The 72,089-nt window shown below is 42.8% G+C and overlaps 1 protein-coding gene across 1 annotated transcript; it reads left to right on the top strand.

Moving 5' to 3' along the window:
• Positions 1–22,057: 22,057 nt before the first annotated feature.
• TMEM242 (transmembrane protein 242) lies at positions 22,058–56,718 on the top strand. The gene is made up of 4 exons (XM_014596850.3): positions 22,058–22,170; positions 26,297–26,397; positions 35,179–35,316; positions 55,462–56,718. The coding sequence occupies exons 1-4, from the start codon at positions 22,086–22,088 to the stop codon at positions 55,564–55,566; spliced, it is 429 nt and encodes a 142-aa protein (XP_014452336.1). The 5' UTR covers positions 22,058–22,085; the 3' UTR covers positions 55,567–56,718.
• The last annotated feature ends 15,371 nt before the right edge of the window (positions 56,719–72,089 follow it).

The raw sequence follows: 72,089 nt of genomic DNA, 5'->3' as shown, positions 1-72,089 counted from the left end.
TGCTCATTTTCATTTTTTTTTTAAGCATCTGGTTGCAAAGCAAACCTCAAGAACATGGACCAAGAGAAGTAACTACATGCACAGAGCCTGGAAAAATGACTAAGAAAGATGAATTTGTCTTAATGAATTGTTAACTCAGACACCTAAGGATGGTTGTTTTAAGTGCCACCGTTCTCATCTATTTTATTGAGAAGAGAAGAGAAGAGAAGAGAAGAGAAGAGAAGAGAAGAGAAGAGAAGAGAAGAGAAGAGAAGAGAAGAGAAGGATGATCACAGGTCACTTGGTTTACTGTGTGTGATTTCTCATTTTCTTATCACAACTGCTAGGTAATATGTGTGCGATATACAGAAGTATGCAACAAGCACCTTAAAAACTACCGTGTGCCAGGAAAAGAAGTGGTGAGAAAAAAAGCACTGTCTGCCTCGGACTCCAGTGGTGGTAGGGAATTTGTTAGGTCAAATATCCTAGATAATCCTTGGAAGTGGATTTATGCCCCATGCTACAGAGGAAGGCCATAAATACATAACAATTGTCCTTTACAATCTCATCTGTGGAGAAATTCCTTTTTGACCCCAAATATAGCAATTGATAGCACAGCTTATTTCTTAAACACGCAAACCCAAGTTACTTAGCAGAGCCTGTGGGCAAATTCCAGCCTCATTTAGTGGGAGCCAAGCTCCCACTACAGGGCTCAGTGGAGCTCAGAAAGCAAACATAATTATATTCTAAACATTTGTCCAATTTAATGAATGGTATTTAATGTTGAGAACTCAGTATATTTTCTGGGACGAGGCTGGAAGAGCACCATTCCCTTTTTCCACTCTGATTCATCTGCAAGTTGCACTTTACACTACTGTTGGGATCCTTTTTCAAACATCATTGGAGAACTTAGCTACATTCCCCTTAAAAGCTTACCTTTGTCACAACCCAAGGGTGTGATTTTTTTTTTTTTTGTGTGCGCTTCGGCACTGCTGAATTATTTTCCTGCCGTTTGTAGCTTTCTTTGCAGGGTGCATTTCTTCGTTGCAACACAGAAATGCACGTTGCAAGGAGTTCCCGCCATTTGTATTTAAATTCGTGCCCCACTATTGGTCAGTTCTAAATTATTCCTGCGTGGCAGCTAGCGATTGGCTTGCTAGCCGTATAAGAGGCTTGAGTGGTTTCCGCCCAAGTTGGAGAACTTTGAGCATGTTGCAGAGTGCCTCTAAGGAGATTTGACTTGCGGCTAAGCTGATCGATAGACTGATCACCTATTGATTCTTCTCCCCGTTGCCGAACGATCCCTCAATGTACCCTTCCCTGCGCGCAAAGTTCCACGGAGCCTCGAAAACTTCGTGTGAGTGAATCAGAGCTCTTTCCGAGTCCTTAAACTAGAATTTAAGTGAAGTATTCCTGGAAACGTTCCAGCCTACACCGCGACCATCTTCGGTGTAAGTAAACAATGTTAAACAACCAATAAGTGTCCGTGCCTAATTCTAGCGCGCCGCCTGCCTTCCCCGACCCGGCATGTCCGGGCTGCTGGCCACAGCCCGCAGTGCAAAAAAAGGGCCTCGGATCGTTCCTGGCCCGCACAACCTTTAACATCTGGAAATTCTCCTAAAAAATGGTTTTGTACAGTTCACCTTCCAGACAACTTAACCTAGTTCTTGGAGGCATTAGTCAAAGTTTTTTCACATTGTGAATGAAAATGGTGCAAAGCATTACAAAGATTAAATCATAGATATTAGCAATAACATTGAACATCGGAAGTTAATGTACCACAATACTTTTTTCCTTTAAATTCTGTTCCTGCTTTTGATTTAGATATCATGTGACAGCTGAACTTGTTGCACAGAAACATGTGGTTAGTGTACAGAAAACAATATCTTATCATTTTAGTGTGGGAGAAAAGCTAATGGAAGGTGTGTATCACTGAAAGCTGCTATCTATTACTCCATCTGCAGTGCAAAGGTGTCATAAGGGCAGGCCTTGAAACAATGTGGACGTCTGTGGTACAGGTAACAAGTCACTTTACATATAAATCCGTGACCATGCCTCAACGTATTGAAATTTCCTGATTCCTGTTTTACATATATCAAAGTATTTAAATGGATGGCACATTGTGACCCCCCCTGGACACAAGGTTCTGTGTGTGTTCCCAACATCCTATGCTGTAAAAGATAAACAGGTGCCTTTTCACTTCCAGCTGGCAGTGGCATTATTAGAATGGGGCAAATAGGGCAGCTGCCCCAGGTGCTGATTTGGCAGGGAAGGGCAGAAAAAAATGGCACCTGTTACAGCTGCACAATCATGCCAGCAGTGGCAGCAATCAAAATTTGCTACTGCCCTGTGTGTATCAGCTGCCCCAGGCACCCGTGTTGTTTCCAGCATCCCAAGAATGAAGCTGTATGCACTAATTTTTTGTTGAGTTTGTTGAATTGAATTTGTTGACTTCATCAGTGGGTGTGGGGAAAGGAAGGAAGTAGGATCTTTACCTACATGCCCTAGACACATTCTCCAAGGTTTCCAAACTAAATATTGAAAAACTTGTGTGATTGATACCAGCTCCTTTATGGTAGACTTTGTCCATAAGGAACAGATGGAGTGAATACCACAGAAAGTCATACTTTTGTTTCTATAAACAACATCAGCAGCATTCATATAATGCTAACTGGTTTATAAAATGTGGGGTTTTCCTGATCAATTTTTTTTTCCTCTTTTGCCTACTGTTGTTCAAAAATAACTTCCTCCACTCACTCTGCCAGCAGCACTTCAACTGTTCGGCCTCCACTGATCTCTCTTCAGTACTGTATTGGTACCAGTTAGAACTGGGTGATATTTTTCAGGCAAACAGTTTATTCACTGAATAATGCAGTTCTGGGTAAGCCAAAACTAGTGAGAAATTTGTGCTAAATTTGGCACATAGTTTTTCATACATTGCAAATACATAGAAACTGTTTATTTAAACTTTTTAACATAAACATTTAATTTTTATTTAGAAAAATAGTTTCAAAATGTGCCTATTATAAAAACAATGAATAAAAAGATCCCTGAAAAAATAAATAAAATGCTTCTAGATGAACAACATAGTTGTCATGCCAAAATTATTTTTCAATTTTTGTTTTGCCAAGAAAAACTAAGAAAACAGTTATTCACACAAATATGGTACCAGTAGCAGGAATGACCTATGTTATTGGCAACTTTATCATTCATTTGGGTAGCCACCTCTTCCAAAGATAGTTCTGTTTAACATTGTCAATGTAGTAACTCTCACAGGCTGGATAATAATGTGTTAAACTGTGCAAAAAAGTATTAAAATGTACACCAAAAAACAATACTCAAGAAACCCCAAAAAACAGTCAGAAGGTTTTTATTAGTATAATACAATACGATTAGATAGATCCAGAAAGCTATTAAGCCCTTCCTAATCCCTATGTTTTTGCAAAAGCAGTAGTCTAGCAATTTTTTTCTTACAGAATACCACACATTGCTTCCTTTATAATGGGCTAATTAAGTAGGCAGGAGGAAACAAAAAAACTTTTCTTCAGCAACCACTGGAAACTAAAACCAACTTTTTATTTACATTTATCCATTTCTTGTTAACATCATATCATATCATAGTGTTTTTTTCAATTTTGATCTCCTAGAAACACAGTGGGTTTATAATTTAAAGGTCTGAAATGGATTAATGATTTAAAGCAGGCAGCATTTCTATAGTTTTCCATCCTGTAATTTGGATTTCTCTGATTATGTGAACAGAAGTCAGAGCCCATGGATATTTCTGTCTAATCCAGCAGAATGAAAACAGAATTCTCCTTTAAAGCAAAAAACAAATCAAAACAAAAAGTGGCAATTAAAAGCTAAAAACTTTCCAAAATAACTAACCACTTCTTTCCAACAATTGCAACGTTAAGACAACACAGAACAAGAATAATTATTACAACTAGTGTGTGGTTGTCATTACTATAACATTTTAATCCCATTTAACTTTTCCTTTTCTCCTAACTTCAAGAAAGGAAAAGAGAGCTTTACAGACCCTTAGGGGATACTAGCTAAGCAGGGGCCGGAGAACAAGAGCCCCATAAGAAGAAATCAAAATTAAAAGGACTATTAGTCTTCATTCTTGGAAAGCATAATTAGATCACCAAGTGTAGTCACAAAGGAAATCTTCTATACAATTTAGTATAGGATATCTCAAACAGTTAAGGACATAAGAACTTAAGAAGTGCCAGAGAGCTGGGCTGGGTCAGACCAATGCTCCATCTAGCCCAGATGTAACATACTCAACCTATTTGGCTGAAGGGCTAGCACCTGATCCCTCTACAGGCCACATCCAGCAGGGCCCCATCCAGCTACACAGATCTGGGAGGGGGGGCAGCCCCAACCTGGCCCTGCTAGGCGGGGCTGATCCAACCCTGAGGGGAAGGACACATGGCCCTGCCCACAAGAGGAATGGAACATGGCCCACCCTCAGCTTGGCCAGGCAGGACAGAGATGGGGGCACCTGGTCTGGTTCCTCACCAGCATCACAGGGGAAAGGGGTGTGGCCCAGCCCCAACCTGGCTGGGCAGAGGGAAAGGGGACATGGCCCTGCATGGAAGGAGAAGGGGACGTGGCCCAGCCTCATGGGGAGAAGGGGGCACAGCTTGACCCCAAGCTGAGCACATGGAAGGAAGGGGGTGTGGCCTGGCTCTGATTTACCCATGTGGTAAGAAGGTCATGGCCCAGTGTGGGGCTTGGGATTTTGGCAGTGGAGGGGGGGGGGGGGCAGTGTTAATTGTTACTGCTTCCCCACTGCCAAATTTCCCATGGAGAGCCCCGCAGGCCAGATTCTAAGCCTCTGCAGACCACATTTGGCCCATGGGCCAGGGGTTGAGCACCCCTGATTCATCCCACTATCTTTGGCAGTGACAGAAGCAGATATTAGGGGAAGAACATTGAACTGGATAGAAGTGTGATCAACCCCCTATCCATTACCTTCCTTGGCATCTACCATTTCTGGTTTAGAGATGCCAGAGGAAGTATCTCCAACTGTTCGATTCTGCTATTAATAGATCTATCATCCACTAATTTGTTTAGACCCTTTTTCAACCTGGCTATGCTGTCTGCTTCCACCACCTCCTGTAGCAATTAATTCCACAAGTTAACTATGAGCTGCATAAAAAAGTACTTTTTCTTGTTATTTTTAAACCTGTCTCCTACTAATTTCAGTGGGTGCCCCATAGTTCTAGTATTCTGGGACTTGGTGAACAGCAAGTTCCCTGTCTACTTGGTCTGCACCCTTCACGATTTTATAGATCTCTATCATATCCCCCCTCATCCTTCTCCTTTCCAAACTAAAGAGTCCTAGTCTTTTCAATCTCTCCTGGTATGTATGGCAACAACTCCATACCCCCGATCATTTTGGTTGCCCTTCTCCATACTTTTTCCAACTCAATTACATCATTTTTGAGATTTATAGACCAGAACTGCACATGGTATTCATGATGTGAGTGCACCATAGATTTGTATTATGACATGATGATGTTCTCTGTTTTGTTTTCTACTCCCTTCTTAATGATGCTCAACATTTTATTGGCTTTTTTGGACGCTGCTGCACATTGAGCTGATGTGTTTAGAAAACTATCTACAGTGACTCCATTGAACAAATTATTTTATATTCACTTTCCTACAAACAATGTACTAGAACACCGTTCTATATACTTAGATGGTCTGTCTGCTCCCTATAGTAATTCCTAAATGCTTAATGAAGATCAGAAAACCATTTTATGGAATTCTTTATTGTAGTTGCTGATAGTGCTCAGTCCTTTCTGCTGTTACTCATAAATAGTCTCTTGCCATACCTGTGGAACTATGAATGTGAACTCCCCAAGAGAAGCACATGAAAAGGATGTCCTGACGCTAACAGCGGAGAGCAAAACTCATTAAAAATTAATGAGTGAAAATACTCTTTTGATTATGATGGTGGATTGGATCAGACATTTATAGAACTACAAGCAACCACCGGTCCTCAGCAGAATGTCCACAGCTGTCAATAGAATGTATCTGCAAAATCAATGATAAAATTGTTAGCTACATTATTTTTAGGGTGAAGCCTTTAAAGAAAAACATTTTAAAATTTCCAATGAAAGTTCAGCACCTAGTTACTTCTGGGGCTGAAGTAGCTCTAATCCTCTGTCTACCTCTTTAGGCACAGCTGGTGGCTTAAAAATGGGACCTAGATCCTTTTACAATTTTTCTCTTATTACTTTATCCTCACAGTCAGCATCATTTACTGGGAAGTTAATCACTTTTAGGACCACTGCTTTTTTTATCCTTTATTTCCTTTCTCCCTCTTTCTTTCTTTCCTCCTCTCCTGCCTATTTTCCCTCCTATTTTCCCTTTTTCTGTATCCTTTCCTGCAACATCCTCTAGCATCCCCCTTGTGGGTTTTATTCCCACTGATTTCCCCAAACTATCTGTTAAAACAATAAGCAATGAGATGAATGATAAGTGTTCCATTTACTGTTTCTCCAAGTTATTGTTTTAGGCTGTCTATGTACTCAGGTAAACAATACCATCATGATTATGCTTGTTTTACATTTGTGAGGTTATTTTTTCAACTAACAGTGTCAGAAACATACTTTACTCAAATGAAAATTGATATTCCACAGAATCTGACTATTTAATACTTTTTGCATGTATAAAGGGACCAGATTCATGGGTCATATGTTTGACAACACTGTACTAGAAATAAGAGCAAGTCGATTGTCAACAGAACACTGGCATTGGCCATACACATAATGATGTTAAATACACCAAAAAAATAATCTTTTTCTTTCTAATTTCTTCATTATAGTGATCCTTGTCTCTAATCCTGCAAATACTTTATGCATGTGCTTCACTACATACAAATGCTTTTGGCTAAGCATATGTGTTTATACAGTCAGAGCGTTTGCTATTATTTATAATAATAGGTGGTACAAAATGTTGAAATGGAAAACCATTTTCAAATTCACATTGTCTTTCTAATGCGAAGATCCAAATGAAATACTATTTTAAATATGGTTTCATGACAGCTGATTTTTAAACATTTTCTGTATTTCACATTGTAAAATATGTCCAAAGCAGCTCTGGTTAAATTTTTTTTAGTTTTTCCTATAAGATTGCACAGTTACTATTAACACAGTAGAGATCTTTCCATGATTTGAAAGCTTTTCCCCAGTTGGTATTTACTAAATGCATAGGGTCAAATGGAACTATATGTATGAATAAAGCAAGAAAGATCTGGCTTCACCTCAACTATAATGAGTCATTAGCTTTAATGAGTATAAAGGCTACGAATATTAGCCTTTCACACTTAACTAAGAGAATGAGTTCTCTCAGAGTTGGTTTATAGCAGAGTTGTCAGACTCGCCACATGCCCTAGGCCAGATCCAGACTGCAGGGCTTGTCACCAGCCAGATCCAACCCAGGGCACAGGATGGCAGTGTTGGGACTGGGGTAGATGATAGTGGGGATGATGGGACCAGAAACAGCAGGAGTGGTAAGACCAGTGCGGATAACAGTAGGGATGATGGTGATGGGACCAGCAGCAGCTGCAGTGGGGATAAAAGCAGGACTGGCCATGGTGGGGAAGTGGTAGTGGGCCAAATGATCCCAGGGTGAGCAGGGCTGTATCAGCATAGCCCTTGTTCACCCACTTGCTGCCACATAGCCACATCTGCCAGGAACTGGGGTCCTGCATTCTGCAGCAACCCTCTGGTCCCCAGCTTCCAGTAGCCCACTGATTGACCAGCAGGCTGGATGAAACATCTTCACAGGCCAAATCTGTCCCACAGGCCATATGGTTGACAATCCTGTTTTACACTAACATGGTAATATTCAGGTAGATCAACTCTGATGATTAAGTGGCTGCCTGTACTTTAACTACATCTTATACTGATACAATTGTAACTAAAGAGATCAAGAATCTAAAAGAAATTATTAATTCAATAACTGAGTATTAGTTCTTATATTATAATTAATTATTAGTTATTAGATTATTAGTTAAAGGACTCTACTACGAGTCCTGACTGCCTTTTCCTTTAGACCAATATGGTTACAACCTGGATACCCAATTCAATAACTGATATTTATAGATTAGTCCTGGAGGTGGTATCAACTGACACATGCAATTTGATTAAAAGAAATTTAAGAACATAATAGCAGCAGGAACACAACTGAAAAAAATCCATTGTCTGAACTGTAAATGAAATAAAATTGGGGAAACATATCTAATTCAGATCTGATATAAACAACCACAAACTTGTTAAAGGCAAAAGACTTGCTGTCTTGAATCAGGTCAGCATTCTTTAAATCTAAAAGAATTTGTCCAGTTCTGGCAGGATCAATTCAGTCATAAAGATTTGTCATAGAGACTTTAAATTTCTAGAGTTCTAAGACTGACCTCAGTTCTCATCTTCATCTCTTGCAGCTATGCTCTTTTAAGAATTAAGCTAGAGAAGTAACATTAACAACTATGTATATACTCCCATTTTATCTTTTTTAAGCTACAGAATCCAACTTCTAGTAGCTTTGTTTGATGCTGCCATTGTGCACAGTATAAGAATGACTAAATCCATTCTCTGTCAAATGAGCACATAAGACTACAGGCAGTCCTCGACTTACAACGTTTCAAGTTACAATGTTTCACACTTACATTTCTAAATTAACACCGTTTCAACTTTCTGACATCAGTTTCGACTTTACAATGCTTGATCTGATGTGACACCATGACAGCAAACAATTCGCTGTGTCACCCATCTCCCTGCAGAATATCTGTCCAAACTTCCTTGGACACTTTCTTAAAGACAAGACTCCAAAAAACCTGCAGCCAAGACTCCTGAAAAGACTCCATCCAAGAACCCTTCAAAAAGTCCAGACCAAGAGCCCTTCAAAAAGTCCAGCAAAGTCACCTCAAAGAAGTGCTTCCAAATCAATATGATTGCTATTTACAACATAAATACATTTATATAGCTATATTACTCATCTATAATTGACTGAGTACAAAATTCTGGGTTATTTTTGGTGAAAACAGGGTATCAGGCCTTGGTTTAGGAACCAATCCCCCATTTATAATATTGTTTCTTATGGGAAAAAATCGGTTCCGAGTTACATTTCGACTTAAGATGTCATTTTCAGAAACCAATTGTGTCATCAGTCCAAGGACTGCCTGTATAAATATTGTGTGGTTTAGCAAATATGGGTTAAGGAAAGCAAGAGGAATTGTATCACACAAGTTTTCTCTTAAGGAATCTTACCTAAACAAGGGAAAACTGAAACTGAGTTTGAGGCTATAATTTCTTGAGGTCTACAAAACTAGCCTGGAAAACCCTGGCTGATCCACAATGGTGAATGCAGAGTAGGGTTTAGAAAGGACAGGTAACACAATATAGGTGAGCCCTTTTAGAAATTTCAGTCTGGCCATAAGTGCACCATGGACAGACCCCCATGTTCACATAGAGTGAGTCTACAGTAGATCAGGGCCAGCATTTATGCTAGGTATCAAGGAACTACTAAAACTAAAATAAAGAAAATTAGTATTTTTTTAATTGTGTGATTACAGCCAAGAATTCTAAATTAAAAAGTTTGTGCTTTGTTGTCTAGTTTCTTCGGTTTATCCATTTGGTAGCAGTCATCAGTAAAATCTTGGGAGCAGAGCAAGGAGGTCTGAAAAAAGCTGCAGAGGATCAATAACCTTCACAGCATTTTTCTAGAGAGTAAAATATATTGACCGCTAAATGCAGAGGTGAATGAAATGTCAGTGGTGAGTTTTAAACTATATTTTTGATCTATAAGTGAAGACCTCCTTATATTACAATAGAAGTATAAACTTGAGTCCAATGATAACAGCATGAGTGGCACCAACGTAATAAGAAATGGAAATTCATTGCCTAGGAATTATTTACAAAGTTCAGTACTTTGTGTCTTAGTTTCCACAGCTCTGCAGTCCTCAAAAAAAAATTAGGTCAAGCTTGCTAGCAGTACTCAGTTAGACATTGATCCTTTAATGTACTAGTGCTCTTTACCTTTACTGGTTTCATTTTGGCAAAATTACAAGCAAGAGTGAGAGACAGGAAAAGAATACATGAGATGAAATATTCAGCAACATTTCTAATCTGCTTGGAACTTTAATGTTATTTCTTCTTTCCTCCCTATGTGATAAACATGCATCCCTATGGATCATATAATTTTGTCATGAAATAAACAGATGCGTTTTCAATATTGAGTTGTATAGAATATCTAGTCATTAGATATGATGTAAGCAAGCCAAAGATCAGTCTGAGATTATCTGGGTACGAGGCTTGATCTCAGCTCTGTGACCAGAAATGAAGAAAATCCATAGAAAATATTAATTAGTCTATAAGGGTATTCTGCCATTACTTCATGGCAGTCTCAGTGGTACTATACAAAGTACATCAGCTTTCTTACTTTTTTAACCACATAGTTTTCTATAAAAGTTCATCTCTTCTTCACTCATCAATAGTTAGCCTAGTTACTATGGTGACAGACAGATTACAAATGCATAGATAAATTCTTGGGATGTTTTGATATATAGAGTACAGACAAAAATTTACACAGCTCTGAGGTACTGCATGTGCAAATGTGTGCACATGCCAAAAAAAAAAAAAAATCAGGCAGATTTTCAAAAACACAAAAGTCCTAAGGTATGCAACTCCTGTTGCCTTTTGGAATGAGTTAGTCACTTCTCTCTCCTCTTCACCTTTGAAAATCATCCCCTGAGAGTTGTGGATAGGTGCTTTATAAACTGACATTGAATCAATAATGAAGTTTTCAGGGAAAGGCTAAGAACAATGCTAAACATATTCCAGCTACATATATATCAGGCCCCTGTTCTTTAGTAAGTTCCCCTGCTCTTGTAGACTGACTATCCTTAGTTTACCCATTTCCCAAAAAACATAACCTGCCACTTCCACAATGCTTTAAATTAAAATTGTTTAGTTCTCTTATTTACTTGATTCATTAGCTAGTCCCATTAATGGGAAAATGAATATATATATAAAATAACTGCATTATCTACTGACGCATACTAACAGAGTTAATTTCATCCAACACCCCACATATTTTCTTCTCTTCTCAAACCTCACCCACACTTGCATATTGATTGCCCACATCACCCCTTCCCCTGGAGCTGCTAATTAACTTCCCTGTTTTTAAGACATTAGCTTAATGGCTCATATCCTGTCAAAAACCATCACAGAAACCAAGATGAAATTAAGACAGGAATAAAATGTGAACATTACATTATGGAACCCTGCCAGAATGCCCTTTTCATATGGTGATGAATTTAGAGGCTATGCTAGTTGCATTTTTTTATCTTATTTTATTATCACTCATGGGCTTGAGATAATCCAATATTGCAGGACTTATACACTGCAAATACCTATGCTGAACTGTTGAATTAATTGAAAACCTGTATATTTAAAAAAAAATGACTTATCCAAATTTAAATTCCAATATGCAGCTTGGTGCTCTTGGAAATACTATAAATAGGAAATCAAAAGTATTTTTTTCAGATGATGCTATTAACTTTGTATTATAAGAAGCATTTAATTAAAGGTGCTTTTTTTCTACATGCAGAGTGATGATGAGTTAGCTTTCACTATATGCCTGATACTCAACTATTCCTTCCAGGCCTTTTAGATTGTAATATTAACTGCAGTAATTAAAAGCCAAGAATGACCACAAAAAGGGCCTTTGGATAAAATGTTTGCTGATTTTTTTTAAGAGATGTGTAAATTCACATTCAAGCCTTAATTTATAGTTGGATGGTTCAACACAAAAAGTCATGTATTAAGTGAGGGCCAATATCATATTAATCACCTCTCACTGATGAAGGTGATATTTGCTAATTTAACTCCCCTCTTAGAGTGGTTTTGCAGCACATAGCCAGAGTTAAGTGCCCCCCACAGGAATGGAATTGGCCTAGTGCTTCCTATGTTGTTTTTGGAATTCAACAAAAGGAGTCAGTAATTCAGTTAAAATGCCTTTATTAAATCCAAAGGCCAATAGCAGTTGCACAGTTACTTTAAAAGAGCACTCTAAAATACTATAACAAAGTACTAACTATATAGGCAGTCCTTGACTTACGTTTCTAAATTGACACCCTTTTTCAACTTTCTGATGTCAGTTTTGGCTTTACAATGCTTGATCCAATGTGATGCGACGCCAGTGAACAAGTTCACTGCATCGCCCATCTCCCTGGAGAACATCTGTCCAAACTTCCTTGGACACTTTCTTTAAGAAAGCAGACATCAGAAATACCTGCAGCCAAGACTCTTGAGAAGACTCCAGCCAAGAACCCTTCAAAAAGTGCAACCAAGAGCCCTTCAAAAAGTCCAGCAGTCACCTCAAAGAAGTCCTTCCAAATCAATATGATTGCTATTTACAATATAAATACATGAATGTAGCTATATTACTTGTCTATAATAGACTGAGTACAACATTCTGGGTTATTTTTGGTGAAAATAGGATACCAGGCCTTGATTCAGGAACCAATCCCCTATTGTTTCCTATGGGAAAATCGGTTCCAAGTTACGTTTCGACTTAAGACGCAGTTTTCAGGAACCAATTGTGTTGTAAGTCCAAGGATTGCCTGTACATTAGATGTTACAATACTTACTAATGACTGAACATGTATTACAAGCATTGGATCAGAATACTTGCAACTAGATCAGCAAAGGAGAATTTAGATGTTCCATGCTGGCTGGCTCCAGCAGATCAACTCACACTAGCAACAAATCCCTAGCAAAGAGAACTAGAAAAGAGAAATCCTTTTATATCCCCCTTGATCTCTCAGTCATTACATTATAGTCTCCTGAGTTCAGACATAGCTGGAAACTTCACACATACTTATATTGCCCTTCCCACAAAACAATAAAATGTCCTTTGCCCATTCTTGATGAGATTTTCTCTGGACTTCCTTAATGTCTGATACATAATTCTGGCAACATTTATCCTGTGTTTCCTCCTAAATTAGCATACCTATAGCCCTTCACACTCCTTTCTAAAGACATTAGCCGTTCCACAGTTCCAAGGGATTGACAGCCAGTCTGACCTTCTGTCTCTCTCGCCTAGATTCCTACGATTGTTATGCTTGTACCTGATAAAACATGCCATCACCTATTGCATTACATTTTTTCATGTAACACACACAATAATTATATTTAAATTATTCAATTATAATTATATTTATATTATTTAAATACAATTATCTAACTGGCCATTTACATATACAAATCCTAATTTAAAAGTGTATCTATAATAATCATAGCCAAAATTCTTCACGGAGCACTCTGGGCTCCCTGGATTTTTAAAAATCAGGCTCAAAATATATCCAAGAAGATGATTTGAATATTAGTCAAGCTGCCAAGCTCAGCAACAGAAGTTGGTTGTATAAATACATTTAGAAGAGAGCCAGACACATATCAAGAGAGAAAGAGAATATAGTAGCTGACTTAGCCACTCTGTAGAGCAAAACTGATATGATGTAGAGTGGGCTGATTGTCATTTCCTGGGTTTATAAAAGCAGTCTTTGAAGGGCCATATGGTCTTCACCTGGTTCCTTAATGTTCTTGAAAATACAGTACATCCTTATAAAACTTGTTGGACAGATGGAGACAAAAATAAATTGCTGAATAAACTCTCTCAGATCTCAAGTATTGATACTGACTGTATTTAGCTAACTGGATTTCAGGAGGGTTTTTTGGATTTAATACAGGTGCACTGATAAAGACTTTTTTGGCCGATACCAATGGCCAATTTTGGCTGATACTCTGGAGATCTTTGAAACGAGTCTGTACACAGACCTTGCTGGAGTTATTTGACCCAGAGGTGACCCAAGCAGGGTGCAGGGCCTGGGGCAAATCAGCCTGTGCGTGGCTGGACATGCTGGATTTGGCGACGAATTTGGAGGCAGGTGGGGAGAAGCCGAGTGGTCAGATGGGAAGCCAGTGGCAGTGTGGAATCACCATGGAAGCTTTGCCTGGCTCTGCGGGGCCCCCCAAAGCACTGGACCTGGGGTGGTTGCCCTGATTAGTGCCCCCCCTCCCCCCAGGGATGACCCTGACTTGACCTCAGCAGTTTTTGCTGCCCAGAGCAGAGGAGCTGGACCCGACAATCTCACAAGGTCCCTTCCAGCCCTAAACTTCTGTGAATCTGTGATCATTAACGCACCATATTGGCTGATACCGATCTGAAAGCTGATATGCAGCCTGGTAGCTTGGAGAGCAGCGTCCGGCCAGTAAGTCTATGGGGAGGAAGGGGCATGGGGAGCCAGATCGAGCCCACCACAGTGAGGAAGGGAGTGGGGCTGGGGCTGCCCAGAGCAGGTGCTGCCCAGCCGGGGCAGAGGGAGGCACAGGAAGGAGTTGCAAGTGGCTTGTCAAGGGGGGCAGGGTTGATGGGGGGGTGGCTCCCTGCCACTGCACGCACCTCTGGGAGAGGCATGGGGGGCATTCAGAGTGAGGGCAGGCTGCCTGGCTGTGGGCTCAGTGCCAGAGACTGTGCTGGTCTCTTCCTAGCAGGGGGGGCTGCACTCGGGACAGACAGGTGGGGGTGGGGAGGGCAGCAGTGGCCCTGGGAGAGGTGGCTATGGAGTGGACTACAACCACCCCAAAATTCACCACAGCCTCCCCGCCCCCAGTGCTGCCGCTGCCCACCCCACCCCTGCCTGCCTGCCCCAAGTGCAGCCCCAGCCCAGCCTCCCCTCCAGGGAGAGGCCGGTGCAGTCCCTGGCCCAAGCCCACAGCCCACCCTCACCCCGTGCACAAATCCGGGGGGCACATGTCCCCCATGCCTTGCCTGGGGATGCATACAGTGGTGGGGAGCTGCCCCCCCTTCCCACCCTCCATACCCTCCTTGATAAGCTACCCATGGCTCTATTCTGTGCCTGCCCTGCCCTAGCCGGGCAGCATCTACCCCTGCCCCCTCTTACTGTGGGGAGCCTTGATTTGCCCTCTGTCTCTTCTCTCCCCCACACCCCTTCCCCCTCACAGACTTACCAGCCAGATGCTGCTCTCCAAGCTGCTGAGCTTTATTCCTGACTGCATGCATGCTGCGGCTGCACGCATGCACACGGCATTTATTGGTGACATTATCGGCTACACCAGCCAAAAAAAGCTGATTGCCAATTATGTAAATTTTCCTTTTATTGGTGCCAATCCAATGTGGACTGATATATTGGTGCACCTGAAGAATTTAATATTAAGGTTTCTACATAAACTTCTGTTTTGTCATGGAAAAGGTGACAACACTGCCTTTCTCTTGAAAACTTGGTTTCTGGAATTCACCTGTCAAGAACAAGTTCTTAGGTCTTTAAGCTCTCAGAATCTGGTATAGAATAAATCTCTCATCTTCTGAATTGTGATTTACAAAATTGGACCATAAATAAAATGACACATTCTTTGAAGTTAGTGGTCAAATATAACAGTATCTAAAATAAGAGCCTTTCATCCGAGGATCACCAGACCCATTTTCAAATATTACTTAAATTAGCTCCACCATGTCTGTGGGAGGTATTTTGTCTATTTACACATTGGGAGGCAAAGAAATTAAAAAACTTACAAAAGGCCCCATTGTAGGCCTTTGGCAGAACCATGGGTACATTCCTGGTTTCCTGACTCCAGGCTTTCTCCTTTTAAGTACAAGCCTGATCTCCTTAACTTCTAGTTTAGTTTTTCAGTAGATTAAAATAATTTATTTCACTGTGATTCTGTCTCTAATTACTTAGCAGGGCAGAGATGGCCAATCTGTGGCATGTGTGCTACAAGTGGCGTGGGCAGTCTCTGTGTGTGGCACGTGGCAGATCAGAAAGAGGACAAGCAGCAAAGCAGATAGGGCAGGAGGCAGAGAGAAGAGCAGCAGATTGGGTAGGGAACATAGTGCAGGTAACAGAAAGCAGAGCAACAGATTGGACAGGAAAAGGAGATGGGTAGTGGTACTCAGGAGGGTAAAAAGCTAATTTGTGGCAGGCCAAAAAGATTGGTCCCCTCTGTAGTAGGATATCATGGACTTGGTTTATAAAACAAGAAAGCAGGACTGGAAGGGACCTCCTGAGCCACTGAGTGCTGTTCCCTGTGTTTGCAGGCAAACATTTTTTCAAAAGGATACACATGATCATCTACTCACCACAGCCATAAAGCACCCTAGGAAGCCCTCCTGCCATATGCCACAGGCAAAGAGTGGTTGGGACAAGGACTCAATGGCCTGCCACTGCCATGACAGAGACTTTGCTTGGCTGAAATATGTTAAGATGATGCTAGAAAGAGGACCATACCCCATGCTACAGAGGAAAACAAAACTCCTACCATTATTGCCAGTCTGACCTGGGAGAAAAATTCCTTCCTGACCCAAAATCTGTCAGTTGGCTTGATCCTGAATGCATGAAAGAGACCCTCCAGCCAGGTACCTAGGAGGTTTCTAAACTTTCTAGACTAGAGTACCAGTGCACCACTGCCTCCTCTAGCTGTGGTCAATGTCCATTGCTTCAGACAAAGACTAAAACTCAAGACAAACAAACAAACTCCCTGGAAGTCAAACAATGCATTAATGAGGTAAAAGAAAAAAAAATCCAGCCTTTACAGGTGATCAAAAGCACTGAAGAATGGGATTACCAGACACTTACCACACAAAGATTTTTTTATAGGGATTCTTGAATGTATGCATCACAAACTCTGATTCTTCAAAAATATCTCCATACTATCACTTCCATTAACTTGTCAAGTCCATCTTGAAATGATTCAGGTTCCTTTCCCACACTATCTGGAAAGCCATTCCAAAACTTAATTCCTTTGATCATTAGAAAACTTCTTCCCATTTTCAGTCTAAATTTGTTTGTGACCCGTTTGTGTTCTTTTGATCTTCTGCCAGTATTTTTTCTCTCTCCCTAATATTCACCCCATGAATATGTTTATAGTCCTATCCCCCTGTCAACCTTCGTTTTATTAGCTAAACAAGCCAAGCTCTTTTAATCTAATAATATAGATCCTCCTTTCCCCTAACCATTCTTTGTAGCTGTTTTAGTATAATTTAATCTCTTTTAGACATAGGTAGCTTAAGCTGCCTGTAATAATGCCATGTACAATAGTAGTAATAATTCTCAGTCTCTTAAAAATAGACTGCATAACATACCTACAACTGCATTAGCCTTTTTTATAACTGCATCACACTGATGGCTTGTGGTCTTCCTATGATCTGCAAATACACCCTTGTCCCTCTCTTCCTCCATTTCCTCGAGTCTATGAGCATATCTAAAAAAATGGACTGGTAAATGTATGTTTTCAGAGTTTAGTCCTACAAATACCCTTGACTGGCTAAAATTCAAGCTTATAGGCACTCAAGTTATAGTGGAATTCAAACTAGCAAATGTAACTAGAAAGTAATTTATTTTTTAATTCTGTTATCACATCTGTAGCCTTACTCATTTGTACACACAGGTGCTTAAATATTAATTTATGAAGGTTTTGGTATCCAATATATGAAACATTAATAAAATTAACTTTTCAACAGGCAAATGTTGGCTTCTAAATGAATTCTGGAAAAAAACGGGACATTGATTTTAGATAATATGAGTTTGGGCAAATGAAGTTTATATTTATAGTACAACAAAGAAAAAGAAGGAACAGAGAATGACCAAACACAAGCCTCTTCTACCAAAAAAATTAGCATCATTTTCTATTCATAGCTAATGGGATAACATGAGTCCCAAGCAGCTGATCACAAGACAAATTTCAATCTTTCTACCCTACTGCACCTTTACTTTGTAACCTTAAGGACTATCAAAGGTAATTCAGCAAGATAATGCAGATATGGGCTTCAAACCCCATTTTAGATCTCTGTGAACGACTGACAGTGGGTAATTTTTACCAGAATCCTTTAAAGACAGATTCTGAGCATTACTCAGGCTGGGATTAACCAACATTAGCACTCATTTTCTTTCCTGTTCTTTCCTTCTTCTGGAGATGATTTTAAAGCAAGCCTAACTTAGATAAAATCAGAAAACTACCTTGAGAAGAAAATCTGGTCAAAAGAGAAGGATTTTACCATCAAGGATGCTAAAAACAGATCATCTACACTCCCATGCAAATCATCTTTCTAGCAGATGTGACAACTATCATGAATCAATTTAGAAGACCAGTGAAGGAAATGGAATAGAAGACAAAGGTATAAAAGGCTTAGGGCTTTTATTTCTCTAAGTGTCCACTGAGACTGAGTTTATGTTTAGATACAGTAAGCAGCTTTTAAGTAAAAAGTTTTAAAAAGGCTGTGGGGGAATGAGAATATGGAGCCAAATAAACTCTCCTATAACAATGACAACATTTGTCAAGATACAGTTTGGTAGAATTCCTGTGCAGAAAAGTAAAAATGATTGCATTTCTGGTGGTATTTAGCATTGTCTGTACCAGACTGCTCCCAAGTCTGGAAAGCATTCTCAGGTCAGCTTGATTGGTATCTTTTTCAAAATGGGGATTATATGAAATGTAAATTCTGTAGGGAATTTTGGTATGATTAGAGGAGTAAAAATGGTTATAGCAGGGGTTCTGGTAACTGAGCTTTCAGGTAGCTTTCTTTCCAAAAAGAAAAATATTTTACCTTATCAAAGTGACTAAAATTAGCATTCTTTGATTCCAAGACTCAGGAAAATGTGGGCATATGGTATAAAAAGGCTTGACCTGGAGATCCCAGAGGTAGGAAGACTAGCAATTTTTTAATACCCAGCAGCTGCTTACTGTGCTAGACCTAAAGCAGATGCAAAGATTCTCCCATCTGAAAAGCAACTTGACATTCTGGAATTTGGAGGTGATATCTGCTCCCAGCATCTGTGTCATAGATGTCCTCTTGAGACAGTATTGTGAATAGTTTCTCTAAAAGAAGCCTTTATGGAGCGATATGCTTAATCATACAGCAATATGGCAATTATTATTAGACATATTTGTAATGCACCAATCCCCACAGTATCTCGGCTTTGTGACGATTTAAAAAATGACACACAAGAGATTTGTTTTTGTTTAAATAGGGTCTGAAAGGATCTTTTAAAAACAGCTTTTGTGTTTTTCCTGGCAATAACCAGAGCTGTTACATTAAAAATAAACCAAAGCTTGTCTAACTGGCAAGAGTCTCTAGCCCTGCCTATCCTAGGCAATTTTACAAAAAAATTCCCATCAGTGCTACCACTGGAGGGAGCATTAATGAGATTGCTAGGGCAGGCAAGGCTTCAGTGGCTTCTGGCAGCTATTCCATTAAATTATTAGAAGTGAAGGTGCCTGGTAAAGGCATTCAGATATGTAGGCCACGGTCAGCAGTATGAAACCCTAACACAAAGATGGATAGATCAATTCAGCACAGCTTTAAAAACTTACTTCAATATGTGCTTTATTCCCACTAACTTCAGAGGGGGTCTAAGTGTTGAACTGGGGCCACCCAGCCCTACCCTCTGCTCAAGGTTCACATCATTCAGTAGCTTCCTATCCCCTTAGACTGCATTTTTCTGCCCCTTATGTATTTTTGTTAAGTATACTGCTACTTTTTTTTTTACTGTGTTTTGCAGCTTAGAAACTTCTTGCTTCAACATTATGAGCTGTCATAATCTACTTGTTTCCTAAAAAAGCAGATAAAATATCATAATAAGGAAATGATAGGACACTTTCAAAACACTGAGAGAGTGAAATTTAAAACCATTCCTTGAACCATTCAATAAAATCGTGCATTATAATTTATAAACCTGTAACCCTGAGCTTTACAAAACATAAAAGCAAGGCTGTTCATTAAAATGGTTCTATATATGAGTAATCAATACACTATATATTATTGCCATCATAAGAGACCATGTTTCAGACCAGTATTCTTTTGACCATTCCATTTCACTGAAGCCCAGGAGTGCAAGCTGTCTAAATACAGGCCATGGACTGATACACTGAGGGAGAAAATGCATGCGTGATGGTGCAGGTACTAATCACTGTAGCCCTTGAAGCATGGGACCCATGCAACACAAACATCCTACAAGCCTGAAAAGTACAGTCAAAACTGATGAGGATTCTTGTAGTATCTGATACCATCTGATGGTTGAAAGACATCTATGCTGAGCACATCACAGGCCATTGCTAACATGAAGAGAACTGCCCGAGACTACCAGCTAGAATTAAGATCAAGGGGACAGATTGGATCCTTCCCACACACCATCACTCAACAAAGACTTTTTATACCTTGGAGTATTCCCCACCCCAGCAATTGTCCATTGCGTACGCTAAACTGCTGTCTAAGAATGTTTTGCCACCTTACAATTGTACCAATGCCATGCATGGGATCTTGTTCTCTCATCTCTACATACTATCACATGGCAACATTTTCACCCCTTTTACCCTGGGATAATGTAGGCTGCATGACCAACTGCACCTTCTGGACTGCATCAGTTTATACAGACTGTGTTTCATACAGCTGCCACACACAGGATCCTACATACAAATAACTATAATTTTTAACATTCACTAATAAAGTTTTAAATTTGTTTTACACAAATGGCTAAGAGCTCTAGTCTTGGACCAGGACCCTATTATGCTAGGTGCTATTCAACAGAGAACAAAAAGATGGTCTCTGCCTCAAAGTTCTTACCTACTGTAAAATAACTTAGTGATATGTTTTAAAGAACAAGAGCTCCCTGCAGAATTTTATAGACATACCCTGTCAAACCACCCAGTCTTCCTGAGATTCCAGTGTTATCATGTCATGACCCTTCTTATTTTGTGCATGAATGTTTGTAATGCAGTGGTTCTCTCAACCTTTTTAGTCTCAAGGCATCACCAACAGACTCAAGGCATCCCTCATGACACTTGATGTGACCATCAGAAAATGTTAGCTCTTAGTTTTCACTCATTTCTGACTCCAGAAAAATACTAAAACACAGGCATCAAAGATTCAGTCTGCATGCTGGATGCTGCCCATGGAGCCCCATCATTTGGCCCTTAGTGCTGTCCATGGGTGTAGAGCTGACCCATATGCTGCACGTGGTGGGTGCTGGCCTGGCCCTGTACGCTGGGCCTGGACACAGAATCAGAGCCAGAGAATCATAGAGAAGGAAGGCTGGAAGGGACTTCCAGAGGTCATCCATCCCAAGTCCCTGCTTGAGGCAGTATCATCCCTATCCAAACCATACTGTACACTCTGCAATCAAAACTCCACATAGATAACACAGACATAACACCCGCAGGTAAAGCAAGGGAACCATGGCCAGGGCCATCCTGGGGGGGTGGGAGTGTGCTGAATTGGGGTGACCGCCCTGGGCCCCCTCCTTTGGAGGGCCCGATGGACCTGGGTGGAGTGGCTGCGGCAACTCCGTGCTGCCACCAGCTTCACGGCCGGTTGCTCAGCTCAGGGGGTGTGGCCCCCCCCACCGAATCACCGCTAGCTTCCTTGTGGCTGGCCCCGCACAGGCTGATTTGCCCCGGGCCACACCCTGCTCTGGTCGTGTCTAACCATGGCACCCAACATCCTGCTTCGAGGAAATGCTGTCAATATACACTCAAGAGATCCTAGGGCAGCTGGCCCTGCGTGGCTACAGAGGAAGGTCACCCCCCACTACCCCACACCAATCTGAACAGGGGGTAAAATTCCTTCCTGACCCCAAATACAGCAATGCCTGAGCCCGAGCAGACAGGCCAGTCCCTCTAGCCAGGAACCTGCCCCGGCTTTGGTCTCGGCAGGAGCACTGGCACCCCCAGCCCAGGTCCCCAGCACCCGCTGCCCCGGGTGGAAAACATAGAAACCCCCTGACAGCGGGATTGCCCCTGCCCGCGGGCTGGACGCGGCGCGCAGAGCCCCATCCCCGCGCTGCTTCTAGGGCTACAGGTGACCCGTATGCTGTGACCCGCGCTCCCGCTGGCTGCCTGGGGGCCGTGTCTGCCGCCCTCGCCCTCGCCCTCGCCCCGGGCTCTCAAGGCAGGCCGGGGGCTGCGGCCCGGCCTTCCCCCGGCCCGGCCCGGCCCGGCCCGGCCGCGCGGAAAGGCCCCCAAGCCAGGCGGGCGGGGCTGGGCGGGCGCTGCGCTGTGTGCTTCCGGGTGGTGGAGCCGGGCATGGGGGCGGCCGGCGACGAGCACGCGGCTCGCGAGGGGGCCCTGGGCCCTGCACCCGCCCGGGACCGGCTCTTCTTCGTGCAAGGTGCGGGGAGCCCCTGCCCGCGCCCCTGGGTCTGCCCCCGCGCGAGCCCCGGCTCTGGGCGTGTGCGCCTGTGTGTCTGTACGCTCCCATGTGTGCCCCCCCTTTGTGCATGTGCCCCTATGTGTGTGTGTGTGTGCATACGCCCCCAGGAACACGTGTGAATGTTTGCCCCATGTGCCTGTGTGTGTGCCCCTTTGTATGTGTGCACCCTTTCGTTTGCCTCTGTGTGCTCAGGTGAGCATGGCCCCCATGTGCCTGTGCCCCATGTGTGTGTTTTCCTATGTGTGTGTGCCCCTATGTGTGCATTCCTGTGTGTCCTTGTGTGTTCCTGGGTGTGTACCCCCACATGCACATATATGCCCCTGTGTTCCTGTGCGTGTGCTCCTGTATGTGTGCCCTCAGTATGTGTGTATGTGCACGCACTCACGGCCCCTGCGTGTGCCATGCGCCCCCTTCTGTACGTGTGCTCTCATGTACACTGGTGTGCCCCTGTGTGCCTGTGTGTGTACTCTCTTGTGTGTGTGTGTATGTTCCTGTGCACACATGTGTGTCCCTTTGTGCATGCTGAAGCCCAGCACCCCCCATTTCTCCTCTCGTGCTAAGCTGGAAGTACTCGTGTTGCTAGAGCTCCCTACAGGGGCCAGGAGAGTGGTGGCCAGGCAAAGATGCCGTTCCCATCCCTTTCCATTTCCCTCCCACCCTGTGCAGTATCGCACCGCCAGCACCCTGGGGAGAAGAGGGCCTGAGTGGGGTGGGACCCAGGCCACAGCAATGGCTGTAGCATGAGAAACCCAAAGTTTGAAGCCCCTCCTTCCCTGCCCTTCCCCCTTCTCCGAGGTGCAATGAGTGCTCACAGCTACACCTTCCCCTTTGCCTCACCCCCGGAGACCTAGAAGGCCAGGTGCAGGAGGCAGGCAGCTCAGGCACCCTTAGTCTACCCTTGTCAAGGCCTCTTTACCTCAGTTGGGGATGGGATGGTGTAGCTAGGCCCTCTTCCCCGAAAAGGGCTGAGGCTGCAGTGTTGTGTGGGGAGCCCCCTGCCCCCCCTTCAGTCACAGAGGAGTCGGGACTGTCAGTCCTGTGACATGGCTGAAGTGCTAGCAACCCCCATGCCCTTCTTTTGCCAAAAGGCTCTGCCAGAGCAGAAGGGCAGAGGTGACAGTGGTGGGTACATCTCTTAGGTGGGAGCAGCATCACTGTTGGCATTTCCTGCTGGGATGTGGTTTTGGTGGCAAATTACTGCAGCAGAGAGGCTGCAGGGCCCATCAAATCTGCAGGGACTGTTGTCTCCTCCTCCCCATTAAGGCAGCATCAATTGCATTAAATTAAAAATACATGGGGCTCAGTTCTGCAGGCCTGTTTGTTCTTGTAACTTGTCCTCATTTGTTTGAGCAGCATTATAGGTTGTCACTAGAACTGCTCAGGTGAGTATAGATTTGCAGAATTGGGAGTTTAGACTGGATAAAAATACATTAGGTGGCTACAGATCTGGCTGGGTCACTGTGCTCAATGCCTAGAAGGAGCAGGTATTGAGTGACAGATCCCCCCTAGAGCCTGTTTGGGTAATGTATTGTTTAATGTCTTCATTAATGAATTGCAAGATGGGATTGAGTGTACACTTAGCAGATTTGCAGATGACATCAACTTGGCTGGAGCTGTAGGCATTTTGAAAAATAGGATTCAGAATGACCTTGATAAACTGGAAAAATGGTCCAAAGTTAATTGAATGAAGTTCCGTAAGTGCAAATGCAACATCCTGCATGTAGAGACAGAACAATATAGACAAGTAGGGCCTGAGGAACAACTGGTCTTAAATTGCAACTGGCAAGGTTGCAGTACAGTAGGAAAGGACATGAGGGTTCTAGTGCATCATGAGCTGAATATGAGCCAACAGTGTCCTCTTGTTTGCCAAAAAAGTCAATAGTATACTTGGCTAAATTAAGAGAAGTATTGCTTGCATGTCAAGGGAGGTGATTCTTCTGCTCTGTTTGGCACCGATGAGGCCTCACCTGGAGTACTACGTCTAGTTTTGAGCACTGCACTTCAAATCTTTCAAACTCAACAACAAAAATAATAAGTCCAGTAAACATGATTTATGATAAAAGGTTGGAAGAACTAGGGTTATTTAGTTTGGAAAAGAGAAGACTAACGGGGGGTTTAATACATTTTCAAATACCTGAAGGATGGTTATAAAGAAGCTGGTGAATGATTATTCTCTGTGGGCACAGGGGACAGGACAAGAAGGACCTATCTGAAATTGTAAAAAAAGAATTTAGGTTGGCTTTTAGGAAGATCTTTCTCACTATAGGTGGTTAAGTAGTGGAACAGTTTACCTAAAGGTGTGCAATCTCTGTCCTTGGTGGGATTTTAGAGCAGGTTAGACAAGCACTTGTCTAGGGTATTTTAGAGAGGATCCTGCGAGACAGGGTTTGACCAGGTCTGTTTTTCCATAATTCTATGATTTCTGTGAAAAGTTAGGTTAAACTGTAGTTCAAATGCTCTATGCAGGGAAATAAAAATTTACACCCCTAAAAAGTTTTGGGAGATGGAAAAGTTAGTGGGTAGACTGGGTCAGAAATGTTTTCAGTCCAGATTGAAAAATACAGCCAAAAGCAAACAAACATTTTTTTCTGTTGTTTTATGCCCTTTAAGATTTTAGTAAATGGGTTATTTTCTTTTCTTGACTTCTGATTTTTGCTTTTTTCCTTTCTGTCTCCATCTCTGGACATGTGGTTTAGTTTCTTTGCTTTGTTCAAATTGATTTTTAAACCAACCAACCCTCTGACTTAACCCAGACATTAATTTAGAACAGCAGGTTGGAATTCAGCCCTGGATGTTTGCTTGGTTATCCTGAAATGAAAGGAGTTCTGTATGTTGACACTAGAGCAAAATTAAGTCCCACTTTTCAGGGCCGTTTGCAATTGACATTAGAGGAGGGGGAAAAAAAACTTCTTTAACCACTTGAAATAAATAATGCATTGTCATGAAATGGTCATCATAGGCTCTGACAACAGAGATCAGGGAGACTCAACCCTGCTGCTCCTCAAAAAAAGATATTTAAAGTATCTCATTAAAATGCATGTAACAAACTCCTTCATCACAAGAGGAGGAGGTTGCTTTAAATAGTACTTTAACATTCATCTAAAATTTCCTTCAAATAATGAGATATGATATGTCTGTATTTTCTGCTATTTCCCTCGCTCCTGGCACAGCCTCAAGCTACTGGACTAGCACCAGAAGACAAGCCTTGAATCAGTGGCTAGATAGGAAGAATTTCTAACCAGCCTGAAATAGTAATTTCAGTATGAAATCAGATATTTCATATTTGTCTAACAGATCTGCCTCACTGTGCAAGGCATCAGGCTTTCAACACACTGTGCTTTTAAAAACATAACCTATGTCCCAATGTCTCTGCTGCATGGCTCGAAGGGGAACAAAAGGGCACAACTGGGTTTACAAATGCTCAAGCAGCAACCAGAAGTTGAAGCACCTCACTGATCCTATGTGGATGAAGCTGTGGGTTTAGCTGTGATATTTGCACAAAGCTAGAGAACAGCTGCTGAATATGACTTGGTCTTTTCAAATACGGGCTTAATTCCAACTGGCAATTTGAAGTAATCAATGCTACAACAAGCAACATTGAATATGCCTTTGGGTGTGGCAGCATACAGTGAAAGCTTATGGTAAAATTGCTCTTGAGAGATCCAAATTGCCTCAAAGCAGCAGAGCTCAGGGGGTAGCTGTAGAAGGGCAGTAAAAGCCTGATATGTGCCTGGTTTTTATCTGATTCTCCTGTAGCTGTTCTCTATTGATAGCAGGCCTTGTGCCCTTTTTCCATGCAGGATCATGAGGCAACACATCAGGGTTTAATTTGCTGCTATAAACTGGCCACTGATTTTTAAAGTGATATTTTATAAAATATTATTTCTTGTTTGCCAGATTGAGATGCTGTCAAGAATTTTTGACAGCTGTTCATTTGCCTCTGGAATATGCTGATAGATCTTAATTTCTCTTCCTCCCTCCTCCCTTTCTTTCTCTCTCTCTTCTTTTTAACATTTGCACATTACATTTTTTTCTCTCCTAGGAAACAAAATCCTGATGTTGATTTCTTAAATTTTGTTGGCAGGTGGAATTTTTCTAGGCACTGTTGCTATAGCAGGAATGATGCTAGGTTTTGGTACAACACTTGCTTCAGCCAAGAAGAAAAACCCCAACTGGTTCAATAAGGTTTGTATCTTTTAAAATACTATAAAACCATGGTAAAAATATAAAATCTTTACTTCATAGAGGTGTCATCGTATGCAGATTTTGGCTATACTTATCATTAATGGTATAGTAATATTCTGAATTTCCTGGCTAAAGAGCATCATGCCTGATTTTGTACAGTTGAAATCAATGAAAGCAGGATCAGAATCTGTAAAATTCTGGAGTTGGTGTTCCTTGCTGCTTTAGTACTGCATCAGGGCTAGTTATAATAAATAAATGTTCAGCAAACTCTGTCAGTAACATTACACAAATTAAAAACATGATCATTCAAGCCCAACGTGTCTGCTTCACCCTAATTTGTCCATTGCAGCCCAAGTTATGTAACAAACATGGAACATGTAGTGCTTTGTGACTGATGCATTGGTCTATGACTGATCTGTGGTACACTTTCAATCAGGTACATGAAAAACAGAGTTAGGACATCTAAACAAATCCTGAAAATGTATTCAAGTCAACACTATTCAGTGTGCATAATGCATGGGTGGGTGAAATTTTAAAATATAGATTATATAAATAACATTGTATTGTCCTGATATAACTTTTGTGCCATATACACTTAGATCTAGAAAAATGTGAAGATATTTTATGTGTTTGGAGCCTTTTTTTTATGTATGACATTTTGTGCCAAGTCACGTGGGCACAAAACTGGATTGTTTTTGGCCAAAAATATTTTTGAAGCTACACATGTACTCAGTATAGGATGGCTCACTTAGTTTTATAATCCCTAAATCCTCTGCATTATTTAGAATCAAGAGTAGGTTATGGAATCAATATAGATAAAAACATCTTGACAATCTGGTTACTGTATGTAACCATATTTTTTCTTCAAGTATTTGCCCACCTGTTTCTTTAAAACTGATTGGCAAACACTGTGGCATAGAGATTGGAGCTGAAAAAGTTGGGTGCAGTAAACTCTCCATTATTATAGCTCCATAGATTCTGCTGCTGGAATAGATTTAAAAAATACCAAAAAGGAAGAAACATCAAGAAGAGGAGGTTCAGGCTCCAGTGCAGCCAGGTGATTTATAGATCTGCTGGAAGGCTTACAACTCAGATTGTGGCAATACTGAGAAAGAATGTCCCTTGCTAATTGTAGCTCATTTTGGTTTTTAGCCTTTCCAATTTTGTACCTACATGGTTTTGTTATTTTTTTATAATCATCCTTAGCAACATGTCCTTATTTCCACTTTTTTGCGTGACTCCTTTTAGATTTTTAGAAGTTTAAAGATCTTCTGGCAAAGCCATACTGGTCTCTTTAAGGTGTGGGTACACATGCATGTGAAGTGTTCCAAATCCCAGAATGCTTGAATCTGGCACGCTTCAGCACTTTGAAGATGCACACCCATCCATTCTCCCCCCACTCCCACCCAGCACTTCAAAATGGCTGTAACAGCATGCTGTTGCAGTACACTCTATTGCACCCTTGCTATTTTGAGCATTTCAAAGACACTTGGAGCACTTCAAACAGCATATCTGTCTGTGACCTTAGTATAAGTTCAGTCTTTCCTCTGTATTGGGAGTTTTCTGTTTTGCCTTTAATATGGTCTTTCTTGGACTCTGCCAGATATTCTGAACTCCTTTTTGCCCTAGAATTTCTTTCCATAGAACTGTTAAGTCCCTTAGTCTGTCAAATAAAGTACTCTAACAAAAATAATTTAAATTGGCATGTCTGGTTTTGGAACATAACGTATCTCTTTTAAGAACAGGATTTTTTTTTCATAATAGCAGGTTTTATACTGGATGAACATTAAAAAAATTATTAAAAACTCTCAGCTGTTATCATTCATGGCACCCTAAGAGGTGCATCATCCTTTAAGTCCTTTGTGTCTGACATACATGTTCATTGTCATTGTGCCCCCTCCCCTGACCCCCAGCTGTAATTTGCATCAAGTTTATTTTATACTGTCATAATCTGTTCTTTTTGAAGAGGAAATAGCTGAGATCCATTCCTTGTCTTCAAAATCCTATGTTAGGTTGGTTTGCTGTGGTTTTGCTGTGGCCAGAAACTGTGAGTGGCCATTCAACATTGCTCTTTTGTCTTCTAATACTAAAGTATCTAGAAAATAGACAAACAAGTGAAAGATAGAAAGAAAGAAAGAAATGAAAATCCACTCTCTTCTTCAAGAAGGTGAACAGCAAAATGCAGTGGTGTCCGTTTTTTCTGTTCTGTGAATTAGTAATCTTAGGAAATGAAATCTTCATAATTTTACAAGGAGGAAGCAAGTTTTACCACCTAAAACCTGAGACTGTGCTTCTGCCTTTGTTTGAGGCAATTTGCATCATCACAGAGCTTGGAGATACCTCGCCACACAAGAAATTCCTGCCCAGAAGAGCATTCCATCTTTTACTCATCTGTGAAATATGAAACACCATAACCAGAAGGAAATATGGCTACATCCTGCTTGACCCCAAACAACTTTGAGGTAAACAGACTCTTCCAACTTTTCTCTGAGCCTAACCTGCATAAAATGAACTGTGCCAAACAGGAGATTTTTACCACAGTTTTAACTCTCCTATGAAATATGAACTTTCATTTCTACTTAGGAGAACTTTTACAATCTTTTCTCCTATGCCTGAAGAAGGGTGCTTGTTCCTGAGAGCTTGCAATTAAAGATTTTTTTTTGTGCAAAATCTAGTTGGTCTAATAAAAGATATCACCTCTAGCCCAAGTTCTAATTCCTTTCTAATCTTTTTAGGACAAAGTAATAGACAATGGTCCAAACGTAGATAATGTTAAATAAGAAAATAATTAGCAGGACCTCTTAGTTGAGGAAAACCAGTAGGGATAATTAAAAAACAAAGCAAAACAAAACCAAATGCCACCCTCTGCAGGTACACTAGGAGTGCAGATGGGCGTAACAATTGAAACATTTCCAAATGAAACACATTTAGAAATGCTTCTAAAAGGAAACGTTTCAGTAGGGAGCATGTATTTTGCCCATGGACCACTGCTGGCTAGAATGTTTCAAAACACCACCAGGGGATAGGCAGAAGTCTGATGCTCCAGCCCTAGTCCCATCTACCTCTCCTCTTCCCTTCCCAGCCAAATGGAGCAGTAGAGGGGATTGGAGCTTCAAGGTGGTGGTGGTAACCCTGGGGGTCTGCTAGGGAGCAGGTGGCTGGGGAGGGTAATCTTATCTCTTGGTCTGGCGGGGGGGGGGGGGGGGGGCGGGGGGGGTGTCCCCCAGTGGGGACCTGGAGTGGGACTGGTAGCTAGACAGCTGGCAGGCTGTCCACCTGCTTTCTCCCACTCCCCCTGGACACTTCATTTAATAAGAAACGGGGTATTTTGTAGAAGATACTGCATTTTGTATGGGCTTGTTTCTAGATTCAAAAACATACGTAACATTCATTTATCCTACTTAGTGTAACCAAACTCTCATTTTTTTAACCTTTGAAAGGATTTGCAAAAACTCAGCACTTATCTTCATCTTTTGGGGAGAGGAATGTTTGAGGAGCTTAGTGATAGTGAAGCAGTAATATTCAGTATTGTTTTATTACTTTCTTTAGATGTGGGAGTGTAGTCTTGTTGGTTTATATATGGGTAACCTATTGGTTGGTTTATATATGGGTAACCGATTTGCTTATTTATAATTGTATTGATTATGTGAATTTTAAACTTTGCAAGAGTTCTAGTAATAGATGTTTTACAAATACAGCTAAATAGCAAGAGTGCATTAAAAATATTGTTCTTTAAACCATGTCAGTCCTCTAGCAAGCAGTACAGTTGGTCTCTTTCTAATTGGCTTCTTTTTTGAGCACCATGCTATGATAATTTAAACTAACTTTTTCTCAGGCATACCATTTTTCCTGGCTTAGTAACTTGTTCACTTTTGTACATACCTGACATGCCCCATCACTGAATGTGAAATGAATTGAGTATGGCATTAGGTTGCCATCCCAGAATATGCAGATTGAAAATTACACCAAATCATATGTATGCTTTGCGGTGCAAAACTATATTTACCACTTGCTCTGCAGCTGAATTTAAGCAGTTTGCCCTCAAAAGTCAATGTCTACCAAAAACTGAAAATCTTAGAGACCATATAAAGGGAATGCTACTGCTTGTCATGCTATCTATCTGTGAGGGTAGTTTAGTAATTTTCAGCAGGAGAAGGTAAGGATTGAAAATGATACAACTAACTACAAGGGAGTGGTGAACTACTTGTCAGCAAAAAAAACGAAAGAGTAGGTCAGCTTATTTAATTTCATGTCAAATTGTATATTGTAGATCTTGTATATTGTAGAACTAGCTATGAATATTCATATAATCATGGTAGATTTAGCATGCATAAATACTTCTTATGACAATAACAGCAGACACAGGCAATACAGGAAGGTGCAATCCCAGGCCGCAATCCTGTAGACAGTTAAATAGATGCTTAACTTTACTATCATGAATTGAAACAGAAATTGGAATGAATGTAGCTACACTTGCTGGTAAAGTTAAGTACAGGTTTATGTATTTGCAGTTTGGGACCCAGGTTTACTTCAGAGCCAATATAAACTTCATCCTGATTTGCAACATTCTGGAGTAGAGACTGCCAATTAACAAACTATTTTATATGTATTATATAAAATCAGATGTGAGTTGAAAACGTATATGGCAGCATCTTGTGATTTAAGTCCTCTTCATGCAAACACTTAAGCATCTGCTTATCTGTACTTTCATCAAGCCTGTATAATTTTGGCACCTCATTGAATAAAGTGGTTAAATATTTGATTATGACTTTAAGCACCTTGAAGGAAATGTGGCTTCTTTGCAAAGTAGGGAGTTGTTTACATGGAGACAGGGCGGAGGCTTTTGTTATTAGTACTTCTGTAAAAGGTAATTTCAGTTCTACTTTCTTTTTCCTTGGACCCTCCCTCTTCCCCTGCCCCCCAAAATAGAAATTTGAAATGTCAAATCAATCTTCAAGCCAAATCATCTAACTTTGTTCCATATTATTGTGGCTTTTTTTTTTTTTAAAAAAAAGAAAGTGTTGTTTTTTGTTTTTGTATTCAGTAAGTTGTTTTTTAAAGTTGAGGTTGCAGTGAAGGTAAAATGTCATGCACTGACAAGTACAAACTTGTGCCTAAAGCCCCCTTCTCTAAAAACAGTATACCTAGGTACTGTATTTAATTGATGATGTTTTTTCTATGCTGTTGTATTTTCCCAGAAGTGATTTTTTTATAGCATTCCATTCACCATGTTTCTTATGAGTCTAAAAAGCTGCTGTGAACACTGTATGACAGGATTTCTGTAAACAGCGCAGTTATCTGGATACTTATAACCCAGAAGAGGCAACTTGGGACCAAACTCTCTTGAAATACTGTCAATAAAGCCTGATCAATATTTTTCATTATCTCTTTTCTGATGCAATCAAACATTTAAATGGCATTCATTATTGGCAGAAGTTTTCACAAATAATATTAATAACTTCAATTTAGAGACTGAGTGTTGTGGGCAGATTTTAACCCTCATGTTCCAAAACAGAGAGATTCTTTCATTGTGTGTATTGAGACAAGAGCAGTATCAGAGAAAAAAAATCATGATAGAATTTTAAACCTAACAAAAGTATTGCTATGAATAGTCATTCGCTATTGAACAGAGAAACGAAGGCTTAATAACAATGATCAGTACAGTTTAAGTGTCTGTGCTTATACATGTATGTATACACATTCACTTAATTTTTCACTTAAATGCCACTTAGATTTTAGAAGTTGAACACCTGTAATTCCAAGGTGAGAACTGGGCCAACAGGGCTCATTTTGTGTCTCTGCTGACTAACATTTTGTTAATAGCTTATCCTACTCAGACCATGTATACAAACTAAAGAACATTTTCTTTTATGTGTATATACTGCAATCAGGTGAATATGTTTAGACTTAAATCCTACAAATGAAAAAATAGGGGAAATTATTAATTTTGGGGATTATTTTTTTTTAATACAGGGGTGTCTCACAAGCAGCCCACAGGCTGGACCCAGCAGTGTCATCTGTCCTAGTGGAGAGACTACAGCAGGACTACTAGAGGGGCCAAGAATTCAGGGACTGGCCTGTTGCCAAAATCTGACTTACAAAACCCCTGTTGGAGATGCATGTCAGTGGCAGTGGAGCAAGCAAAGGCTCTCTGATACTGCTTGCCATTCTGTTTCTTGCCCTGCTGCTGGAGGTGGGTCCAAATTCAGCCTGCGAGGATTCCCATGGTTCAGATCTGACCAGGGAGCCAAACTAGTTTGACACCCCTGACTTAATATGTAGTTTGATAAATACAAAGCTGAATGATGAGTTTCTGATTATATTTCATTTCCTAACCGCTCTAGTGATGGGCTTTCTATGTATGTTCAAATAGAAGTTCAGTCAAGTAAGGAGAACAGTGGAATCTGAAATAATATCTTTACAGAAATCATTTAAAGGAGACTAGAAGAAAGGAAAATTTAGGGTTTTGTACTTATTTTTTTAACAGGTTTATGGTTAATAACAAAAGATCTAAAGGACTGAGCATAATGCAGGGATTCAGTTGTAGAGGGTTTTTTGTGTTTATTACTTAGCTTAAAATACTAACATCAGTTCTTCTCTGATTTGGAAAGCCAAAGAACTGGTATTTTATCCCTTTTAGTGAAAAAATGTTGATACTTAATGTTTGTCAGTACTTAAAGAGATCTTTTCTCCAAATTACTGTGTTTATTTTTGCAAGCAAACAAAACCCAGAAATTTCTGAAGTTTGTGGTTAAAACTTCCTTTTACTGTCTTCTTAGAAAAACAGGGTAAAGAAGACAAAAATAGCTAACAAACTTAAGAAAACAACTTACCCTATGTCTTCTGTGGGCATCATATAAAACATACAAATTTATAAATGTAATCATTTTCCTTTGTTATATCACCTGTAAAAAAATATCAGAGGTAGAAATGTTTTAAATAAGCTTAGAAATCAAGCCAGTCCTAATACTTAGTTTTAATCATACATTTCATTTTACTGATCTTCATATTCTTTTATAAGTGAATTGTCTTTGTTCAGATTTCATATAGCAAATTCTTTTGCTTATGGATGTATTTGTATGTGTGTGCACATCTAACTACTATTAGATACCTACAAACAACAATTTCATTCTTTTAAGAAATAGTCATCTAATGTTATACTTCCAGAATTTTAGCAACCCTGACAGCGTTTTTCTGCATTTACTGTGAAGCAATTTTTAAAAATGCATGTGTGTGCTTGGGGTGTAGGTTGTAGCCGTGTTGGTCTAGGAACATAGGCAGACAAAGTTCTTTGGGTGAATCTGATGTCTTTTATTAGACCAACTAAGTAGTTGGAGAACAATTTTTAAGCAAGCTTTCGGGTTCAAAGACCCTTCGTCAGGCTAAGGAAGTTTCAGGAAGAGCACGCATCAACTGCTGAAACTTCCTTAGCCTGACGAAGGGTTTTTGAACCTGAAAGCTTGCTTAAAAATTGTTCTCCAACTATTTAGTTGGTCTAATAAAAGATATCAGATTCACCCAAAGAACCTTCACTTACACATTGAGATTGGGCCCCAGCTGGCATGGCACACAGACCATCCTGGCACTGCTCATCCAGCCTGTGGAGTCAAAAGGTTGGGCACCACTGAACTAACTGAATCAGAGGGCGTAGGCTTTTTTGGGTAAATGCTTACTTTATCAGGCCCTTTGAAAGGACACGCACAGAGTGAACTATCAAAGGGTGATTTGAATACAAAAGACAAGGAAGGGTATGTTATGGTGACACCCAAAAGACCCAGTTGTGACTGGGGCTCCGTTGTGTTTGGCATGAGATGATTTTCCCAGCTGAATGATTCCATGATATTGCAGTATATCTTTAGTAAATTGATGCTTTGGAATCTGGATAAACAGAATAAAAATATCTTCTTATTCTGACCAAGAATGGCAAGCACAGAGACTGATTACTTTTCTCTGTTTTACCACTCTGTGGATTCTCTAGAGAAGTAAGTTCCAAGCAGTGTCCTAGGGCCAGAACCAAGACAATAAAAAAACATAACCAAGCCATTTCCAATACTCTTCTAGGTGATGCCTCCTCCAGTTCCCTCTATGCGACTCCCCCACCCACTGGGGTACATTCACCATATGAGGTTGAAGGATCTATGAGTCCCTGATGTTTCTCTGCATCTCTCTGATTGCATGCTTGGAGCAGAAGTGTGGATCTGCAGACATAAACTGCTGGAAGAGAGAAATTCCAGGAGTCATTCATGGGGATCATTATGCTCTGATGTCATTGGATCTTGGGCTATGGAGATGTTTTCAGACCTCCCATTTACTGACTCTTACTCAGTCATCTCACCTTCTCCCCCAATCTGTCAGTCAATCACTCATCCCCAGAAAACATTTTACATCAGGGCACTTGAGGGTGCAAAAATGCCATCCATTCTTGGGTAGGGAGGTTGCTCTTAGAAACTATTTTTGTTGCTGCAGTTTGGCCTTTCTGCAGGGCAGGGGAAACTTTTGTAAAAGCTGCTTGCTCTGCAGAGCTTCATGCAGGACTGTTGCCCATGTGGCATTTTGATGCCATGTGGGCCACATGGCATCAAAGTCCTGGTTCAGAAGGTTAGGGTGGAGGATTGGAGGCTCCACTCTCTTCTAGCTCAGCTCTCTGGTGTTGTTAAGCACTACCATGTCTCATTAGTACAGTTTGCTAAACAGACACTTAGAGCTCTATTATTTTTCCTTGCTTAGATTTTTTTAGAATCCTTTCCTTACTTCATCTTCACTACTTTTTCTTTATTCCAGGGTATTACTGCCACAGCTGCACTACCAGAGAGTGGTTCATCACTGGCCTTGCGAGCCCTGGGGTGGGGTTCTTTGTATGCCTGTTGTGGAGTGGGATTGATCAGCTTTGCTATCTGGAAGGCTTTGGGAGTCCACAGCGTGAGTATCAAGTATCATTGCTTTATGAAGTACTATACGTTTGGGTTGAAATTCATCCTCCACCCAACTTCAGCCTGGTACACTGGTCTCTTTGCAAGGGAAGGCAGTCAGATAGGGTGCATGCATCTGTATACCACAAAGGGTGCTTCATACCAGCCACAAAGAGGCTATTGGGGAAGGCACTGTGTGTGAGTGTTCTGGGGGAAGGAGTCTTGGTACCACTCTCAGTTCCTTCACATAAGGGCTACCATTGCAGCCCACAGACCAAAATGGTAACCACAGACTTTCTGTGTGCTGAGAACAGTGAATACCAAACTGTCATCTGCTTAACCCTTTCAGTGAAGTCTGACTTTTGTGTTCAGTGTCAGTCTGCCTGTTTTCAGTGCCTTTGAGACTTGCAGCATCCAAGCATCTCACTTTTGCATTAGTACTTCCTGGTCTTAATAGTCCAAAGATATTTAAAAAAAAAAAAGCAACTTGCTTATTGGTGTGTTTCTGTAGAGAGAAAGTGGGATGGAGGGTTCGTGTTACATAGGATGGGCAGTCCTCTGGTATGCTCATTAAGGGCCAAGAAGATGGGGAAACAAACACCTTGCTACCCCAGTGGCATGTCTGTAACACATTGGACTGTGCTAGGGAGCAGCACTGAAAACTCATCCTGCTGAATGCTGATATGCATACCATAGCTGCCTTTTTGATATGCCCAGCATCGCTTTCAGACTTAGGCAGGCTTATTACAGCAGCAGTGACCTCTCTCAGTAGCTGCCTTACATTTTTTTGGTGCTTGGCACATGCAGAGTAGGAGCAAGTGGCAAGATGTGTTTTCTTTCACACCAGTGCTCCCTAGCATAGCCCAACATGGTGTAGATATGTTGCATTGTGTTAAGTGTCAGCAGTGTCACACAGGCATTTCAGTTTGTCCTTGCTAATGGACCATGACCTGTGAGTCCCCTGTGTCTGCAGATTTGGCAGAAAAGTCTGCTTCCCTTGTTGAAATGCTAATGGACAGAGAATGTCCTTGGCTTCTCTGACAAACTACATAAATTTCCATGGCCAGGAGTTTTCCTCTCACCTTCTAGAATTAAGGGGAAAAAAACCCCCAGTCCATCCTACCCTTGTTAATCAGTCTCAATATCTCCACTCCATCCTTGGTCCTCACTCTGAATTGCCTCATATTACCTCTGCTAGTAATTCCTTGGGCTATGGCTTTGACTTTTTCCTATCCAAACACCTGGGTCCAACTTACGGTGTTCACTCTCCCTTTCTTTTCACTTCAGCAGCTTGATTCCCTGTGGGAGCAAGCAGAAACAAGAAAAGCCCTCCATTACAACATAGAATAAAGATGCAAATGCCTGAATTCAAGCAGTCTCTTTCAGGCAGTGTTTGGAATACAATGGGGAGAAAAAGATGGGGACACCCATCTACATTGTCTGCACACTGAGACCCAGAACTCCATTCATGTGGCTGTCGGCTGTATCAAGCACTAGGTTGCTCCTATTCAATCAAACTACTTTTGGATGAACAGTCAGATTTGGCCCAGCTCAGTAATATAGCTGGGGTGGGGGTTATACCTACATTTAAGTATCTTTAAAGGGAGAGAGGTTTCTTCTTAGGAGCATGCTGTAGCTGTTATAATCTAACTGTTAAGTCTGCATGGTCCCAGAGTGGTGCATGTTAGCTAAATTACCTTAACTTTTACCCTGAATAAAGTAGAATCATGCAGACCTGACTGTTGCATCCTAACAGCTTGTACTGGTACCCTTCGGTATTGATACGGTTGTTAGTCTATCCCCTTAGTTTGTATTTTGTGGTTGCCTGGTTGTCTCCCTGTGGGGCTGTTTTGCTTAGGAAGGTCTCAGACAAACAACAAGCACAACATGTTGAGTTGGCTGAGCCCCAACACATGACAGTGACAGAACTGAGGCACTTACCGCCTCCTGGCAACAATGGCATTGATGCCTCAGGTCCACACAACAGCACAGCGTCCCTCAGAGATTAACTGAATATTTCTCATTAGTCATCTTTTTATCTGTATTTGAAATTGCTTTCCATTAACTATTGTTATGTTTGGCTGAGAAAAATAAGTTGTGAATGGCATCTGCCTTTAAGAGGCTGTCACCTGAGACATTTAGAAATAATTGTTCTATTGCACAGAGGTGCAGGTTACACTGTGAGCAATTAGCAGTGTTGCCAACTCTCATGATTTTTGGCATTGTTCTTAAAGTCTACGCTTTGGGAATGTTAAAAAAATGAGCTCTTTCTTTCATCTATATCTATATTGATAGATAGATACATAAAAGAAAGAGGTAAGTTTTTCACATTCCTGCAGCGTAGATTTTAAGACCAACGCCAAAAGTCATAAGAGTTGGCAATACTGAATAGACCTCAGATGCTGAATGAAGCAGACCCCTCTTTGATGCTGTGGTTTGAAGTGATTGCTTCCCACTGATGTGTATTTTGCTTTGTTTAGATTGTTTATGTTAGGTTTTTAACTTTCAAACCTTAGAGAAATTAGTAGATCCCAGCTATGATTATGATTGATGCTTGCTCTTGCCTAATCAAATATTGGTAGTTAAAAATACCAATTGCTATCATGGGTTTTTTCCCCTCTTCTGATCTCACCTAGTGAACTCAATATGAATGTTTAAAATATCTGAGGTGCAAAACCACAAGCATGCTGGAGATGAAAAATGTTGCAGCTAAAACAAGGCGTTTCTTCTGAATACAGAAAATATTTCTGAGGCAAGTCATCTTTGATTTTTTGGATTGCTCCTGGCATTTTTGGCTGTGCCTTCAACATAATACATAGATGCAGGTGTTGACTATCAAAAAGCATCTTCTGAGGTTTAGAAAGCAACTCTCTGGACCCTTGGGAGCTATGACTGGAGACTGTCACATTTATTTATTTAACTTTATTTGCTAGCACTTTGTTAACTCTGGTTTTGCCTGTGCTCTTAGACACAATCTTTTTGACCAGGATCTGCTCTTAGACATACTTGTTTCAGGAGAACAAGTTAATTTTGAAAAAAATATTGTTACTATGTGAGTGGAGATACAGACACTACAAAATGGTCTGTTAAAATGTTACCCTGTTTAGTGTATTTTATTGTGGAATGAGGCATCAGACAAATTAATCAAATTTAATTGGTAGACAACCTGTCTAGGGGAAGGTACTATTATGCTTGAATTTTGCGTATTAAACTATTAAAGCTGAAAAAGAAGGCCAACATTTCATATCTGGCTGGCTACAGTTAGTCTCCTATAAACATACTTAGGATATTTTATTTAGGTACTCAACTTTAATATGCTAAGTACCTGCAGCTTTCATTGGCTTCAGTGATATTTGTGGGTGATCAGCAGTTCTGAAAACCCAGACTACTAATGCAGGCATTTAAATAGAGGGTTTCGAACTTGGCTGCAAGTTGACTCTTTTGACCTGAACCTATGAATTCAGAGAAGCTTTTATTTTCTGAAAGAGCAATTACTATCCTTTGCTAATCTTCCAAAAAAAAAGAAAAAACATTGATTCTCTCAATGCCAGCAAGTGTGGGCTGAATTTGCAGCTAACAGACCAGCCAGATCTCTCCTTTGGCAGCTGAACAGAAGGGAGAACAAACATGCTGCTCTAATTTTTTTTTTTTACCCTCCTGCCTTAAGCTTAGAGACCTGCAGATCACTAAGTTGGCCCTGCTACCATCTTCTTCCCACTCTGCAGTATTTTCAGTTCTTTAAGAAAATGTGGTAACTCTGACTGATAACAGAGATACCTGATTTTAATGCATTAGTATCATAGGATGCTAACTCTGGTCACCACACTTATTTCAATTGCCAGATAAGGGAGCTGTGTAAATTCCTTAACCTGCAAGGGATCTGCCAACACAAACCCTTTCATAAGTAGTGTCCCATTGACACAAACAGGCCACCGTACAGGAGTTAGGTTTTGTGATCATAAATCCCTTTGCTGAAACTAAGCTTTAACAGAGGAGATGTTGGACTTTCACTGAGAGCTTGCACAGAAGTTCTGAATTAAGGAAAGGGGAATTCTCCCTATCCATATGGTTCCCAGTGCAGTCTAGGGGAGTAGTATACAAGGGATTGGGGAGGAGAAAGCAGCCAGATTTGTGGATGGATGAGGAGCAACCACACTGAAGAAAGTAGGACAGCTGCAAAACCTTGAGCATCTGTCTTGCTAGCATGCTGTCAAGCAGCTGCAGTGTTTTTTGGCTGACCTACAGAACTTCCTGAAGCTGTGACTGCCACATGCAGAAGAGCAGCTGCTTGTCAGACCTTGAAGGAGAGGGAAAGGAGAGAGAGATAAGAACTGCAGTGAGCTAAAGCAGAGGTTCCCAACCACTGCTACCGGGCCGTGAACAGTTGGCTTCCGGGTTGTGCCAACTTGAACCCTCGTCTGTCTGCCCAGGCAAGCGGCTTCTGCTGCTGGCAATCACGTGCAGGGTTAAAGCTGGGCAGTGGGGCAGCCCTTGGAGGGAGGCAGCCAGCTCCATGTGCCCCATCCCACTCCTGCTGGTCTGCAGTATAAAAAAGGTTGGGAACCACTGAGCTAGAGAGTGCTGTTTGCTTTCTGTGCTTTGACCCCTGGTCATTCTAGCGGTGCTTCGGTTTAAAAGGATTAGGTGTGTAAGTAGGGATGACACACAAACATTAAGCTTTATGGATACTTATTGCATAGTTTCAGCTCTGATAGCGAAATGGCCTGCCATAAAAGCTATTCTAAATCCTCACTTGTAAAACTGTGTGAAGGGATGTGGTGAGCATCTTATGCCACTTGTTCATCACTTGCGTGGAAATATAAAATTAAAAACATAAGATAAAATAGTTTTAAATTAGTTATTTAAGGTTCTAGAAAAGGTGGATGAAGGAAACAAGTCAACTGAAGGTTGTAACACTGAGGTTTTAGTCTTCATAAAGCATTAAAACTTGAACCAGTGTGACTAAATTGGGACAATTAAAGGTGGAAATGATGGAGTGTTCATGATCTATAATTTACTGTTATGAAGGCAGGGCATATTTAACAGAGCTGGATTATGTTATTTAATTATCAGAGAGGAAGATTTTATTTATATCTTTGCAAAACAAAACCTTCAACAAGAGATTTGATGAGAGCAAGAGTACTTCTGCCAAGAACAGCAGTCTACCAGCTCTGCAACCCAATGACAGGACTGGAGGGAACCTTAGGAAATGTTTGTCTGTATTTGCACCACAGCTACATCTGGTGGCAGGAGAGAAAATGATCATGTTTTGGGTAACATTTCACAAACATTTTAGCTTTGCGTTTTGTATTCACTGACTCATGTTTTCCTTTGTGTTTTGTAGTGAATTATTGGAAAAGCCAGAGCTGTGGGAACAGTGTGAGAGCACTAGCATTAGTTTTAGACCAGACAAATAGTCTGTATTCCTCACATCTCTCTCTAACAATGAACCAAGATGTTCACATTTGGCACTGTGTTCTTCCAATATAGATTGTCAATTACACTGAATTTTGCAAATGGTAAAGAAATATCTTACAGTCAGACTTAGGAGCATTGAACCCATTTACAGAATGGGATACCCATTTCTCATTTACAGAAAGTCAAGAGTTGAAATGATAGGAAAAGCTAGTACAACTGCTTTTATTTTACCTTTCCAGGGAATTGGTTCTAATCAATCTGAACCTGTTTCAGAAGCAGCAGCAAAGTATTTCTCAGTCTTTGTGGCAGTGTTTCTTCTTTGGCTTAAAAACAAATCAGGATAGTGTCTACTGTCACTTTTATGCCCTTAACCTTTCAATAACAAATGGTATACACCAGCACAAATTGTCAACTGTAGAAGCAACTGGAGAATATAAGTTGGTGTCCTCTGTTTCTGACACTGGGGTCATGGTATCTGCATCCAATTCAGTGAGGTTACTTTAGTTTTTTTATTTGGTCCTAATGGTTTTACAGTCTCGGACAATAAGGCTGTGATAGCATTTCTAAACAGCTTTATTGTTAGAGTTAATTTCCTTTGACTTTAAAGTATGCAGCTTTTTGGGCCAGAGTTTGACACCAAGATACAGTGGTTATATCCATTTCCCATGGCAAAGTGGGTATCCCCTAAAACCGATTAAGTGGATGATGGACCAAGTAATGCCCAGGGTGTTTTGCAGGGAAGAGTGACAGCACCCATCAAGTTCTTCTAAGTTCCAATAATTTTAGGGTGTCATATTTAAAAGGTTATTGGGTCAAGAGACAGTTTGGATAGGATGCTTTTTAAGTTCCATTTTTCATTAATAAAGAGTAGTCTGCATTTTCAGGGCTGTGTGAAGCTTCAGTCCCTGATTCAGTTCGACAGAGATTTGACCAGATTTGGTGGTCAAATCTTCGAATCCAAATTGAATCAGAGGACGCTTTAATCTCACTGAATCAAATTGGAACCCTCTGAATCGATTCGGAGACATTCGGAAAGATTTGGCAATTCGGACATAGACACAGCTTTAAATGTTTTTTCTACATACCTCTAGGTAGCAGGCGGCTCGTGAATGCTGTGATGCTGGGGCTCATGGAGTGTCCCACAGGAGTGGAGGGGGCTCCCTAGCACACTTGGCAGCAGACCCAGAAGCGGACCAGAAGCAGTTCTGGTCCACTTCTGGGTCTGCCAGGGAGTGCGCTCCCCCCACCCCCCCTCAGCTCAGTGACTGGTGCCTCCTGGGTCTGGGGGTTACTCGGGGTCCCCCTGCAGCTGATCACTGAGCCAGGGTGTGGGGGAGGCTCCCCGGTGGACCTGGAACTGGACTGGATTCGCTGCTGAGCATGTGGAGGGCGCCCCCCCGCCCCTTGCTCTTCTGTGGGACGCTCCATGCACCCCAGCACCACAGCATTCATGAACTGTGCTAGTACCTCGAAGTATGTAGAAAAAACTTTCAAAGCTGTGTCTATGTCTGAATCGCTGATTCTCTGAATCAGCATCAAATCTTCAGATTCAGATTCGGCTGAATTGAATCAGGGACAGTGATCCAAATTAACAAATCAAATCACTGTCCCTGATTTGGGCCAAATCTGAATCCAAATAGAATAGGGCTTGCTTTGCACACCCCTGTGCATTTTCTGTACTAAAAGAACAGCTAAGCATTAACTTTTCTTTTTGAATTCCCTGTGCATATTATTCTGTAGTCACTGGACACGTCTAGATGAGACACTACTGCGCAGTAATTACTGTTCATTTATTTACTACTTGTATAAGCAAGTACTAAATAAATGCACAGTAACCATAATTATTGTGCAGTAGTGCCATTAAGCATCTTTTAGTTGATGCTACTACACAATAACCTAACAATACTGCTCAGTAATGCATTAGCACTGTCCATGCTGTGACATACTACTGTGCAGTATTTTTTGGCTACTGCGCAGTAAGAGTCTCGTGTAGACATGCCCACTGATCATCATTAGCATCATTTAATTGTCTTATTGTCTGCATAAGGTGCCAAACCTTATCTGGTTGGAGTCCTCCTATAGTAGGGGTGGGCAAAATATGGCCTGTGGGCAAAATCTGCTAACTGATTGGATCTAGGCTGTAGGCAGACACCCACCAATTAATTGGATCTGGCCCCACCAGTGGCTGCCTCTGCTGTGCTCTGCATGGGGCTGAGTCCCTCCTACTCCTGCCTGGGGCAGTGTGTGGTTTGTTCCAAAAGGACTCCCAAAAGGAGTCCTTCCTGGGCAAGGGGAGAGTCATCTGGTGGCAAAGATCAGGGGTTAGGGGGCAGGACTCCCGGTCACAAGATGGCAACCAGGGGGTGGGGCAGAGCTATTCCTGTGGCCCTCGACATGTCACCAAAACTCATTAAGCGGCCCTCCAGCTGAAATAATTGCCGACCCTTGTCCTATAGGCCAGGGGTTTTCAACCTTTTTTAAGGAGTGTACCCCTTCTGGGTACACTTCTGGCAGAGTGGGGGGCAGGGGTGGCAGCAGCCGGATGCAGAAGAGGGATGGGCTTGCACACGGTGGCACAGGCTGGTGGATGGCGGCAGCCACTGCCGCATGCAAACTCGCCCCCCCACCTGTGTCCGGCAGCCCACAGAGGGGAGCCTCTGCCCTCCTCACTGCCAGCACCGCTCCTGGGAGGCGGCAGTGTGGGGTGGTGGGTGGCAGTGCTTCCATCCCCACCTGTCTGCACATGCCACTTTCCGCGTAACCCCAGTTGACAACCCTTGCGATAGGCTATAGATGGATCCTAAGCACCCAAACCTGAATTTGGAATCACCCTCCTTGTATAAAATGCCTAAGTTTTAGGTGTTCTAATGCCTAAGTTTAGGTGCTAGTACCATCAAACTTGATCTGAACCCAAAGTTGCTGAGTAATTCATTTCCTCTCGTTATGAAGAGATCATCCCAAAATCAATCATTCCTTGTTTTATTCTTCTCAGCCTACAGAGAAATTGCAAAGACTGATTCCTGTGTGGCAGACTGCCAGGCTGCCCATGTACAGTATTCAATATAAATACTTATCAGAAATATTCCTCTGGTGACAACTGAATAGCATAATTATGTTCTAGCAAACGTTATTTCATGAAAAGAGAGCTGTGTCATGAAAAGTCTCTCTGCTTTGATCCAACATATAGAGTGAAAAACATTGAAACTTTAAGTTAATTTCAGGCACCGTCACAGATCAGTTATTTTAAGCAAATGTGATGACGACAACTTGAGTACTAGCTTTAATTCCCATTTCCTTGTGAATTATAATAGCTATTGTATGCCAACAGCACAAAATTCTTGATAAACATATGTAATAGTTTAGCAGTTTTCCAGCAGTTACAGCTGAGTTGTAATAACTCATTTTAAATCTGAGGTAATGGGCAATGTATTTTTGTTTTTAATTAAAGGTACAGTTATAATATTTGGCAACTATCAAAACATACCTTTGAATGCCTAATTTCTACCACCAGCTGATTACAAGCCTTCCTTTAAAAGCAAAACAATGCCCCCAGCACTTGTAGAGCTGAAACATGCAACAATTAACAGGCAAGATAAACAGAATCATAAAAGCTCTTTTTGCTCCTAGTGCCCTCAATAAATCAGTTTTTATCTCCCCAGAAATGAATGCATATTTTTTTTCCCATAGGAAAAAGATAATGATGATTCATTAAGGAGGTTTGTGGCACTGTTTTTCTGTTGCTTACACATCTGTTTCATGAAAAGCAAAGAAAATGCTAGGGAGAAATCACATGGTAATTCATGGCTAATGTAGCTAGTAAATTATCTTTATGACAACAATAATCCAATTTTTTCATTTATCTTAACCTTTAAAATGTTAAAAGTGCACAGCTACGTACATACACTTAAAATAATTAAAAGAGAGATTGCATACATGTTGTGGTTTGTTAGTGAGGGCACTTTCATAGGCTTGTCGTGTGGCTACCTCACTCTCTCCATTTAACCATCTGTAAGACAGCAATAAAATGTTCCTGCCTTATGGTGCAGGTGTTTGATTTAATTTTAGAAGACCTCAGTGAAAAGCCTAAGTGCAGAGTAGTAGTAGTATTAAATATGGATGAACCTCAGGAAGAAAATAATGCTTAGAGACATGGTCTACAAAAAGCTTTCTTTCATTCCTTGGGCACTCATAAATGGCATTAAGATTTATAGAACTGAATGAGATACAACCATCTCTTTCAGTTAAGAATTTTGATGGTAGTTGATAAATAAACAATTGATGTTTGTAAAGCAGTAAATTACCCAAAATCATGACATCTACTTTACCCTTTTTTATTTTGAGGGGTTTTTATGAATCCTTAAAACATTTCCTCTCCTCTGATCACATTTATGCTTCATTATGCAAACATATACATGATTGGACTTTTTATTCTTTCCCATTTCATTATCAAAAATACCAATTAATTTTATTTCACTTTTTTCTGCACCAGTTTTCTTAACATAAAGCAATTTGTTTCATGTTTATGATATTGTCTTTTATAATGTGATTTTAGGACTGTATAAAATTAAGTAATATTATTGATCAAGCTTAGCCATTCACCTTTCTTTTTCATACATGTGATTTTACTGCAGTACTTAAGAGACTCGGTTAGAATGGGTGTTGGGAGGATTTGCCCCTTTTGTATTCTGCTAGTTCTGCTCCCAAGAAGTAGAAGAATGGCCATAAACTTTCACTATTAATGTTTCTTATAACAAAACAGAATCTTTGCTCAAGGAATTAGGTCTAAATTGTATTACCATCGACTTTTGTTGGAGCTGTTACATCTGCTACTGCCAGCAGCAGAAACTGTAAGCAAAAGGGAGCATGTCAAGCAGAGTGGTGTTATGATAACAGATTGAAATTAAAATTCTCGTAAGGAATCTTTATTGCTCTAATGTCCTTAGAAGAGATTTCTAGCTGTGTTACCAACAGACTGAATATAAAACAGACAGTATAAAATAACATCTAGCTGCTTGTCTAAAATAGTCTCTGTAAACCAGCTTCATGTTCATGTTTGGGCCAGTTGCTTGGCTAGTATGTGGGTTTGAAAGGCTAAGCCTGCCTCCGCAATCACATACATGTACATGTTCAGAATTTTGACCAAAGTTTGTTTGCAGGATACAAACTATTACATGTGCAAAACTTTAGTTCATGGGATCCTTTAGTTCATGGGATCCTGCTGTCCTGTGAAAAGTACATGCACTTGTTTGGTCAGAGATTCCCAAAATGCTTTGTTCAGCTAAGAGGGGCAAATCTTTACCTGTGATACATGGCTTACATGGACTTACTGGGTGGAATTCATCAAAGTGCAAAGAGCCTGCTTTGGGCTTATGTGTACCCAAGATGAACTTCATTGGCAACATAGGCCTTATGTTGGCTGTCTGCAGAGAAGTGAATTTCACATAGAGATTATATGTTGTTCTTTAATGACAATGTACATGTCAGTGAGATCAAGCTTTTTGAGAGCTGTCTGGCTGTATGTATGTTTGCACATTTTTCACTTTAACAGAGACCCACATTTCAGCACTCAAAGGACATACATACATGTGTGTCATACGGTGAGGTTCTGGGTCTGTGTTTAATATACTTACATATTTTGGTTATTTTATTTTTTAAACAAAGTAATTAGTATTAAAAGTAATCAGTTATCATTTGGTAAGAGTCACTAATATGCTATGAGCCTAATTTTCAAATTTTGGCATTCAGCATTCTGATACCTTCTTAAGACGGCCAGGTATAAAACTGAGCCCCATTTGTGAAAAAACAGTGCTGCATTTAGTCCCTGCATTCTGAAACACTCTACTGGGGAGTGGGGCTGCATGCATGAACTATACACGTTTCCCTCGATTTATGTGGGTTCTTTATATGCAAATTCGCTTTTATGCAATGAGCCTATTCAGACCCATAATTTGTTATATGCAAGGCAAATTCGCTCTTATGCGATCAGCATAGACTACCCCCCTCCCCACCCTCATCCCCCCGCCCAAGCAGGGGAAAGGGCCAAGGCCCCACACACCCCAGTTCCGGCTGCAGCAGCCCCGGGAGCAGCCGGTGCCAGCTACCTGCAGCCACTGGGTTGCACCATGCTCCGCTGTTCCCCTGCGCCTGGGCTCACCCCAGCTCCTGGACTGCGCCATGCCGGGCTCAGGCAGCTGGTGTTGGCTGCTCCCAGAGCTGCTCCAGCATAGGCTGAGGTGAGTGTGGACAAACAGAGCCCCGGGCAGCACGGGGCACAGCACTCACCCCAGCTCCGGCTGCAGCAGCCCCAGGAGCAGCCGACACCAGCTGCCTGCACCAGGGCACAGTGCAGCCCAGGAACATAGGTGAATGCGGACAGGCAGAGCACGGTGCAGCCCAGTGGCTGCAGGCAGCTGGTGCCGGCCACTCCCGGGGCTGCTGCAGCCGGGGCTCGGGTGAGTGCCGCTCTGTTTCCTCTGCTTTACTGCCTTGTGCAGCCCCGGGAGCAGTATCCCTCCCCCTGCCCCTTCCCTAGTCCCAGCCTCACTCCCTCCCTCATTCCTATATGTTACATTGTAAAGTGGGTTTGCTTTATGCAAATTTAGTTTATGCGCTGTTCTCCGGGAACACATGTACAGCATAAATTGAAGGAAACCTGTATTGAATCATTCTGTTTTTGAAGTGGTTCAGCGTGCCCTAAGAAGTTTGCAGAGGTTTTTGAAAATGGGACAAAAACATTCACTTGACCAAAGAGATGGCATGCCTGAGATAGATGTTTAAACAAAAACTGTCCTGACAAAATTGGGATATATAGTCACCCTAATACTAGCCTTATCTCTCAGCAAGCAAGCTGTAAGCCATAAAGCTTTCCTTTACAACCTAATCTAAACATTGAAATCAATTGAAGTTTTACGATAAACTTCACTGGAAGTAGAATTGGGCATTTTTCACTTGCACGTATTGTTTGTTTTAAAGAATAATATATACGTTGAGATTTAAGTTCCATTCACTCTGTTTTGGAAAGAATAAAATAAAATGTTCTAGATTTTTAGGTGAATTTTTCTTTTATTTATCCAAGCCTGAGAAAACACTAATTTTATAACCCAAGATTGATTTCTTTAGGTTTAAGAAAGAAAAGATCTTTTTTGGCATGGATCAGAATTATTCTCTCTTTATTTTTTCAATTCAAAATAAACTTCCAAATAATCTTTGGCTATAAACCTAAATCAGTATTACTTCATATTCTCTAATCTTATCTGTTAATAGAAACCTCTTCTTCCTGTCACTATATATGTATAAAAGCAGCCTTACAAGCTAATACCTACTAATGACAATACAAGGAGTTAAATAATATTCCTGCTAGGCAGACATTTTGTGGCATGGATCATCCCTTTTCCCTTTCAGATTTGTGCTGCCCTCCTCCCCATTTGTGAATGCGTCACATTCTGTGAGCAGATACCACAACTATTTACAAGCAAAGGTAACATTAGGAAAGTATATATACAAAGTTCTCGTATGTATATTAATACAGTGCGGATGCTGGAAAGAGAAGAGATTAGACCATGTGAGCAGTCAGCTCCCCTACAGTGCACCAGCAGTTTGAAATACAAAATGCAGGGAGTTCGAGGAGATGGGTAGCCCTTTTTCTAAGCCATTACAGGTTTCTCATTCCCTTTCCAAAAGATAAAATTATTTTCCCTCTTTCTTCAGTGTTAAGTTTTTAAAGAAATATAATGTGGAAACAATATAAAACACAGGGAAAAGATTATATACAAATTATGGCTATGATTTTGCAAAAGCTTACTTCAGTGCTTAACCCTATTGTGAGTAGTCCCATTAATTGCAATTAAGACTGTTCAATAGTGTTTAAAGTTAAGCATGAATGTAAGTCTTTGCCAGATAGGTGGTGAACATCAGAGCTTGCACCTCTCCCAAATGTTGGAATACTCTCTACTTCTCCTTTTATTTGTGTAATCGGGGAATGCATGAGCCGGAAACAGGTTAATAAACACTCCTATGACAGTACAAGGAAGAGTAATTAAGAACGTGTAATGTATTGCCTTGACTGACCTTTGCGTGCTATTTCCTTAGACTTGTAATTTTGAATAACCATTGAATATTCATAATACTTTTGCCAATCCAACGTCAGATACAAAGGTTTGAAAAGGAACATATTTTTTCTATGCTTATTGTAGGGGGGTCACACTGCAGATTGGAATAAAATGACCAACAATGACTGTACCTAGAATATCAGAAAATTACCTTGAGCTAGTAGACCATCTGTTCTGCTCTTAAAGAGGGGCAGGATACTTGCCATTTTCTGCAAATAACAACTTCTATTTCTGGGTGCCTACCAAGGTCTCCATTTGCTCACTGCAGTGACAGCAATCATTCTAAGTTTTAGGGAAGGGTGGCAAGAACAAACTTCTGTGATGCTCCTAACAAATCCAGGGCAGCCTCTTTCATCTTCATGCCTTATGAAATGCAGGAAGATTGATTAGAATATAAGGTGTATTATTATTGTATTCTACTGCCAGTTAGTACCCCAGTTCAGAGTATGTAACCTCATTTCTCATGAAAGCTAATGTAAGCAGTTCTTACTTGTACTAGTACTAAAATAGAAATCTAATAATTCCCAGAATCTGGGTTGGCCTATTAGGAATGTCAAACACTAAAGAGACCATTCCTTTGAAAAACTTTCATTCTAGGATTCAAATAGACTTTTACCCCCTCTTCTATTCATTTTAATGTGAACGGACACATAAGTGCTCTCTGTAATAGCACTATCCCAATTTTTGTGTGACATTCTGTCAACGATGTACATTTAGAAGACATTATTAAATGGAGGATGCTTTTAGGTCTCCCTATTTTGCCACCTGAGGCAGGATCATTAGGTTAAGATAAGAAAATAGCAGTGATCTGTAGCTATTAGAGATTATTTAATGCGGTAAGGTAGATGATACCACTTTAGAAAGAATCCTGACAGTCAGAGGTGGAATAGTTACTGTAATTTATTTGGCAGCAAAAAACAGCATCAGGTTTTACAGCATCTTATGTTTAAAAAAAATCAACTGAGTGAAAAGCTTTACTTCAGAGAGCTTCCTCTAGGAATCCAGATGTTGGGATATGACATTAAGTTAAGGAATGTGTTACAAATTGTTCATGTTGTTAGGTTTAGAAACAGTACTTTAGAGAGGAGCCCATGATACTGGAGATAGAGAAGTATATTCTACTTTTGGTATTTGCTTTAGTATGCCGTTTATTAGGACATTATTGTAGTTGAACCAAATGCCCTATTGTTGCTGGCTACTTCAATGAATTATTCCAAAGATTGCACTACTCAGTACATCACACATTAGTTTTTTATGATTAAACTAATGTTCATATTTTTGTTTTAGACCATTGATAGGTATAGTGAGAATATGAAGGAAAAAGACCTTTGTGTCGTGTATTAGTAAGAAAGGATTTGTTCTGTGAGGTTCTACATGCATGGTAGTTTCTAAAAAAAGAATAGGGATGAAATGTAAATTCATGTTTGCTGCTATTAGTTTTTCCCCCTGCTATTCAAAAGTGAGGCAGTTACCTTAAAGAATAATGAAGGACTAATGTTGGACTAGCCAGTCCCCTGAAATGCAGAAACAATTGGTGACAGACAGGGGGGACAAGGCTGAACTCCTCAACGAGTTCTTTGCCTCAGTGTTCCTAAGTGAGGGGCACGACAAGTCTCTCACTGGGGTTGTAGAGAGGCAGCAGCAAGGCGCCAGACTACCATGCGTAGACCCTGAGATGGTGCAGAGTCACTTGGAAGAACTGGATGCCTTTAAGTCGGCAGGTCCGGATGAGCTCCATCCGAGGGTGCTGAAGGCACTGGCCGACATCATTGCAGAGCCACTGGCAGGAATATTTGAACGCTCGTGGCGCACGGGCCAAGTCCCAGAGGACTGGAAAAGGGCCAACGTGGTCCCCATTTTCAAAAAGGGGAGGAAGGAGGACCCAGGCAACTATAGGCCAGTCAGTCTCACCTCCATCCTTGGCAAAGTCTTTGAAAAAATTATCAAGGCTCACATTTGTGAGAGCCCGGCAGGACAAATTATGCTGAGGGGAAATCAGCACGGGTTCGTGGCAGGCAGATCGTGCCTGACTAATCTAGTCTCTTTTTATGACCAGGTTAAGAAATGCCTGGACACAGGAGGAGGGGTGGATGTCGTATACTTAGACTTCAGGAAGGCCTTCAATACGGTATCCCACCCCACACTGGTGAACAAGTTAAGAGGCTGTGACTTGGATGACTACACAGTCCGGTGGGTGGCAAATTGGCTGGAGGGTCGCACTCAGAGAGTCGTGGTGGATGGGTCAGTTTCGACCTGGAAGGGTGTGGGCAGTGGGGTCCTGCAGGGTTCGGTCCTTGGACCGATACTCTTTAATGTCTTCATCAGTGACTTGGATGAGGGAGTGAAATGTACTCTGTCCAAGTTTGCAGATGACACAAAGCTATGGGGAGATGTGGACACGCCGGAGGGCAGGGAACAGCTGCAAGCAGACCTGGACAGGTTGGACAAGTGGGCAGAAAACAACAGAATGCAGTTCAACAAGGAGAAATGCAAAGTGCTGCACCTAGGGAGGAAAAATGTCCAGCACACCTACAGCCTAGGGAATGACCTGCTGGGTGGCACAGAAGCGGAAAGGGATCTTGGAGTCCTAGTGGACTCCAAGATGAACGTGAGTCGGCAGTGTGACGAAGCCATCAGAAAAGCCAATGGCACTTTATCGTGCATCAGCAGATGCATGACGAATAGGTCCAAGGAGGTGATACTTCCCCTCTATCGGGTGCTGGTCAGACCGCAGTTGGAGTACTGTGTGCAATTCTGGGCGCCACAATTCAAGAGGGATGCGGATAACCTGGAGAGGGTCCAGAGAAGGGCCACTCGTATGGTTAAGGGCCTACAGACCAAGCCCTACGAGGAGAGACTAGAGAACCTGGACCTTTTCAGCCTCCGCAAGAGAAGGCTACCTTGTGGCCGTCTATAAGTTCATCACGGGGGCACAGAAGGGAATTGGTGAGTATTTATTCACCAAGGCGCCCCCGGGGGTTACAAGAAATAATGGCCACAAGCTAGCAGAGAGCAGATTTAGATTGGGCATTAGGAAGAACTTCTTCACAGTTCGAGTGGCCAAGGTCTGGAACGGGCTCCCAAGGGAGGTGGTGCTCTCCCCTACCCTGGGGGTCTTCAAGAGGAGGTTAGATGAGCATCTAGCTGGGGTCATCTAGACCCAGCACTCTTTCCTGCTTATGCAGGGGGGTTGGACTCGATGATCTATTGAGGTCCCTTCCGACCCTAACATCTATGAATCTATGCCTACTCTAAAATGCCAGCATGGGGGACTCCACTGGTACTGTACAGCTGTCTGTATGCTGTCCAGACTTTGGAGTTACAGCTGACCAAAAAGGGTCATGGGCATTGGATAGCAGCATCACAGTGATCCTCAGAAGTCAAAATAGTTCTATAGGTCTCTTGGCAATCATGCAAATTAGAGCTACCCTGAGGATGCTTTTAATGAATTGGGGTGGTGGGGGCTAAATTACTTCCTGTGCCAAGCAGAACAACCAATCCAGAGAATTGGGTTTATGGTCCCTAATTAGAAGACCTAAGATTAGATTTGTTAAATAAGATTCATTTAGAGATTTGTTTTAGAGATGCTGTATAAACATTAATACTATTAAGTGGCCAGCAAAATGCTGGCTGTACCAGTCAGAGTGCAGTAAATAATTTCTCCCTCAAAGGGCTGGCAAAGTAGAGATGATATGGATCAGAGAGGAAGCATTAGTAAGCCCACAAGAAAGATTAACATGAAGCTATAATTCATCATCATCACCCACATAGCTGGGCACCATGGAGAAAGTAAGTTATAGAGAGCCATTGAGAAGTAGTTAGGTTAGAAAAGTTGTGAAGTCGGAAGAGGAGAGCATTACGTACACAGGCACTGATACGCGCGCAGATGCCAGAGTGAAAAAAAGACAAATGAGACACCAAGTCTAGCATCCCTGGCAAAGTGACACAACGAATATCTAAATCCGAATATCTATACTCTGAGAAGATTTGTGAAGGATCTTTAAAGGCAAAAGCAAGACATCCTAGATTACAACTTTTATGAGCAGGAAAGAAAGAATTGCTTTTTCAGAAAATGACCCCTTTTACCTCCAAAGATAAATATGCATTCTGGGAGGAGATAAAGGATTGGCGGATTCTTAAAACCACTGCTACAATGAGAAATTTAGTATTTTTTGGATCAGTAACTTTTTGTCAAGTAGACCCTTAGTATTTTTTTAGCCCAGAAAAGATTTTATGGTACATTATGGTGGTAGAGATTTGGCATTTTAGTTGTAATGAATTAACTTTTATGATTGGGGAAGCAGTAAGTTTTATTGGATGTTTTTTCTCCTTTCTGGAACTTTCCTACAATTGCTTCAGTTTTTCTGCAAATTTTTGTGCGTCATCCATGTGGTAACTGGGGGGAAAGCTTATGATTGTATTTAAAAACTTGACAATAAAAGAAGTAAAATGAAATCTGCAAGTAGAGGTGCAGTTGAGACATATTGGGCCACATCCTCCGCTAGTCTAAAACGCTGTATTTCAGTTAAGAGCAGAAGAGCTACCATAGTTTATACACATTGAGAATCTGATTCATTATCTATTTTCAAATACCCACCTGCCACTTAGAGCAAGTGTTTCATTATTAGAAACTAGCAGGGGTTGATTGACTGGCTAGGAAATAATGATTTGCTGTAAATGTAAAGCATATAATATACGGCAGTTTGTATACAGAGGTGATTTAATTATAGAAATAGGAGGACAGCTGAGCCGCAAAGCTTTTATAAGCTTTCTTAGTACAAGAGCTTGTGTGTAGGGGTCATCAGTTGTTTAACGTAATTTGAGGTGTCCCTTATTTCAGCTCTGACAATTGCATACTGTGTTCCTGAGAGGTATCAGCTTAGGAAACATGAAAACTTTTGAAGCTTTAAATAGGTAGCAAAATATTTTTAAAGAAATAGTAAAGATACGCAGACTTAAAAACATAACGGAAGAATTAATCAACGATTGTTACCTGTTATTATAAGGTCTAGCCATTTGAAATACAGTAAGAGCCATCAGAAATGGGGTGGAGAGTGAAATCTGCTTTCAGACGCTTCTTGAGGAGGTTAATGTAACTCTGAGGTTTCTTCTTACTTGAGCAGCAGCGTATAGGAAATTTGTTTTTCTTGGTTTGGATTCTAAGACACTTTCTTGCATCCTGTTCAAGTATTGCCTCTCTGAAGACTGTCATTTCATAAAAATTAATTCATTGCTCATTTGTGGTATGCACTGTAATTTGGATTGCTGCATTCCAGCAATGAAGAAGAACAGCAATTCACATAAAGAACTGTTGGTTTTCTTTCAGCATTTCTTTCACAGAAAATAGCCAGAGATATTTGGAATTTAACACATGAGATGCAGACACTTTTATGTTAGAGGGGATGACTCTGTAGGCCAAGGATTGCAACTGAAACACCTAGGCTCCCTGGAACTGCTCAGGAACTGACTCAGTTTTCTTCCATAAAAATATTGATAAACTGAGTTTGCATGTATTTTCTCATCCTTGAGTATACGGACCACCTTCTCTATGTGTATGTAATAGATCCTCCAGCATGTCATAAATAGTAGGAGTTAGCTAACACTTTCTCTTTGTCCCCATACTATCTACAGTGTTTTTTGCACTGGATCACTTTCACCCCAAATTCAGCTGTATTTCAGTAATGATGTATGTAAAATCTTTCAGATGTAAGGTACTAATCAAATATAAACTATGATATACAGAGAGGAGTCCCGCATCCTAGTCATACACTGGAACAACAAATGCAGATTTGGCGGTAGACAGGGTTCTTTTGGTAAATCTGATATCTTTTATTAGGCCAACTCAGTTAGTTGGAAAAAATCTTCTTTGCAAGCTTTCAGGTACAAATATCTTTCGTCAGGCTGACGAAGCACCCGCAGTTGGTTTGTGCTCTTCCTGGGTGGAATGAATAGTAAAGAAGCCAGATTTGGTGGTAGGCATTACTGATGATTGATATGCATCATATGATACCACTGATAACATCAGAGAAACTTGCTTCTCTATACATTCAAGAATTTCATGCCCCATTTTCTTTGCTGTTACTATTCAAACATTCCCTTTAGACAATAGCAAAACCAGATTTCCATTTGCATCTAATATATCTACGTTCTAAGATAAAATAGCATGAGATCATGTGAGACACATAATCCAAAGTAAGTAACATTTTTCCTTTATTGGGAAAATTCAGTACATTTAAAGTTTGGACATTGCTGTGTCATGCCTGTTTTCCCTTCACCCCGCCCCCCCCCCCCCCCCCCCCCAAAAAAAGTCATGTTGCGTGTATGTAAGAGTGTAGGAGTCATTTGGAAGCAAACAGTCAAAGAAAAACAACCCAGCCAGTCTTGTTCAGTGGTGAAGCTAGGGGCATTGTCCTCTGACATGTTTGGCTTTTGGCTGGTTAACTGTGAATTATAATATTCATAGATAGAAATGCCTAGGTTATAATTTCTTTCAGGTTCATTCTTCTCCCCTCACCCCCTCTTCCTTACCTCAAACAGTCAGAGCGAGTTTCTGATACATGTCTTCCTTGATTGGCTTCCTCTTTAACAACCGTTAATTAATTTGTAATTTTTTTGAATCTCTTTTACAGATGAAAGAATTTGGCAATAAAATGCAATCACTGTTTCCAGAAATTCCTAAAAAAGGAGAGTCAGAGTCCACAGTCAAATGGGATGACTTACTGAAATCCAAATGAACGGAACAGAAGAAATACAAATTGCAGTATTTAGTGGGAAAAGCAGCAGAACCTGTGGAGATGTCTGGTCTAAAAAAAGAAAAATAAAAGAAAATGACACTGATTTGAATGCAAGAGCCTGAGCAAGTTAGTGACTTGAGTTCACTGAACATGAGGAAAACAGTTATTATTTGACAGCAAGAGAACAGAAATCCATTCAGTGTTTATGTTCATTTTTACTTTTAAGTTGTCACTACAGTTGAATTTAAAGAATCTTACAGAATAACCCAAACTCAATGTGGAAGAAGACTACAGTCATATGAGACCACATTTCAGTTATGGAAAGCAATCAAATATGAAACCAGTCTTGAGTGGTAAATAGCAACATAATATATTCGTAAACCCTTATCCCATCTCACTTCCCAAGAGACATTCTGTGTTGTTTGGAGAAATGAAGAATAACAGTAATTCTAATGTCATTAATATGTCTTATTAGGAATAATAGTGACTAAGTCTATTATGTCAAATCAGTTAATATAACCAGGTAATGGACTACCCCAGTTCTTGGCAATAGAGGAGATACCTTAAAAGAATTATGGCTGTACCTATGGGAGAGTTGCTGGCAGGATCCAATATGCCAAGGAAACATGGGAGGAAGACCTGTTTGAAATTCTTTGTAAAGCAGGAGAAGGCATTCTCTACAAAGGGCACTTTTATTTACTCAGTTGTCCACTTTGTTAATGAATGCCACAGCAGTGGACCTGATGACTTGTATAAGAGCCTCAAGCATGAAAGTAGAGGCCATTCAAATTGTGAGACGTCTAGTCTATTCCACAAAACAAATTCTTAAGTCCACCTGCCTACCTAGCTGCTTTAGTTTTTTTTATATGTTGGGTTTCCATGGCTTTGCTACCAGGAGAATCCTAAGCAATGCGTCATTCTTCATGCTAAAATAATCTCAGGTAATGTGGGTGTAAACTTAGAAAGAATGATGTCTGATTCAACACTGCATTTGCGGAACTGCAGATCTAAAAATTGTCAAAAAAAATTGTAATACACAGATTCTTTCAGTGGAACAATCCCTTTCTAAATGCTCAATTATCAGTTGTTTGCTTAATTGCTCAAGGTTCAATTAGTCAGCCATCAGGTTTAATAAAGTGCTCTTGAAATGTATCCTTTATGATTAAAATCTTGTCATTTGAAGGGAAGAATATTTTCTTCACATAGATCATTTGTATGCTTAGTATTTCATGGTATGAACAGGAATATATTTCAGAGGGAGAGAGAGAGAGTGTGTGTGTAAAAAGGCTTAGGAAAATCTATAAACAAAAATCTTTAAAATAGTGTTAAACTATATTGTAAGGATACAGCATTCTAATAACACAGGGATAGGACATTAAGCTAACAAAACCTTTTGAAAGGGAAGAGATTCATGGTTGGCCTTTTTATTCCAAGCATAATTCTGTCTTAGACTTGTTGGCTGATGCAGCTTTGTTGCAAGAAAAGTAGGTATAAAGGAGAAAGAGAGAGAACATGATTTATAAATCAGATTCTAATCCATGTGAAAAACTGATTGGTCATGTCTTTTTTTGCCCTGTGCATATTTCCACAGGGTATACTTGCCAAATTTAATGCATTTTTTATTGCCTCTTGTTATCATAATATTTGGCATGGCTGTTACTGGAAACTGTAACAGTGTCTCAGAAGGCAGGCACCGAGCTGAACAAAAAGAGAAACAAAAGGCAAGAAGTATGTTTGTGTGGCTAAATGGCATGGCTTATCAGTTTATTAACCATAGTTGAAGCCAGTAAAATGAAGCAAGAACTATGGTAGGCAGTATATCAAAAGGGTAAACATGGATTTTAAAAGGAAGTAGTTAACGGTTTAAAAAAGAAATAATAAGACATTCTCTATTTTAGGAGCAGAGAACCCATGAAAAAAATGGCAGGTCCACCATTTTTTTCTTTGGAGGCTACTTGCTCTTGGCTATTCTGCATCAAGAACTATGTCAGTATGTATATAATATAGAAAGGGAGGAAGGGGCAGGCCAGTGCGACTATTCACTTCTCCAAAGCATGGGGGACATTGTCATGGAAGGGTACCTATGCTAATCCAATAGCATAACAAGGGGTGGGTGATCAGGGCATTAGCCCCAGACACCCACTTAAAAGGACACAAGAACTGCAGCTTCTGCTGCTGATCCACCCCCTACCACCACTGCTATCCAGGGCACAGACCCTGGTAAATTATGCCTCTGTGCTGCTCTGTTGCTTAAAGCACAGAATATGGATTAGAATTAAGATTCAGGCTACTTCTAGGCATTTCTTGGACCATATCTGTGTTCAGTTAATTTCCATTCCCTCTCCTGTACTCTAATCATAGCCAGTAATAAGAGTCATATCATAGAATTATAGAAAATTAGGGTTGGAAGGGACCTTAGGAGGTCATCTAGTCCAACCCTCTGCTCAAAGCAGGATCATTCTCAACTAGATCATCCCAACTAAGGCTTTGAGTTGAGTCTTAAAAACCTCCAAGGATGAAGATTCTACAACTTCTTTGGGTAACCTGTTCCAGTACTTTACTACCCTCCTGGTGAAAGAGTTTTTCTTAATATCTAACCTAAACTTCCCTTGCTACAACTTGAGACTGTTGGTCCTTGTTCTGCCAGCTGCCACCACTGAGAAAAGTCCATTTCCATACTCTTTGGAACTGCCCTTCAGGTAGTTGAAGGCTACTATTAATCTCCTCTCAATCTTCTCTAGACTAAATAAGCCCAGTTCCCTCAGCCTCTCCTCATAAGCCATGTGCCCCAGCCCCCTCACCACTTCCATTGCCCTCCGCTGGACTCTCCAATTTGTCCACATTTTTTTTGTAGTGCGGGGCGCAAAACTGGACATGGTACTCCAGATGTGGCCTCACCAGTGCTGAATAATAATCAGTTCTCTTGATCTGCTGACAGTGCTCCTACCCATGCAACCCAGTATGCTATTAGCTTTCTTGGCAACAAGGGCATGCTCTTGGCTCCTATCCAGCTTATTGTCCACTGTAACCCCCAGGTCCTTTTCTGCAGAGTTGCTGCATAGTCAGTCTGTCCCCAGTCTGTACTGGTGCATGGGATTGTTTTGTCCTAGTCTTTGTATTACATGTGGAAGCTGCTCATAGCGATGGCTCTGTTGTTTACAATCCTGTGTTCCTACTGAAGTGTGGCTGCCCTCCACTGCTGCAGAATGGGGGGGAGAGGAGAGGGTGTAGGGACAAAGAGAAGCAATTCAGTTGGATACACAGAAATAATAATGTACATATTACATGCTCATCCTGAAGGTTCCCTCAAGGCTGCCCAAATTTCATTTGCCAGGTAACATCTGGTAGCAAATGACCCCAAAGCACAAAGGGGTACATCAGCGTCACTACCTACTCCTCTTACAAAAAAGAAGAAAAAAAAATCCAGTGGGAGTTTAATGCCCTCTTTTTGGCCCCTACAGTTTCCACTGATTTCAGCTAGCATCATAGATGCATAGTGTCTCTGAAAATTCAAACCCTGAAGATATACACAGGGCAGGTTGGATCTCTGTATTTAAGCTGTCATTTAGAAGAGAGTTAAATATATGACATTCAATTAAAGCTGAATCAAGACTGCCAGAGTTGGGGCCAGTAGTGGTAAGGATTTTAGATATTTCAAACCTAATGGTTAGGCCAGCAAGCAGTCCCATCAGAGTAGAACAGTCTATTCCAAGTACAACCAGCATTAAGCTGCGGGAATGGGATTGTTTTGTTGTTTTTGTTTGGTTAGTTTTTGTCTTTTACTTTACTACCAGAGACACATTGTTAAATTAGTTAGCAGGAGGAAAATGATGTTTAACCACCAATGTTATCCTTTACATAGCATACCCAGCTGTCTATTGTCTTCTGAATGGTCCTGTATTGGGTAAGAGCCCAAGCAATATTGGATTTCTGCTTTGTCTGTCTTTATCTTGGGCAGGGTATGTATGACATGATCACATTTATCTTCAAGTATGTACAGTTTTAATCAACCTACCAACCAGGAAGACATTTTTCACAGGCTTATATAAAAGCCACAAAGGAGACATTTTTTTCCTCAGAAGTAATCCATGCACGGATGCTGAGCACTGGACACTTAAAAAGGGTTTTTTAAGTTATTTCTCCTGTCACACCCATGTACATAAAGATATTTAAAAAGAAGTTAATTAATCAGGCTGCTTTGGGGATTAATCCTGAAATTCTGAACCTGACCAGATGAAACGGCTTTTGTGGGAAGCATCACAGAAAGCATGAGAACAAGTGATGGTTATTTGTTTGTTTAGTTGCTTAGTTTTTATAATGCTCTGCACACAAAAGACACATTTTGCTTGGTCATTTCTTACTCTTGACTAGAGCTACTGTTCATTTAAGTTTTAAGAGAACAAACATGTTCAGTTATTCATGAGACTGATAAGTGGGCCATCAGACTTTTACATCCTGATAATCTGTAAGAAAGAGAAAAGTGACACAACAATTAAACTATGCATAAAAAGCAGTGTTCCTCTTGTGATTATGAAGCCCTAGACCACAAGAAAATAAGAAGAGCTAAGGAGAGCTAGATCTAACGCTAAAAGATTATAACAAATCAAAATTTAAGTTAGCTAACATTGCCTCCCATCCTTCCAGAATGTGTACTTGAACCCCTGGAGAAGGGGAACTGAAGTTATGGTAAATGAACTTAGAGCCTCTGAAAACGAGCATGTGGAGTGACAGTAAAGCCTGCCCTATATAACCTCAATTCTGCTTGCTTCATAAAGAGACTAAACAAAAGCTGACCTGTCCCTAACAAAATCTGAGGGGCAAGGATTTTTTGTAATATTTTTTATTGGGCCGACTATCATTGGGAGAGCTGTCGGCCTGAAGAAGGGCTCTTGATGCTCAAAAGCTCCCCCAATCATAGAATTGTTCCAATAAAGGATTATCACAAAAAAACATTGCCTCTTGGGTATTTCGTGCACCATCATGGCTACACTTCAACCCTGCTATCTTCTCTTGTGTTCTCCCCAGTCCTACACCATCTACCAGCCCTCACTCTGCTAGGTGTAGCTGTATGATCTCAGGAGATGGAGGAAAGCTTGCACTTAAATCTGTGGAGAGGGGCAGCCACAGCTTAAACGAATCAGGAAACCTACTTTCCTAGGCTGTGCTCTGCAGAAGATGTGAATTGATGCTCTCAGTGGCCCTGGCCTGTTCTAAAATCTCAAAATGTATGGAAAGGAGCTGGAAATGCCTGCAAAGTTTTCAGGCTGTTAGACTGCATCCTCTCCTCCAGAGGCTGATGTTCCAGGGTGTGTGAAGAAAACTAGGGAATATAATAGTGCTTCAGCTTCCACAGGAAGGGTGGAAGTGAGAGATGTGGGTGTAAATCATCTAGGATGTGGAGAACCAGATCTCCCACTTCCTGGGCACATGTTTGAACCACTAGGATAGTATATGAAAGGGGGACCTCCTACCTTCCTCTTCTCTCCAGCAGCTGGTTTGTAATGAGTTATGTTTATGTTCTCGGCTCCCTTGCTAGCTCTGCCCTGTCCCTGCCCAAGGAATCAGGAACTTGGGCAGACTTCAGGCACTCCACATGCCAATTTGTATTGCAATAGTTAGGCATCTAGCTGGCTTATCCGGATCACTTCTGAGCATGTGCTGTAGCCTAAGTCTGGACATGTAGGGATCTCTGCAGGCCAGAATAGAAGAACCTAACAAATCTAGGGACATAGCTGGTTTTGCTGTTACTGGTAAGGGGTGAGGCTGGATCACTTTGGAACCTAGTACAGCAGGCATTCACACAGAATAGCAAGGGACACCTGAAATACAGGGCACAACGGTTTTTTGCTGTTCTGATAGGACTCCATACTATCTCCAATCCCAGGCCCTTTTCTAACAGGCACAACCCAGCCCTATGGTCTCAGAGGCCAAGTAAACTAATGCAATACTCCTTTAATAAAAGCAGAATAGTTATGAACTATAGTCCATATATTCTAAGAAATAACGTTTTTGAATGAAAGTGCATCAAAACAAAGGGCTCTATCTTCTGAGGCTACACAAACTTAATCAAAGGCCTGAAACTTATCAATGAATTTGAGAAGCTCATCACCCAAATTTGTTGGCACTGGATTTATAAACCAGATACCTTGTTTCAGGTTGTCACAGGGCACGTCAGTGCCTGGCTCCTAAGGAGTGAAAACTGCCTGGGAGAGAGCCCTGGCCGAACATAAGGGGGACAGCTGCGGGTTGCTGGGGCAACTAATGGGAGTTAGCTGGCCAGAAGGGGGCAGGGCCTGGCCCTTATAAAAGCCCAGGGCTGAGGCCAGGCTGGCAGTTCTCTGCCAGCAGCAGGGGAGGCAGGAGCTCCCTCAGCTGAGATATGGAAAGGAGCATGACTTGCAAGTACAGCTCGTGATAGCCCTGAGAGGATGGGCACTAGGGTTTAGCCAGGGGTCTTTAGGTTTGTGTTACAGCCAGGAGGCTTGAGTTTGTTTGACTTTGTTATTACCCCGGAGGCTTGGGTGAGGCTGTAGGGGTTGGAGGAGGCCTCAATCACAGGGACCCCAGAGAGTGTGGGGTGCCCTAGCGCCAAGAGGGCGCATTATTTGAATAGCGCCAGGGAAGGCGCAGCTCGCACGCCAGTGCGTGAGCGACTGGTGGCGAGGAGCGTGGCCAGTGGGTCGCGGGCGCAACCGGTGGGTTGCAGACGGGGGACCAAGACCCCAGATTGCGTGCGGGGTACATAGACCCCAGCCCCAGAGAGGGGCGATTGAGCCCAAGTGGGGGCATAGGACTTATAGGGACCTGCAGCAGTGTGCGGAGACCCCGACGCCCAGGAGGGCGCAGCATACGGGGTGTATAGACCCAGCCCTAGGGAGGGGCATTTCTGAAGCCCCAGCGTGGGCGGGGCAAGCTCCCAGGACGGGGGCCATTTTGTAAGCCCAAGCGGGGCACAGCCAGACGCCAGTGAGGGCGCAGTTTATAGGGGCATAGACCCCTGCCCCAGAGAGGGGCGATTGAGCCCAGGTGTGGGCATAGGGAGCCCCAAAAAGGGGGCAGCATAGTGAGTCTCCAAAAGGGGGCAGAAGAGAGATGACAGCACTTACATCTGCAAGGCTTGGGCTGCGGTATTAGGGGAGGTTGGAGCCGCAGAGCGCCCCCCCGGCATCGGGGCATTATAATGGGCAGCCTCCCGCTAATTAATTAGTTAACATCAAGACGTGGCAGGTGAGAAGGCGGGCGGTTGCCGCAGGAACAGGTGAGCGGGCCACAACTTGGCTCAGAAGCGATGCACCATTGTAACAGGCATTGGCCGGGAAGGTTTCGTACGGCAGTGCGCAGCATTGGACACTGGTTTAGCCGTATCAGGGAAAGAATCCTTGGGCCCGGAAAGAGAGAGAGAGGGGAACAGAGGCCTGGCCTAGACCCAGAGTTTCCACCACAGGTTGTGGTGTCGCTTCAGCAAGCAATCCAAGGCCTGCGGGAAATCGCTAGACGACAGGCCCTGTTAATAGAAATGAGGGAAAGCAACCCCACCCGACCTCTGATCCCGGTAGGGATGTGTGGCTATGTAGCCAAGTGTGACCCTGAGGAGGGAGATGAGCCACCTGCGGTTACGGCAAAAGTCACAGTAGAGGGCAGAACAGTCCGGGCTATGTTAGATTCGGGCTCGTTGCAGACCCTGGTGCAGAGCAAGGTGTTACCGGCAGGAGGAAGGGAGATAGTCGATTGTGTACAGGTGCAATGCTATTGCGGGGACTCCTGTAAGATCGACAGGATAAGGGTCAAGCTTCGGGTAGGGAATAGAGACCGGCAGATGCTAGTGGGGATTGTGGAGCAGTTACCCTACCCAGTGGTACTGGGTTGCGACTGGCCTGACTTGTTAGGGGAGATAGGGCAAGGTCGCAGAGGACGGTTGAGGGGTTCGCCGTGGAGACGGGACACCCTGAAGAAGCGGCTGAACGAGAGGTGGATGTCGCTGCTCTGTGGGAGGATGAGCACTTCCAGCTGGAGCAGAGTCGCGAGGCAGATTTTCGACATGCGTTGCATGAACACCTAGCGCGACGAGGTGCTACAGCCCGAACTGATGAGGGTATCACTGAGGTTCGAGGTACGGAACGGTCTTCTTTATCGCATTGAGCGGGGCAAGCCTGGAGAGGAAGAGGTCATGCAACTCCTGGTACCACGGCGATATCGACGGGCCGTTATGAAGGTGGCCCATGAACTACCTATGGGGGGGGGGGGGACATTTGGGCCGGGACAAAACTGAAGCACGCATCAGGGCAAGATTCTTTTGGCCCGGAGTGCTGAGAGAAGTGGCGAGATATTGCGCCTCTTGTCCGGTGTGTTAGAAAGCCGACCCGAGGCGCCCCCCAAAGGCCCCTTTAATTCCCATGCCTTTGATGGAGGTTCCGTTCTAATGGGTAGCTGTGGACATTGTGGGGCCACTTCTCCGAAGTAGTACTGGGAACCAGTATATCTTAGTGATACTGGATTATGCGACCAGGTACCCAGAGGCAGTGCCTATGAGGACAATATCTGCTCCCAAGGTGGCAAGCGAACTATTGAAAATATTCTCGCGGGTAGGACTCCCCAAAGAGTTGTTAACGGACCAGGGGACAAATTTTACTTCCCGCGTTTTTGAAGGCGTGAGTAAAGCCCTGGGGATTAAGCATCTGAAGACGACGGTCTATCACCCCCAAACAGACGGGTTGGTGGAACGGTTCAATCAGAAATTGAAGCAGATGCTAAAGAAGTTCGTGACTGAGAGACCACAAGACTGGGACAAAATGATACCCCCTTTGCTGTTCGCAGTAAGGGAGGCCCCCCAAGCCTCGACAGGGTTTTCACCCTTTGAACTGTTGTATGGCCGGCAGCCCCGGGGGATACTTGATTTGATCAAAGAAGGCTGGGAGGACCAGCAGAACAAAGATCGGAACTTGATACAATACGTGGTACAACTGCGAGAGCGCTTGGAAGCTGCTCGCCGTGAAGTCGTGGGCAATCTCCGAAAGGCCCAGCAACGTCAGGCGGGTTACTATAACTGAGGCGCCTGGGAAAGGAGGTTTGAGGAAGGAGACCGCGTATTAGTTCTGTTACTGGATAGAGAGAGTAAGTTGCTTGCCCGATGGCAGGGACCATATGAAGTCACACGCAGAGTGGGGTCCGTGGACTACGAGGTATATCAGGCTGATAGACAAAAGAAGAAGCAGATTTATCATGTCAACCTGCTGAAGAAGTGGGAAGAGCGGGAGTGTATGTATTTAGCTGCTCAGCCCGAGGAGCTAGATCTAGGACCCTCCTTGACAGAGGAGAGCAGACCAGGCGACGTAGAACTCGCGTCGAGATTATCAAAGGACCAGAGGGAACAGGCGGCCGAGCTAATCAGGGAGTTCGCAGACGTGTTCCAGGAAGTGCCCGGGGAAGCTCGGGGTGTGGTACACCGGATAGAAACTCCTCCAGGCCAGGTGATCAGGGAGAGCTGGAGATGGATTCCCCAGGGGCTACAGAGTCAGATAAAAGCCGAGATCGAAATGATGTTGGAGAAGGGCGTCATATGCAGGTCCCACAGTGACTGGCGGAGCCCCATTGTCGTAGTACCCAAACCGGACGGGAAGATTCGGCTGTGCGTAGATTTCCGGAAAGTAAATGCGGTGGCGAAGTTTGACGCCTACCCCATGCCGAGAGTAGACGAACTGGTAGAGAACATCGGGCAGGCCCGCTATATCTCCACTCTAGACCTGACCAAGGGCTATTGGCAGGTGCCACTGGCCCCGGAGGACCAAGAGAAGACAGCCTTCGCAACACCATGGGGGCTCTTCCAATTCCAACGCATGCCGTTTGGACTCCATGGAGCTGCAGCCATCTTCCAACGGTTGATGGACAGGGTTTTGGCCCCACATAGGGACTATGCTGCAGCATATATAGATGATATTTTCATCTATACAGAAGAGTGGGCAGACCACCTCCAAGCACTCAGTGCGGTGCTACGGGACCTGAGACGGGTTGGGCTGACAGCCAACCCGACAAAATGTACCATAGGAAAGGAAGAAACACCATATCTGGGCTTCCTAGTAGGAAGTGGGAAAGTGAGACCACTATTAAACAAAGTGGCGGCTTTACAAAGGTACCAAGCGCCCCAATCTAAAAAACAAGTGAGGGCCTTCCTGGGCCTAGCCAATTTATTATAGAAGGTTTGTACCCCACTTCGCAGATCTAGTGGTGCCGTTGACAGAGATGACTAAAGCGAAGGCACCAGCCAAGGTAAGATGGATGCCAGAGGCAGAGAGAGCCTTCCAAACAGTGAAAGAAGCGTTATGCCTGCAACCTTTGTTATATACCCCCGACTTTAATAGACCCTTTTTGGTACAGACCGATGCATCCGAAGCGGCGATTGGAGTGGTATTGATCCAGGTGGAAGGGGAAGAAGAGCACCCCATAGCCTATATAAGTAGGAGATTGCATCCCCTGGAGCGGAGGTATGCCACGATAGAGAAAGAATGTTTGGCTATCGAGTGGGCCATGGAGACATTCCGCTACTACTTGCTGGGAAGACAATTCACGCTGCTTACAGACCACGCGCCCCTCCGCTGGTTACAGAACATGAAAACGGACAACGCCAGGTTGATGCGATGGGCCCTGAGTTTGCAACCCTATTATTTTGAAATAAAACATCACCCGGGCCATCAGAATGTAAGTGCGGATTTCCTCTCGAGGCAGTATGAGGAGGAAGGAGGGCTGAGAAGAACAAGAAAACCGCGACCAAGAAAAAAAAAGGGGGGGGGGTTGACCCTTTTTGTGAATTATCAGGGGCCAAGAGATGGACTCCTAGCTGAAGGATAGGCCTAGTTAGCACCCTACCAGGGATGGCTAGTGTGGGGGGACTGCCCGCGGCGGGGTAACTCCCGAGAAATCCCACACGGTGCGCCCTGGGGAAAAGGCGAGCAGGAGGCGCCTTAAAACCTCCGCCACTCATAAGAAAGACGCCGGGTGCCAGAAGAAAGGCCAGGAAGAGCCGCCGAGTCCAACTGGATTTAAAGGGAATGAAGATCTACCATGGTGAGTGCAGATCTTGGGGGGGAAGGTGTGTCGCAGGGCACATCAGTGCCTGGCTCCTAAGGAGTGAAAACTGCCTGGGAGAGAGCCCTGGCCGAACATAAGGGGGACAGCTGCGGGTTGCTGGGGCAACTAATGGGAGTCAGCTGGCCAGAAGGGGGCAGGGCCTGGCCCTTATAAAAGCCCAGGGCTGAGGCCAGGCTGGCAGTTCTCTGCCAGCAGTCGGGGTGGCAGGAGCTCCCTCAGCTGAGAGATGGAAAGGAGCATGACTTGCAAGTACAGCTTGTGATAGCCCTGAGAGGATGGGCACTAGGGTTTAGCCAGGGGGCTTTAGGTTTGTGTTACAGCCAGGAGGCTTGAGTTTGTTTGACTTTGTTATTACCCCGGAGGCTTGGGTGAGGCTGTAGGGGTTGGAGGAGGCCTCAATCACAGGGACCCCAGAGAGTGTGGGGTGCCCTAGCGCCAAGAGGGCGCATTATTTGAATAGCGCCAGGGAAGACGCAGCTCGCACGCCAGTGCATGAGTGACTGGTGGCGAGGAGCGCGGCCAGTGGGTCGCGGGCGCAACCGGTGGGTTGCAGACGGGGGACTGAGACCCCGGATTGCGTGCGGGGTACATAGACCCCAGCCCCAGAGAGGGGCGATTGAGCCCAAGTGGGGGCATAGGACTTATAGGGACCTGCAGCAGTGTGCAGGGACCCCGACGCCCAGGAGGGCGCAGCATACGGGGTGTATAGACCCAGCCCTAGGGAGGGGCATTTCTGAAGCCCCAGCGTGGGCGGGGCGAGCTCCCAGGACGGGGGCCATTTTGTAAGCCCAAGCGGGGCACAGCCAGACGCCAGTGAGGGCACAGTTTATAGGGGCATAGACCCCTGCCCCAGAGAGGGGCGATTGAGCCCAGGTGTGGGCATAGGGAGCCCCAAAAAGGGGGCAGCATAGTGAGTCTCCAAAAGGGGGCAGAAGAGAGATGACAGCACTTACATCTGCGAGGCTTGGGCTGCGGTATTAGGGGAGGTTGGAGCCGCAGAGCGCCCCCCCGGCATCGGGGCATTATAATGGGCAGCCTCCCGCTAATTAATTAGTTAACATCAAGACGTGGCAGGCGAGAAGGCGGGTGGTTGCCACAGGAACAGGTGAGCGGGCCACAACTTGGCTCGGAAGCGATGCCTGTTACAGGGTGGACCCAAACCCTCAGGCAGACCATGACCTTTCCATTCAATAATAAGCAAAATTAATTGATACACAGTGATAGCAGATAAGAATAATGCAAGCAATTCTATATCTACCAGTCTTAGAGCTGTCATCAGAGAAAAGGTACGTTTGGCCAGTACGCAAGCTTCGCCCTGAGGTTCTCCCTTGAATGTCAGATGTCAGCAGCCGGTTGGAGGCCGAGGCCCACCCCTGCCAGTGGGGCGTGTAAGATGGGCTGATGGTGCTCCCTTTGTCCATGGTGGCTTTCGGTTTCCCTCTTGGGGACCCTTTGCTGCTCTGAAATCCCTTCTTTTGTATTTTTTCTCTTCCTGAAAACTCTTCACTTCTGGCCATTGCTGATTGGTCTCTCAGTGGTCATCATACTGTCCATGTTCTGTCTTGTGAGCATAATCCTTTGTTTCACAAACCCATCATATACACACATCCTAATTTGGGCTTTACCGGTCTTATCCTAATTTGGTCCATTCCCCAAAACCAGAAATCCCAAGGGCCCTGCAGTTGGGCACTGTGACCTGATGCCACCTCATCTTACGTTATGGAACAGTGTGGTACATGTCCCAGCCTGTGTGTCTGCTCACTGCTTGCCTGTATCAGACACAGTGGGCCTTGAAGCAACTGTCACAGACAGGCCTTTTTAGAAATAAGTTAACTCTTGCTGTTGCCCTGGACCATTAGTCTAATGCATATCTACTTTACCCTAAAGCCAATTCCCAAAAGCAGACCTCTCAATACCATTCTTTAGGCATCAAAATTCTTCCAATAAGCCATTCTTAAGCTCATTAGGCAGAGGTGACATTTATAGTCTGACCAACAGGTTAGGTTAGTGTCAATATGAGATCCCAACATACTTCATAGTAACAATTAGAAGCAAGCAAAGCTTACCTTGTGAAACCTGAAGCCAGGAGGAGAGCTGGGTGTTTTTGGAAACACAAACTCATTGCATGCAGGTTAGGCTGTGGTTAAAGTGAGGCTTTGCTAAGGAACAGCAGTATGACCAGAGGAACATTTCCAAGACCAGTTGCTGTGGCAGAGGTGAGGAGCCAACAGGTTTTCTAATACTTCCCCTAGAAAAGACTTGCTGAAGACTTGAGTGGAGGAAGCTGCCTCCCTTCTGTGTTCCCTGACAACTGGAGAGAGCGCAGCTAACTACTTCGAAGGGTTTCCAGTTATGAAAAAATGAAAATATTCCGATAAAACTTAAACAGTAGTACATTTGATGAAAAATGATTACACATTGCAAAAAATGTAGGTATATTTTTTTATCCTTAATATAAAATCAGATAACTGTGAATAGCACATATTTTGATCATTTCAGTCACCATCTCCTCTTGAGATTCACGTATCCAGTGCTCACACCACTATATGCCTGCTTTTACATGCACAATTTTGTGTGTAACATGCCTCTAAGCGAGGCTGCATACATGAGGGACAACACAAAGATAACGTAAGGTCATCTGAAGATTGAAAATAGATTGAGTGTGAACATTTCTTTTCAAATGCATGCATACTTTGAATCTTCCTGAATTATCATACCTCTTGGACACTTTCATAATTATCTATTGTACATCATGCAGGAGTCAGATTTACATATCAATGCAATAATTATCATACATCTGATAAAGCTGTTACCTCTGAAAAGTCCACTAAAAAGTAGGGGGTCAATCAGCTGCCAGTCCTCTAGACATCAGAGGTAGAAGAGAAGCTGTCAAATCACAGAACAACATCAGAGGTAAATGATACAGGGTGACCAATAGTGAGAACAAATGACAATGGATTTCCAATGCAAACCTAGCCCTATGGCAACACTGCAGGCCAGCAATGTCAAAAATCTTCTCCTGCCTGGCTTTTGCTAAAGTGAGACAAAGGGATGCTTGGGATGAACTTATGGTTTTAGGTGGTACCATATGATTCTTGGTTCTGACCTCAAATCAGCTGTAGCTCAGTGTTTTTGCCTGAGTTTTTCTTTAAGTGTTTGAGTTTTTTAGACCTGAAGCTCAAAGAAAAACCCAGGATGGAGTAGAAAGAGAAACCTCATGCAAACAAATACCACTGAACTGAAAAGCTCTGTGCTTTTTTTTTTCCTGTGCATAGTGCCTTTCATCTTGAAGTGTTCCCTTAAGCTTTAAAATCTGTATTAGAAAAGGAATTCCTTGAGCATAGCAACACACACACATAATTAAATGCAACCTCTGTAGTTTGCCAGGTTAGTCTGAAGTTGAAAAGAAGGCAGGTGAAGTCAATCTGAAATTTGGCTGCCTGTCTTTGGGGTACAAGGTGGTCTGTAGCATAGTGTACATTCATGGAAAGTGGGAAAAACGTTTGACAAGGACAGTAAACTCTTTCAAAGGCTCATGGGATCTTTAATAGCTAAAGGCCTCCTTTTGTAAGCTCTAATTGGAATGACTCATTTGCAGGACCTTCTGAATCTCCACTTATCTATCTGTGGCGGCGAAGCGCCCCCACAGGCGAGTGAGGGGGAGAAGAGGGGACCCACAGACCCTAGACCCCGAGAGCAAGCCCCCAGGAGGGCATACATACCGGCAGAGGGAGGAAGAGCCTCAGCTGCGCGAGCCATCATTACGCCGGCTCTGGCAACAGCTGTTCACCGCGCGGCGAACAGCTGAGCCAATCCCAGCGGCCGGAGTGGCCGCTGCAGGAGGATTCAAAAAGGCCGACAGGACAGGGAAGGGGAGAGAGCCAGGGGGAGAGAGCACGGGTGCGCGGCCCGTGCTGCAGGCTCTCGCACGGAGCGTCAAGGACCCCGCCTGCGGGTCTCAAGCAAGCAGTATAGGCAGGAGCGGGACGCCTTTCGCCAGCAGCCAGGCGAGAGGCGATCAGAGAGTGCACGCCGAGGCACTCTCTCTGCTGCGTCCTGAAGCGGCAGCCGTACAGAAAGCAGGGGAGCTCCCTGCGGACGGGAGGAAAGGGGAGAGAGCGGAGGCCCCAGGAGGGGACTGGAACCAGGGGAAGCAACCACCAGCTCCCCCTGGTTCGGAGGAGTATTATCTTTAAGGAAGGAGGAAGGAGAAACCCCTCTTAGCAGGAGGGAGGACGACCGGAACCGGTCAGGGGCCATCATACTGGGCCTGGCAACATCTGGACAACATCGCCCAGCGGTTGGCGTGTGGACGGGGTGTAGGGGAGGCGGAGCCCTGTGGATCACCGCGTCCCGTAACCGTGAGTAACACCGTCTATCGGGAGGTCCCACTCAGGATAAAGATCTCCACTGGAGACCCCTCTGAACGTAATCGATTACATCCGAGTCGTGGCAGGCGAGTTGAGGGGAGGGGCCACACCCCGATAGGTCAGACGGAGCGAGGTGCGGGCTCCACACTATCCTAGAAAAACAGACAGCCAAGCTGACACACGGCTTAAGGGAAACCAGGAATATAGCAAAATGTCTAGGATCTAAGCCTCAGTTACCATTATGCTCAGATAGACAAAGGTCCCTTCAGGGCTACTGCCTAGCTGGCTGAAAAGAAAAAACAAGGGAAAGCCCTGAAATGGCAGCTTCCCCAAAAATGACTCACTGAAGAGGAAAGGTACAAAGACCTCTGCAGATGAAGAGCCAAATCCTGGCCCACATGCTCAGCTATCAAAGGCCAGTCACAGCTCTTGTTCCTCACCAGTCTGTACTCAGGGTGCCAAAAGAGATCAGGAGCTGCCCTCAGCAGTGGCTGTGAAGCTGTCCTTTGTCTGCCCAGTGCTGACACTTCCCATGTTAGTGGCACTGAAGATCAGCTATTAGATGGGGATTGACTGGCCTACACAAATTTTGGGTGGACTTGAGGACAACACAAGCCTGGCAGGCCCCTCTCAGCCACATAAATCCCTGTTTTGGAGGACTCAAGATGAGTCCTTGCACTCTTTTGGTTTCCCAGCATTGCTGCAGCACTATCCAGGTAAATGAGAGGTGTCCAGACACTTTGGTTATATTTATCTGCCAGCACAGTGAGTGTGAGCACAGTGGCAGGGCACACCTTGTGGTCCACACACAGCCAGCAGCTCCATAAATTGGCAAGCCCAGTTACAAGTGAAGCTGGCATGAGTGGGTGAGACTTAATTCTTGGTGGCATGCCCACTATCATCCAGGATGCTGTGTGTGACGGGGGGGGCCTCCCGGGGCCGAACTCTGTGGCCTGCCCGCCTGTCACCGTGACAGCAGGCCTACTCAGGGCCGAGCTCTTCATGGCCCGCCCACCTGTCTCTGGGCAACCGCCCACTCATCTCGCCCGCCACGCCTTTGATGATAATGAG

This window comes from Alligator mississippiensis, chromosome 1, assembly GCF_030867095.1.
Source record: "Alligator mississippiensis isolate rAllMis1 chromosome 1, rAllMis1, whole genome shotgun sequence".
NCBI classification, from domain to species: Eukaryota; Metazoa; Chordata; order Crocodylia; family Alligatoridae; genus Alligator; species Alligator mississippiensis.
Note: the sequence above shows the minus strand (reverse complement) of the source record. Positions and strands in the feature narration are given on the sequence as shown.

Excerpts from the sequence above, each read along its gene's own strand:
- TMEM242 (XM_014596850.3), top strand. The coding sequence starts at position 22,086 with ATGGGGGCGGCCGGCGACGAGCACGCGGCTCGCGAGGGGGCCCTGGGC. Across the intron at positions 26,398-35,178 it reads ACCCCAACTGGTTCAATAAG|GGTATTACTGCCACAGCTGC; the intron begins GTTTGTATCTTT and ends TCTTTATTCCAG. Across the intron at positions 35,317-55,461 it reads AGGCTTTGGGAGTCCACAGC|ATGAAAGAATTTGGCAATAA; the intron begins GTGAGTATCAAG and ends TCTCTTTTACAG.